The sequence below is a fragment of the Caretta caretta genome, chromosome 23 (genome assembly GCF_965140235.1).
Source record: "Caretta caretta isolate rCarCar2 chromosome 23, rCarCar1.hap1, whole genome shotgun sequence".
NCBI lineage: Eukaryota > Metazoa > Chordata > Testudines > Cheloniidae > Caretta > Caretta caretta.
This window is the reverse complement of record NC_134228.1, coordinates 13,488,030-13,554,949: the sequence shown is the minus strand read 5'-3', so window position 1 is coordinate 13,554,949 and position 66,920 is coordinate 13,488,030. Positions and strand designations below refer to the sequence as shown.

General features: G+C 61.9%; 5 protein-coding genes across 8 annotated transcripts in view; 3 read left to right on the top strand and 2 right to left on the bottom strand.

Moving 5' to 3' along the window:
• BCAT2 (branched chain amino acid transaminase 2) overlaps nt 1-12,399 on the top strand; it is a 17,256-nt gene extending 4,857 nt beyond the window's left edge. Inside the window, exons 4-11 of the mRNA XM_048832489.2 lie at nt 2,577-2,687; nt 3,114-3,233; nt 3,562-3,725; nt 8,541-8,683; nt 9,211-9,296; nt 10,671-10,811; nt 11,409-11,483; nt 11,810-12,399. Of these exons, the coding sequence (XP_048688446.2) occupies nt 2,577-2,687; nt 3,114-3,233; nt 3,562-3,725; nt 8,541-8,683; nt 9,211-9,296; nt 10,671-10,811; nt 11,409-11,483; nt 11,810-11,848 (879 nt within the window). The 3' untranslated portion in view covers nt 11,849-12,399. The remainder of the gene's footprint in view (nt 1-2,576; nt 2,688-3,113; nt 3,234-3,561; nt 3,726-8,540; nt 8,684-9,210; nt 9,297-10,670; nt 10,812-11,408; nt 11,484-11,809) is intronic.
• A 9,172-nt stretch (nt 12,400-21,571) lies between these two features.
• Nucleotides 21,572-23,796, top strand: FGF21 (fibroblast growth factor 21). The gene is made up of 3 exons (XM_048832516.2): nt 21,572-22,241; nt 22,558-22,661; nt 23,052-23,796. The coding sequence occupies exons 1-3, from the start codon at nt 22,001-22,003 to the stop codon at nt 23,352-23,354; spliced, it is 648 nt and encodes a 215-aa protein (XP_048688473.2). The 5' UTR covers nt 21,572-22,000; the 3' UTR covers nt 23,355-23,796.
• Nucleotides 23,797-45,871: 22,075 nt separating this feature from the next.
• On the top strand, nt 45,872-47,162 carry LOC125627898 (galactoside alpha-(1,2)-fucosyltransferase 2-like). The gene has a single exon (XM_048832501.2). It carries the CDS (start codon nt 45,872-45,874, stop codon nt 46,895-46,897), a length of 1,026 nt encoding a protein of 341 aa, XP_048688458.2. The 3' UTR covers nt 46,898-47,162.
• A 2,068-nt stretch (nt 47,163-49,230) lies between these two features.
• TNNI3 (troponin I3, cardiac type) lies at nt 49,231-53,704 on the bottom strand. The gene is made up of 9 exons (XM_048832508.2): nt 53,573-53,704; nt 52,953-52,965; nt 52,192-52,374; nt 51,926-51,967; nt 50,894-51,025; nt 50,639-50,728; nt 50,088-50,264; nt 49,877-49,982; nt 49,231-49,425 (listed from the first exon to the last, which is right to left on the bottom strand). Exons 1-8 carry the CDS (start codon nt 53,581-53,583, stop codon nt 49,881-49,883), a joined length of 750 nt encoding a protein of 249 aa, XP_048688465.2. The 5' UTR covers nt 53,584-53,704; the 3' UTR covers nt 49,231-49,425; nt 49,877-49,880.
• Nucleotides 53,705-58,213: 4,509 nt separating this feature from the next.
• DNAAF3 (dynein axonemal assembly factor 3) lies at nt 58,214-66,369 on the bottom strand. Of its 4 annotated transcripts, none has more exons than XM_048832481.2 (12): nt 66,240-66,368; nt 64,956-65,039; nt 64,189-64,331; nt 62,809-62,902; nt 62,446-62,603; nt 61,217-61,393; nt 60,761-60,883; nt 60,303-60,425; nt 59,908-60,070; nt 59,373-59,484; nt 58,620-58,694; nt 58,214-58,526 (listed from the first exon to the last, which is right to left on the bottom strand). In XM_048832481.2, the coding sequence occupies exons 2-12, from the start codon at nt 65,035-65,037 to the stop codon at nt 58,358-58,360; spliced, it is 1,419 nt and encodes a 472-aa protein (XP_048688438.1). In that variant the 5' UTR covers nt 65,038-65,039; nt 66,240-66,368; the 3' UTR covers nt 58,214-58,357. The 4 variants fall into 4 exon arrangements, 3 of the variants coding, with proteins under 3 accessions (XP_048688438.1, XP_048688437.1, XP_048688440.1); XM_048832480.2 differs by having other exon boundaries at nt 59,373-59,487; nt 66,240-66,367; XR_007354109.2 differs by having other exon boundaries at nt 58,393-58,526; nt 59,373-59,507; nt 66,240-66,369.
• Nucleotides 66,370-66,920: the final 551 nt, after the last annotated feature.

Sequence of the window (66,920 nt, the reverse complement as noted above, 5' to 3'; positions counted from 1 at the left end):
CCCCCAGAGCCAGCCGCATCCCGCCCGGGCGAGGGGGCCCCAGATACCTCCCCCACCCCCAGAGCCAGCCGCGTCCCAGCCGGGTGAGGGGTTCCCAGACCCTCCCCCACCCCAGAGCTAGCCGCATCCCAGCCGGGTAAGGGGTTCCCAGATACCTCCCCCACCCCAGAGCCAGCCGCGTCCCAGCCGGGTGAGGGGTGCCCAGATACCTCCCCGACCCCCACAGCCAGCCGCGTCCCAGCCCAGTGAGGGTTGCCCAGACCCTCCCCCACCCCAGAGTCAGCCGCATCCCAGCCTGGTGAGGGGTGCCCAGACCCCCCCACCCCCAGAGTCAGCCGCGTCCCAGCCGGGTGAGGGGTGCCCAGACCCCCCCACCCCCAGAGTCAGCCGCGTCCCAGCCGGGTGAGGGGTGCCCAGACCCCCCCACCCCGGAGCCAGCCGCGTCCCAGCCGGGTGAGGGGTGCCCAGACCCCCCCACCCCGGAGCCAGCCGCGTCCCAGCCGGGTGAGGGGTGCCCAGACCCCCCCACCCCGGAGCCAGCCGCGTCCCAGCCGGGTGAGGGGTGCCCAGACCCCCCCACCCCGGAGCCAGCCGCGTCCCAGCCGGGTGAGGGGTGCCCAGACCCCCCCACCCCGGAGCCAGCCGCGTCCCAGCCGGGTGAGGGGTGCCCAGACCCCCCCACCCCGGAGCCAGCCGCGTCCCAGCCGGGTGAGGGGTGCCCAGACCCTCCCCCACCCCCAGAGCCAGCCGCATCCCGCCCGGGCGAGGGGGCCCCAGATACCTCCCCCACCCCCAGAGCCAGCCGCGTCCCAGCCGGGTGAGGGGTTCCCAGACCCCCCCACCCCCAGAGCCAGCCGCGTCCCAGCCGGGTGAGGGGTGCCCAGACCCTCCCCCACCCCAGAGCTAGCCGCATCCCAGCCGGGTAAGGGGTTCCCAGATACCTCCCCCACCCCAGAGCCAGCCGCGTCCCAGCCGGGTGAGGGGTGCCCAGATACCTCCCCGACCCCCACAGCCAGCCGCGTCCCAGCCCGGTGAGGGTTGCCCAGACCCTCCCCCACCCCAGAGTCAGCCGCATCCCAGCCTGGTGAGGGGTGCCCAGACCCCCCCACCCCCAGAGTCAGCCGCGTCCCAGCCGGGTGAGGGGTGCCCAGACCCCCCCACCCCCAGAGTCAGCCGCGTCCCAGCCGGGTGAGGGGTGCCCAGACCCCCCCACCCCGGAGCCAGCCGCGTCCCAGCCGGGTGAGGGGTGCCCAGACCCCCCCACCCCGGAGCCAGCCGCGTCCCAGCCGGGTGAGGGGTGCCCAGACCCCCCCACCCCGGAGCCAGCCGCGTCCCAGCCGGGTGAGGGGTGCCCAGACCCCCCCACCCCGGAGCCAGCCGCGTCCCAGCCGGGTGAGGGGTGCCCAGACCCCCCCACCCCGGAGCCAGCCGCGTCCCAGCCGGGTGAGGGGTGCCCAGATCCCCCCACCCCGGAGCCAGCCGCGTCCCAGCCGGGTGAGGGGTGCCCAGACCCTCCCCCACCCCGGAGCCAGCCGCGTCCCAGCCGGGTGAGGGGTGCCCAGACCCTCCCCCACCCCGGAGCCAGCCGCGTCCCAGCCGGGTGAGGGGTGCCCAGACCCTCCCCCACCCCGGAGCCAGCCGCGTCCCAGCCGGGTGAGGGGTGCCCAGACCCTCCCCCACCCCAGAGCTAGCCGCGTCCCAGCCCGGGCGAGGGGGCCCCAGATACCTCCCCTACCCCCAGACCCAGCCACGTCCCAGCCGGGTGAGGGGTTCCCAGACCCCCCCACCCCCAGACCCAGCCACGTCCCAGCCGGGTGAGGGGTTCCCAGACCCTCCACCCCGGAGCCAGCCGCGTCCCAGCTGGGTGAGGGGTGCCCAGACCCTCCCCCACCCCAGAGCCAGCCGCATCCGAGCCGGGTAAGGGGTTCCCAGATACCTCCCCCACCCCAGAGCCAGCTGCGTCCCAGCCGGGTGAGGGGTGCCCAGATACCTCCCCCACCCCCAGAGCCAGCCGCGTCCCAGCCCAGTGAGGGTTGCCCAGACCCTCCCCCACCCCAGAGCCAGCCGCATCCCAGCCCGGTGAGGGGTGCCCAGATACCTCCCCCACCCCCAGAGCCAGCCGCGTCCCAGCCCGGTGAGGGGTGCCCAGATACCTCCCCCACCCCCAGAGCCAGCCGCGTCCCAGCCGGGTGAGGGGTTCCCAGACCCCCCCACCCCCAGAGCCAGCCGCGTCCCAGCCGGGTGAGGGGTTCCCAGACCCCCCCACCCCCAGAGCCAGCCGCGTCCCAGCCGGGTGAGGGGTTCCCAGACCCCCCCACCCCCAGAGCCAGCCGCGTCCCAGCCGGGTGAGGGGTTCCCAGACCCCCCCACCCCCAGAGCCAGCCGCGTCCCAGCCGGGTGAGGGGTTCCCAGACCCCCCAACCCCCGGAGCCAGCCGCGTCCCAGCCGGGTGAGGGGTTCCCAGATACCTCCCCCACCCCAGAGCCAGCTGCGTCCCAGCTGGGCGAGGGGGCCCCAGACCCTGCCCCGGAGGGGCCGCGTCCCAGCCCCCGGCTGACGGTGCTGGCTCTCCCCAGCTCTTCGAGGGGATGAAGGCTTTCCGGGGCCAGGATCAGCGAGTCCGTCTCTTCCGCCCGCTGATGAACATGGAGCGTATGTGCCGCTCGGCCGCCCGGGCCAGCCTGCCGGTGAGTGACCCCCCCCTCCCCAGGCCTCCTGCATGGGGCCCTGGGGCCCTCGCTGACCAGGCCCCTGGCCACCGGTTATCCCCCCCATGCTGCTTGGGTGAACTTCAAGGGGGCTGAGAGCCAGGACTCCTGGGTTCTCTTTTTGGAAGGGAGTGGGGTCTAGTGGTTACAGCTGGGGGGGGCGGGGTTGGGAGCCAGGACGCCTGGGTTCTCTGTCAGGCTCTGGGAAGGGAGTGGGGTCTTGTGGTTAGAGCGGGGGGGGGGGGTTGGGAGCCAGGACTCCTGGGCTCTCTCTGTGGCTTCGGGAGGGGAGTGGGGTCTAGTGGTTACAGCTGAGGGGGGGAGGGGTTGGGAGCCAGGACTCCTGGGGTCTGTCTTGGCCCTGGGGGCTGCCCCCTCTCTCCAGCACTGCCCTCTCTCCCCCAGCCCTTTGACCAGCTGCAGCTCCTGGACTGCATCCGCCGGCTCGTGGCCCTCGACCAGGACTGGGTGCCGCACTCGGACAGCGCCAGTCTCTACATCCGCCCAACCTTCATTGGCACCGAGGTGCGGAGCCCCGAGGGGCGCCCCGACTTCCGCCATCCCCACGGGACACATCCCGCCTGCCTCCGACCTTGCGGCATCCGGGCCCCCAGATCTGTCTCCTGCCTGCGCCCCCCCAGCCCCCCAGATGTGTCTCCCGCCTCTGTCCCCAGATCTGTCTCCCACCTGCATCCCCCTAATCTGCTCCTTCCCCTGCACCCCGACTCTGGGCTCCCCTGGCTTCTTGCTCCTCAACCTTTTGAAGGCCCCCCCCCCCGCTGCTGCAGGGGCTCTGGTGTGGGGTGCGGCCATGGGGTGCGGGGTTCTGACACTTTACTCCGCCCCCCCGCAGCCGTCCCTGGGGGTGTCCCGTCCCGGCCATGCCCTCCTCTTCGTCATCCTGTCTCCAGTGGGGGCCTACTTCGCCACCGGCCCCATGGGCGCCGTGGGCCTGCTGGCCGAGCCACGCTACGTCCGCGCCTGGCTGGGGGGCGTCGGCGACTACAAGATGGGGGGGTGAGTATGAGCTTCCAGGCCCCAGCCTGCCGCTGGGGGGTGGTGCCCTCCGGACCCCAGCCATGCCCCCCTCCACCCCACCAGCCACTAGGCGGTGCTGTCCCCTGTCCCCAACCTTGTCCCCCTTGTCACGGAGTCCCGGGGCGATGCTCTGGATCTGCTCCCCATGAAGCCAGGCAGGACTCTGGGGAAGTCTCCTCTCTGGGAGCAGCCTGTCTGCAGGACACACAGCTCACCCGGCTCCACCTTCCTGGGGCTGACCCCGGAGCATTCAGCATCCTCTGCCCCTCCGTGCGCTTCCCCCAGCGAGTCCGCCCAGGCGGGGTTCTGGGGAAGCCAGAGGGTCCTGCCCCCCAACTCCGCAGTCAGACGTGACTCTCAGCCAGCCAGTAAAACAGAAGGTTTATTAGACGACAGGAACATGGTCTAACACAGAGCTTGTAGGTGCAGAGAACAGGACCCCTCAGGTGGGTCCATTTTGGGGGGCAGTGAACCAGACAACCCCGTCTGCTCTTCACTCCATGTCCCAGCCAGCCCCAAACTGCAACTCTCTCCAGCCCCTCCTCCTCTGGGCTTTGTCCCTTTCCCGGGCCAGGAGGTCACCGGATTCCTTTGTTCTCCAACCCTTTAGCTCTCACCTTGCAGGGGGGAAGGGCCCAGGCCATCAGTGGCCAGGAAACAGGGTGTCGGCCATTCTCTGTGTCCAGCCTCCTGCACACACCTGCCCTCTAGGGCTCTGCAATGATCATACACCCTTACCCCACCCCCTGGAGACTTAAGAACTGCATAGGGGAAACTGAGACACCCCCACACTATTCAGAGGAAACATTAAGAACAGTCCCACTTCGTCACATCTCTCCCTCCTTCGAGATCGAACTGAGCGGGGTCACTTTAGCCGGTGACCTGGGGAAGTTCGAAGCCACCAGCGTTCCCATGGATGCCCCAGCATCTCTCCCATTCCTTGGTAGGAGTTACACTAGGCCCTTCCAGTTTCACGCCCTCCCTTAGGTCGGGGGTGGTCGATAGCACTCGCAGGCCGCATGTCGGAAGGTTTATGCGGCCCGTGCCCTTTGGCCATCCCAAAACCCCCGGGGGTCAAACTGGGATTGGGTTTTCTCCCCAACAAGCTGGCCAAACACAGCCACCTGGTTATAGGACTGTTTAACTTTCTTAACTGCTTTCACTCCATCTGAGACCTTCTCAAAGCTCTCCACACTGGGTCTTTCAACAGGAAAGTCAGTGGATCCATTCACAGCAGAAAATTTCTGGCTGTTAGGAACTGAAACTTTCTTGATTAAATCATTTTCACACCCTTCAGTTGCAGTAAACTGCTTGCAAAGACTCCCTGAGCATTCCCTTCCCTAGGGCTTTTCTATGCAACAATTCACCCCTCACAGAAATTCTGCTCTTACCCTCTTCACCTAGGGCTTGTTCTAGAGGGACACTTTCCTGAGCAACAACAGACTCTTTCTGGGTCTCCCTTACATCCAGAATTACCTCTGGCCCATCCGGCGGATTCCTAAACAATCCCCTTTCAGGCAAACTGACAGACTTCCTAGATAAAAGGTTAGAAGCATTCTCCTTCCCTTTGCCACACACAAGTTCAGGAATCTTTTCCTTCTTGCTACAGGTTTCCACACCCTCAGTAGGTAACACAATCACATCACCTTCATGCTCTCCTTGTGCCCTGGCTAGGATCTCACCCTGATTAGACAGAGTTGCTCCACCCTTTCCAACAACACACGAGCAACAGGCAAAATACAAGCACCAGAATTGTCTGGCCTCTGGGATTTTACATAGACACTAACTGGATGCGACCTAGTTACAGGGCCATTCTCCGAAGCAGACACAAACTTCGGACCCTTCCCTTCCTGGGCTTTAGCTGAGTCCAGAACCAGCTCTGAGACAACTGCACGACCCTCAACCATCACAGGCTGCAAGGCCCCTTCTGTCTGCTCCACAGACAAAGAAGAGCCGGACACACTTTCTCCTTTCCCAGACACCCAGCCAGGGATCTCTTTCCCCTTGTCCCAGCACACAGGGCTGGTCGCAGACAACTGCTTGGAGATCAGGGTGGCTCTCTCCATAGGCAAGTCAATACCCCTGACAGACACAGGCACGTTTCCTTCACTGTCCCAATAGTCCACCCAGCTAACAGGTAAGATCCAGGGACACTCATCTTCCACTCTCCTCGCCTTCCCACCCTGCTGACTAGACACAGCCATCAGCTCACAAGGCTGCCTAGGCTCATCCAGACTTTCCTTACCAAGCACCTTGCCGCTCCCCACAGATCCCCTGCCCTGCCTGTGTCTCCCCCCACTCAGCTGGGGTCTCACCTCCCACTGTGCTCAGCGCTGCCCTGGCTGTCCCAGTGGGGGTAGGCTGCGAGCTCCCTGCTTTCCTCACTGCATCAGAGCCAGCCTGAGCCCCCTCTCCGGTGTGCAAGGGGGGTGGGGAGCCCCAGGGGGCTGGTTACAAGCAGGCAGGTAGCCTGAGCCTAGCCGCTCCTCCCAGCTGCCAGCCAGGTCATCTGCATTTTCACTGACCATTTCCCTCTCCGCCGATTGGTTCCCTGGATTCAAATTCAAACCCTCGGCAGTTACCGGAGCAGGGCCTGGATCCTGTCCCAAAGAGACACAGTCACCCCACAACAGGGTCTCACAGCTGGTGTCCTGGAGCACCCCAACAACCAGCCAGCCCCACCCCTCCTGGGTCTGCATAGGGATCTGGGCCATAGGCAGGGCGAGGGGCTTCGTCCCTGGGACCCTCACCCAGCTCACCCAGCCCCTCAGCCTCTGAGGCTGCACCACCCGGGGCCTGACACCAGTTCTCTCTGTCCCAGGATCTCGCCACCCCAGAAATGTCTCCCCATTGACCATCCCCTTCCGCTCCCACTGGGGGTCCGAGGGGCCTGACCCCAGGAGACTCCACACAGACATATAGGTTGGGGTCAGGAGTGGGAGCCTGTCCACCTCCCCACCCATCTGGCTGACGGAGTCAATGGCTTTGGGACCCAGCAAGGGAGCTAGACACCAGGGCTTTTCCGCAGGGTCCCCCTGGTTCAAATCGCCAGCCTGCTCAAAGGCAGTGGGGTGGCATCCACATCCCCCCCTCCTTAACCAGGGGCAGCAATTTAGTCTCGAGGTTCCCTGTGGAACTGGCCCCCCGGGGTCTATCCCCACTCACCCCGGGGAGGTCCCCTAGGCCTCTCCGCCCCACCACCGCCAGCTCATGCTGCTGCTGCTTCTGCAGCTCTTTCTCGGGCTCTCGCTGTCTCTCACAGTCCTCTGGCTCTCTCGGACTCAGCTCCAATCCCGTCCGTCTCCGATCCCCCGATGGGGAACCCGATCGTGAAGACCCTCGTCTGGTCGGGGACAGGAGTCTTGGGGGTGCCTGGCTCCCACTCCAGCTGCTCCCAGATCCTGCTATAGCCCCATTTGGGGTCAGGAATCTGTCCCTTAGAGCGGTCATCCTCCTCCAGCTGCACGATTAACTCTGCTTTGGTGAACTTTCCAACGCTCAACCCTCTCTGCACAGGGTTACAACGTCCTTCTTAAGGAGACGGTGACAGGCCGTCACTCCGCTCTTCCCAAGTTGTTGGGGACTCACAGGCCTGTGTGCTCTCAGCTCCCCACGGTCTCCAGGGAGAACCCCTAGTGTGCCAGCCCTTCTCGAGGTCACCACCTCTTTGCCAGGGTCGAGCTGCAGACTCCTCCGCCCCTGGGACCGCTCGCTGCAATCCCCCGGGGGACCCTGTTACTGCAAAAGTCCTTCTCTCTTGTCACACACTCCCAGGGTTTAACCGCCCCCTGAAACCGTCTCGCTCTGAATCTTCAGCACGCCTGGTCCCTGTCAATCCCCCTTCGTTTTACTGCTCCCCAGTCACTAACTGCAGGAAGCGCCATCCATGGGGTGCAGTAGATCCCACCGCTCCCACCAGTTGTCACAGAGTCCCTGGGCGATGCTCTGGAACTGCTCCCCATGAAGCCAGTCAGGACTCTGGGGAAGTCTCCTCTCTGTGAGCAGCCTGTCTGCAGGACACACAGCTCACCCGGCTTCACCTTCCTGGGTCTGACCTCGGAGCATTCAGCATCCTCTGCCCCTCTGGGCGCTTCCCCCAGCGAGTCCGCTCAGGTGGGGCTCCTGGGGAAGCCAGAGGGTCCTGCCCCCCAACTTCGCAGTCAGATGTGACTCTCAGCCAGCCAGTAAAGCAGAAGGTTTATTAGATGACAGGAACATGGTCTAACACAGAGCTTGTAGGTGCAGAGAACAGGACCCCTCAGCTGGGTCCATTTTGGGGGGCAGGGAGCCAGACAACCCCGTCTGCCCTTCACTCCATGTGCCAGCCAGCCCCAAACTGAAACTCCCTCCAGCCCCTCCTCCTCTGGGCTTTGTCCCTTTCCCCGGGCCAGGAGGCCACCTGATTCCTTTGTTCTCCAACCCTTTAGCTCTCACCTTGCAAGGGGGAAGGGCCCAGGCCATCAGGTGCCAGGAAACAGGGTGTCGGCCATTCTCTGTGTCCAGCCCCCTGCCCACACCTGCCCTCTAGGGCTCTGCAATGATCATACACCCTTACCCCACCCCCTAGAGACTTAAGAACTGCCTAGGGGAAACTGAGGCACCCCCACACTATTCAGAGGAAACATTAAGGACAGCCCCGCTTCGTCACACCCCTGTCGCCCGCCAGCCACTAGGGGGCACTGCCCCCTGCCCCCAGCCGTGTCCCCCCTCCCCCCCACCAGCCACTAGGGGGCACTGCCCTCCCCTCCCCCGCCGTGCCCCACTCTCTGAGGGTGCTGCCCCCTGCGTCCGCAGGAACTACGCCCCCACCATCCTGGTGCAGGACGAGGCAGTGCGCGCCGGGTGCCAGCAGGCCCTGTGGCTCTATGGGGACGATCACCAGATCACCGAGGTCGGCACCATGAACATCTTCCTCTTCTGGACAGACCCACAGGGCGGTGAGAGCCGGAGCCTCCTGCCACGGGCGAGGGGGGTCCCCCTGTACCCCTCCCCCATCCCCAACTCCTGTGCCTCGTCCCGGGGGGTCCCCCTATACCCATCCCCTGCATCCTGCCCCTCCCATGTCCCCTCCCAGGGGTGTCCCCATATACCCATGCCCTGCCCTACGGGGATCCTTGAGTGCCCCCCTCCCCACCCTGTGCCAGGGCGGTTCCCCCTATACCCTTTCCCCGCCCCCCCATCCCAGGGGGATCCCCAAGTGCCCCGCCCCTGCGCCCTGTCTCGGAGGGGCTGTCTCTCGGTGGTGCCCCAGGAGGGCTCCCAAGATCCCTGCCCCCCTGTCCCATCCCAGGAGGATCCCCCTATACCAATCCCCTGCCCCACAGGGGTCCCTGAGTGCTCAGAGGGGCCGCATCCCAGCACCGGGCTGGGAGGTCCCTGTATACCCAGCCCCCGCCCCACCCCAGGGCCAGGCTGGGGGGGCGGGGGGTGGGGGGGCGTGTGTGACGGGATTTTTCTTTTCCAGACCTGGAGCTGGTGACCCCCCCGTTGAACGGCATCATTCTGCCCGGGGTGACCCGGCAGAGCCTGCTGGACTTAGGGCGCAAGTGGGTGAGTGGGGGGGGGGCGGATCTGGGCTGGGGAGGAGCCTCTCTTTTCTCCCCCCCTCTCGCTCCCAGACTGGCGACGGGGCCTGGGAGGCGATCGAAGGGGGGCCCGCGTGAGCTCTGCCCCAGCGATTCCCGGGGGGGGCTGGTCTCTAGCCACTGTGTTGGGTTGGGGGGGGCAGCGGTGGAGGAGGTGGAAGCTGGGAAGCTCTGAGGGGCTGGTTTGCGGCCAAGGTGGGCCTGGGAGGGGCTCAGTGGCCCCTAAAGGGGAGTCGCCAGCTCAGGGGCTGGAGCAGAGTAGGGGGGGGCGGCTGGGGAACCCTCACTTGGGCAAACCCCTGCCAGGGCTGGGGTAGGGGTTGGGGGCCCCAGCTGACCTCTCAGGCGCCTTCAGCTTGGGTGGGGTTTAATTCTGCCCCCCGCCCCCCTGGGGTGAGCTGGTCAGTTTGCTCCTTGGGGTGACCCCCCCCCCCAGCACAGGACCCCAGCTCCCCAGGCTGGGGGGAGCCCCACGTCACGGGGTCCCCGGGCGATGCTCTGGATCTGCTCCCCATGAAGCCAGGCAGGACTCTGGGGAGTCTCCTCTCTGGGAGCAGATTGCCTGCGGGGCAAACAGCTCCCCCGGCTTCCACCTTCCTGGGGCTGACCCCGGAGCATTCAGCCTCCTCTGCCCCTCCGTGCGCTTCCCACAGCGAGTCCACCCAGGCGGGGCTCCTGGGGGGGCCAGGGGGTCCTGCCCCCCAACTCCGCAGTCAGACGGGACTCTCAGCCAGCTAGTAAAACAGAGGTTTATTAGATGACAGGAATATGGTCTAACACAGAGCTTGTAGGTGCAGAGAATCGGACCCCTCAGCTGGGTCAGTTTTGGGGGGCAGTGAGCCAGACAACCCCGTCTGCCCTTCACTCCATGTCCCAGCCAGCCCCCAACTGAAACTCCCTCCGGCCCCCTTCCCTCCTCCGGGCTTTGTCCCTTTCCCGGGCCAGGAGGGCACCGGATTCCTTTGTTCTCCAACCCTTCAGCTCTCACCTTGCAGGGGGGAAGGGCCCAGGCCATCAGTTGCCAGGAAACAGGGTGTCGGCCATTCTCTGTGTCCAGCCCCCTGCACACACCTGCCCTCTAGGGCTCTGCAATGATCATACACCCTTACTCCATCACCTAGATACTTAAGAACTGCATAGGGGAAACTGAGGCACCCCCACACTATTCAGAGAAAACATTAAGAACAGTCCCACTTCGTCACAGCCCCATCTCCCCAGCCTGGCACCAGGGGGCGCCGCCCTCTGTCCCCTGCCCACCCCTCCCCGGCCGTGCCCCATTTCCCCCACCTGGCACCAGGGGGCGCTGTCTCCGTCCCCCTGACTCTCTCCTCCTGCACAGGGTGAATTCAAGGTTTCGGAGCGCAGCATCACCATGGCCGACCTCATCCGGGGGCTGCAGGAGAAGCGGGTCCGGGAGGTGTTCGGCTCGGGCACGGCCTGCGTCGTCTCGCCCGTGAGCCACATCCTGTACCAGGGCAAGGTGAGATGCCAGGGTGATGGGCCCGCCGGCCGAGCTGGGTATGTCAGGGGCAGAGGGCAGGGGGAACCGGGCTTGATGGGGGGAGCCGGATCCGATGGGGGCTGGAGGGGGGGACCGGGCTTGATGGGGGGAGCCGGATCCGATGGGGGCTGGAGGGGGGGACCGGGCTTGATGGGGGGAGCCGGATCCGATGGGGGCTGGAGTGGGGGACCGGGCTTGATGGGGGGAGCCGGATCCGATGGGGGCTGGAGTGGGGGACCGGGCTTGATGGGGGGAGCCGGATCCGATGGGGGCTGGAGTGGGGGACCGGGCTTGATGGGGGGAGCCGGATCCGATGGGGGCTGGAGGGGGGGACCGGGCTTGATGGGGGGAGCCGGATCCGATGGGGGCTGGAGGGGGGGACCGGGCTTGATGGGGGGAGCCGGATCCGATGGGGGCTGGAGGGGGGGACCGGGCTTAATGGGGGGAGCCGGATCCGATGGGGGCTGGAGGGGGGGACCGGGCTTGATGGGGGGAGCCGGATCCGATGGGGGCTGGAGGGGGGGACCGGGCTTGATGGGGGGGAGCCGGATCCGATCGGGTCTCGTCTCCTTCCAGACCTATCCCATCCCCACCATGGAAAACGGCCCCGAGCTGGCCAAGCGGTTCTGGAAGGAGCTGACGGACATCCAGGTACTGGCCCGCTGGGGGGCTGGGGTTAGTGCAGGGCGGTGGGGGCCGGTGGGGAGGGGGTCAGAGCCCCAGGGATGGCGTTTCAGGTGTATGGAAAAGATCTGGCCCCAGGACAGGGACTGGCTGGTGGGGTGGGGAATGGGGCGCGGGCCTGTCCCCCTGGGGGGCGCCGGCTCCCACCCGGCCCAGGGCAGGGACTGGCTGGCTCAGCCCGGTTCCAAGGGGCCGGTTCCCACCCCCACCCCACGCGGGCTGTGGAAGGGGTGTCTGTGCCGAGCTCCCACCCATTCTGACCCCCCCCCCCGTCTCTGTCTGTCTCCTTGCAGTACGGCCGTGTGCCCAGCGACTGGGTGCTGCCCGTCTGAGCCGGACCGGACCTCGCCCCCCTATTGATAACGGGGGGGGGCTTTGGTTTTTAACACTCCCCCAGAGCGACCCCCCAGCTGCCCCCGTGCTCCCCTCCCCCATGACTGAGACAGATCCCTGGAGCAGAACCAAACTTGCCCCATCCCTGGGATCCCCCCCTGCCCAGTGCCCCCGTCCCCTCCCCCCCTGGGGCCGGTCAGATCGGGACTGGGCCAACCCCCCCGCACCAGCATAGCTGGGCCAGTGCAAGGCCTGCTGGGTAATCCCAGGAGCAGTGCATTGTGGGAGACCGGATTGACCAGTTGAAATGCCTTCTGGGTAAACTATCCTGTCCTGCAATTTCTACCCCCCCCCCCCCCCCCGGCCGGCCATGCACTGAGACCGCCCGAGGTAGCCGGCCTCCGCTGGGCCTGTTCTGGGCTCCCCCAGGCTCTCAGGCCAGTCTGTGTCCCCGGGGCCAGGCCCACGGGCCCCCCCCTTGCTGCCTGCAGGGGGTCGAAATGCCCGGCGCTGACCCGAAAAGCTTTTCTATTAAACTAAATGAAACCAACCCACTGGGTCCAGAGTCTGCGTCGGGGGATGGGGGACAGCGGGTGCTACAGGATCCCCCCCGCCCCCCCACCGAGATCAGGGCCCCCTGGCGCCGGGTGCTGCACAGATCCCCCTGTCACGGAGTCCCTGGGCGATGCTCTGGAACTGCTCCCCATGAAGCCAGGCAGGACTCTGGGGTAGTCGCCTTTCTGTGAGCAGCCTGTCTTCAGGACACACAGCTCACACAGCTTCCACCTTCCTGGGTCTGACCTCAGAGCATTCAGCCTCCTCTGCCCCTCCGTGCGCTTCCCACAGCGAGTCCGCCCAGGCGGGGTCCTGGGGGGGCCAGAGGGTCCTGCCCCCCGACTCCGCAGTCAGACGTGACTCTCAGCCGGCCAGTAAAACAGAAGGTTTATTAGACGACAGGAACATGGTCTAAAACAGAGCTTGCAGGTGCAGAGAACGGGACCCCTCAGCTGGGTCCATTTTGGGGGGCAGTGAGCCAGACAACCCCGTCTGCCTTTCACTCCATGTCCCAGCCAGCCCCAAACTGAAACTCCCTCCAGCCCCTCCTCCTCTGGGCTTTGTTCCTTTCCCGGGCCAGGAGGTCACCGGATTCCTTTGTTCTCCAACCCTTCAGCTCTCACCTTGCAGGGGGGGAGGGCCCAGGCCATCAGTTGCCAGGAAACAGGGTGTCGGCCATTCTCTGTGTCCAGACTCCTGCCCACACCTGCCCTCTAGGGCTCTGCAATGATCATACACCGTTACTCCACCCCCTAGATACTTAAGAACTGCCTGGGGGAAACTGAGGCACCCCCACACTATTCAGAGGAAACATTAAGAACAGTCCCACTTCGTCACACCCCCCCCCCCCGACCGAGATCAGGGCCCCCTGGCGCCGGGCACTGCACAGATCCCCCCCCCCCCCCCGACCGAGATCAGGGCCCCCTGGCGCCGGGCGCTGCACAGATCCCCCCCCCCCGACTGAGATCAGGGCCCCGTGGCACCGGGCGCTGCACAGATTCCCCCCCCCGACTGAGATCAGGGCCCCCTGGCCCCGGGCGCTGCACAGATCCCCCCCCCCCCGACTGAGATCAGGGCCCCCTGGCCCCGGGCGCTGCACAGATCCCCCCTCCGACTGAGATCAGGGCCCCGTGGCACCGGGCGCTGCACAGATCCCCCCCCCGACCGAGATCAGGGCCCCCTGGTGCCGGGCGCTGCACAGATCCCCTCCCCCCCCCCCGACCGAGATCAGGGCCCCCTGGCGCCGGGCGCTGCACAGATCCCCTCCCCCCCCCCCCCGACCGAGATCAGGGCCCCCTGGCCCCGGGCGCTGCACAGATCCCCCCCCCCCCGACTGAGATCAGGGCCCCCTGGCCCTGGGCGCTGCACAGATCCCCCCCCCCGACTGAGATCAGGGCCCCGTGGCGCCGGGCGCTGCACAAATCCCCCCCCCCCGACTGAGATCAGGGCCCCGTGGCGCCGGGCGCTGCATGGGAACCGTGATCATAGGGCAGGAGGGGTGAGAGAGGAACTGGGCTGAAGGAAGGGATTGAGGGGGGAGTTGGGGGTTGGAGGGGGAGAGGAGCTGGCCTATTGCTCAGTGGGGGGGCGGGCATTGCCCCATTCCCCTCCTCCCCCAGCATTGCTCAGCCCCTGTGGCCCAGGGCCCAGCTCTCCTGTGGGGCCCGGGGGTCTGGCTGATGCCCCATGAGCTGAGCGGTGCTGGCCCAGCGGATCTCACCCCTGCGACATCTGGGCTACGTCAGGGCCGGGCTGGGCCAAGCCGAGCTGGGAGGTCTTATAGCCGCAGGCTAGGGGGAGCCATGTAAACACCGAGCCAGAAGAAAAGGGACTGGCCCAGCCAGAGCCCCAGGACCCCAAACAGCCCCCGGCGGGGAGGGGGGGAGGGATGGACACAGAGCCTTTCCCCTCTAGGGGGGTCCCACCCACCCCCAGGGCAGGCACTGGCTGGCTCAGGGGGGCTGGGAATGGGGCCCGGGGCCTTTCCCCTCTAGGGGGGTCCCATCCGGCCCAAGGGCAGGGACTGGCTGGCTCAGGGGGGTGGGGAATGGGGCCTTTCCTCTCTCCCCATGGTGGCTGAGCTGGTGGGGTCCTCTCTTCTGATGGAGCCCCCTACTTCCCGATCTGCCACCGCCCCCCTCACTGGGGCCGCCTTCCCTTCACCGCTCCTGGCCTCCCTCCTCCAGCTTTTCTTTTGTCTTGTCCTTTTCTTTTGTTTCTTGGGGCCAGGATCCTCCCCTGCCCCTCGCTTTTGCTCATTCAGCTTTCAAGTGCCGTTTTCTTTCGTGGTTTTCTCTTTCTGTCTTTCTGTGTCTCTCTCACGGAGTCCCCGGGCGATGCTCTGGATCTGCTCCCCATGAAGCCAGGCAGGACTCTGGGGGAGTCTCCTCTCTGGGAGCAGCCTGTCTGCAGGACCCACAGCTCCCCCGGCTCCACCTTCCTGGGGCTGACCCCGGAGCCTCCAGCCTCCCCTGTCCCTCCGGGCGCGTCCCCCAGCGAGTCCACTCAGGCGGGGTCCTGGGGAAGCCAGAGGGTCCTGCCCCCCGACTCCGCAGTCAGACGTGACTCTCAGCCAGCCAGTAACACAGAAGGTTTATTAGACGACAGGAACATGGTCTAACACAGAGCTTGTAGGTGCAGAGAACAGGACCCCTCAGCCGGGTCCATTTTGGGGGGCAGGGAGCCAGACAACCCCGTCTGCCCTTCACTCCATGTCCCAGCCAGCCCCAAACTGACTCTCTCCAGCCCCCCCAGCTGTTCCTCTGGGCTTTATCCCTTTCCCGGGCCAGGAAGGCACCTGAGTCCTTTGTTCTCCAACCCTTTAGCTCTCACCTTGCAGGGGGGAAGGGCCCAGGCCATCAGTGGCCAGGAAACAGGGTGTCGGCCATTCTCTGTGTCCAGCCCCCTGCACACACCTGCCCTCTAGGGCTCTGCAAGGATCATACACCCTTACCCCACCCCCTAGATACTTAAGAACTGCCTAGGGGAAACTGAGGCACCCGCACAGTATTCAGAGGAAACATTAAGAACAGTCCCGCTTCATCACAGTCTCCATTCATTCTTCCTAGTTTTCATTTTTCCAAGTTTTTCATTTGTTCTCGGGTTTGTTCTAGGTTTTCATTCCGTCTCTGTTTCTTTCTCATGTTCCACAAATTCTTCTTAGCTTTTCATTTGTTCATTCCAGTTTTTCATTCATTTTTTCCTGGTTTTTCATTCATTTTTCCTCATTTTCTATTTGTTCTCTGGTTCTTTCTAGCTTTTCGTTCATTCGTTCCAGTTTTTTCATTCATTCTTCCCAGTGTTCATTCATTTTTCCTTGTTTTTTATTCATTCTCCGGTGCTTTCTAGTGTTTCACAAATTCTTTCTAGCTTTTCATTTGTTCCATCCAGTTTTTCATTTATTCTTCCTGGCTTTTCATTCGTTTTTCCTCATTTTTTATTCGGTCTCTGGTTCTTTCTAGTGTTTCACAAATTCTTTCTAGCTTTTCATTTGTTCCATCCAGTTTTTCATTTATTCTTCCTGGCTTTTCATTCGTTTTTCCTCATTTTTTATTCGGTCTCTGGTTCTTTCTAGTGTTTCACAAATTCTTCTTAGCTTTTCATTCGTTCTTTTCAGTTTTTCATTCATTCTTCTCCCCTTTTCATTTGTTCTTTCGTTCTTTCGAGTTTTTCACTTTTCCCTTCTCACTTTTTACTGATGGGTACTTTCCATTTCTTCCTTTGTTCCCTCTGTGCCCCCAGCCCCTTTTACATCACCCCCTCTGCCGGTCTGTGGCCAGGGTCAGCTGCCTGCCCCTCCACCCCCCCGCATCAGCCCCATCGGGGGCAGGAATGGTGTAAATATTTAGATTGGAGCCACCTGCAGGCCAGGCTGAGCCATCCATCACCCCCTCGCCCCCGCCAGCTGTACCCAGCCCTGGCCTGACGCAGGCTCGGATGCGGGGGATCGGAAGTGCATCCTGGAACGTGCTTTGTATAGGGTGGGGGGGGTGGATATTTGGGATGGATGGAGGGTGTCGTCATGGGGGGTGACCGGTTTCCGCATGAGCTGGGCCCGGCGGCAGCCGGCAGATAACACAGGAGTCCTGGCTCCCAGCCCCCTTCTCTACCCACTAGACCCCACTCCCTTCCCCTCCCCAAGCCAGGAGACAACCCAGGTGTCCTTGCTCCTGGCCTTTGTTTCTTGGGCCGGGTGAAGGGGTCCCCCTATAAAGAGCCCCTGCCCGCAGCTGCAGGGCACATGACAGCACATTCCTTTCGGATGAGATCGAAATTGCAAGTCATCAAAGCTGGGGGGAGGGAGGCTGGGGACATGGGCTGGGGAGCCCGGGGGGCCCTGGGGATGCGGGCTGGGGCAGGCCTAGCTTGGGGGTCCCCTGGGGATGTGGGTTGGGGGGGCCCTGGCTTGGGGGGCCCTGGGGATACTGGCTGGGGGGGGTCTCTTGGGACAAGCTGGGGGGAGGGGCTGGATGCTCAGCCGCAGGCAAGTGCGAAGTTGCATCAGGGGCCAGCTTGGCTCAGGCAGCGGGGGGCAGCTGGGGTCATGTTTTCCCTGGCACCGCGCCCATGTGTATCAGGCAAAGTCCCAGCGAAGCTGAACCCCCCCCCGCTCGGTCCCCCCGATGACACACAAATACCAACCTGGTCTGGGTGAGCCACGGCCCGGCCTGAGTGCTGAGCCCGTGGGTACAGATGAGTCTGCAGAAAACGGTGCGGGCACCGCCTGTCTTCAGGCCCCAGCCTGGGCCTGTAGTCCAAGGACCCGCTGTGGGGGCCGTAGTGCTGCACGTGGGCATGGCATGGCTGGGGCACCGGGACCCAGGGTAAGGCCCACAGTGCCAGGGATGGGCATGGCAGGGCAGGGGCGTCGGGACCTGGCGTGGGGCTCGTAATGCCAGGGGTGGGCATGGCAGGGCTGGGGCATTGGGACCCAGTGTGGGGCTTGTTATGCCAGGGGTGGGCATGACAGGGCTGGGGCATTGGGACCTGGTTTGGGGCCTGTAATGCCAGGGGTGGGCATGGCAGGGCTGGGGCGTCAGGACCCACTGTGGGGGCCGTAGTGCTGGACGTGGGCATGGCATGGCTGGGGCACCGGGACCCAGCGTAAGGCCCACAGTGCCAGGGATGGGCATGGCAGGGCAGGGGCATTGGGACCCAGTGTAAGGCCCACAGTGCCAGGGATGGGCATGGCAGGGCTGGGGCATCGGGACCTGGCGTGGGGCTCGTAATGCCAGGGGTGGGCATGGCAGGGCTGGGGCATTGGGACCCAGTGTGGGGCTTGTTATGCCAGGGGTGGGCATGGCAGGGCTGGGGGATTGGGACCCGGTGTGGGGCCCGTAATGCCAGGGGTGGGCATGGCACGGCTGGGGCGTCGGGACCCGGTGTGGGGCCCGTAATGCCAGGGGTGGGCATGGCAGGGCTGGGGCGTCAGGACCCGGTGTGGGGCCCGTAATGCCAGGGGTGGGCATGGCAGGGCTGGGGCGTCGGGACCCAGTGTGGGGCTTGTTATGCCAGGGGTGGGCATGGCAGGGCTGGGGCATTGGGACCCAGTGTGGGGCCCGTAATGCCAGGGGTGGGCATGGCAGGGCTGGGGCATTGGGACCCAGTGTGGGGCCCGTAATGCTAGGGGTGGGCATGGCAGGGCTGGGGCATTGGGACCCAGTGTGGGGCCCGTAATGCCAGGGGTGGGCATGGCAGGGCTGGGGCGTCAGGACCCGCTGTGGGGGCCGTAGTGCTGGACGTGGGCATGGCATGGCTGGGGCACCGGGACCCAGCGTAAGGCCCACAGTGTCAGGGATGGGCATGGCAGGGCTGGGGCGTCGGGACCCGGCGTGGGGCCCGTAATGCCAGGGGTGGGCATGGCAGGGCTGGGGCATTGGGACCCAGTGTGGGGCTTGTTATGCCAGGGGTGGGCATGACAGGGCTGGGGCATTGGGACCTGGTTTGGGGCCTGTAATGCCAGGGATGGGCATGGCAGGGCTGGGGCGTCGGGACCCGGTGTGGGGCCCTTAGTGCCAGGGGTGGGCCCTTGGCACAGTGCCCAAAGGGGAAGGTGGTGTAGGTCCATGGAGGCCAGGCCAGCTGCGCGACTTGCACCAGGAAGGGATGGGAGCTGCCCATGCCAGACCTGGGAACTGGGCACAATCGGGCGCATCCCTGCAGCCCAGCCTTTGGCCTACTGGGCGCCCCCCTGCCTGGCCATGAGGCAAAGCCAAATATTTATATTTTCATCGGCTCTGTTTACTGTTTGAGAGCCAGGAGATGAACCTTCAGAGAACCCAGGAGTCCTGGCTCCCAGCCCCCCCAGCTCTAACCCACTAGAGCCCACTCCCCTCCCAGAGCCAGGGATCAGGACCCAGGAGTCCTGGCTCCCAGCCCCCCTACGCCCCCGCAACCACCAGACACCATGTTCCACAATAAACGAATCCTGTTAGCTGTATACACGCAACCGGATGTTGTGAGGTTTTGCAGATGTTCTGAGTAGCTGCTTCAACACGCACAGCGCAGGGCCCGGCCCCTCCAGCAGGGGGCGCCAGGGACGCACACACAGCGCAGGACCCGGCCCCTCCTGCAGGGGGCTCCAGGGACGCACACACAGCGCAGGGCCCGGCCCCTCCAGCAGGGGGCGCCAGGGACGCACACACAGCGCAGGGCCCGGCCCCTCCTGCAGGGGGCTCCAGGGACGCACACACAGCGCAGGGCCCGGCCCCTCCAGCAGGGGGCGCCAGGGACACACACACAGCGCAGGGCCCGGCCCCTCCAGCAGGGGGCGCCAGGGACACACACACAGCGCAGGGCCCGGCCCCTCCAGCAGGGGGCTCCAGGGACACACACACACAGCGCAGGGCCCGGCCCCTCCTGCAGGGGGCGCCAGGGACACACACACAGCGCAGGGCCCGGCCCCTCCTGCAGGGGGCGCCAGGGACACACACACAGCGCAGGGCCCGGCCCCTCCAGCAGGGGGCGCCAGGGACGCACACACAGCGCAGGACCCGGCCCCTCCTGCAGGGGGCTCCAGGGACGCACACACAGCGCAGGGCCCGGCCCCTCCAGCAGGGGGCGCCAGGGACGCACACACACAGCGCAGGGCCCGGCCCCTCCAGCAGGGGGCGCCAGGGACACACACACAGCGCAGGGCCCAGCCCCTCCTGCAGGGGGCGCCAGGGACACACACACAGCGCAGGGCCCGGCCCCTCCTGCAGGGGGCTCCAGGGACACACACACACAGCGCAGGGCCCAGCCCCTCCTGCAGGGGGCTCCAGGGACACACACACAGCGCAGGGCCCGGCCCCTCCTGCAGGGGGCGCCAGGGACACACACAGCGCAGGGCCCGGCCCCTCCAGCAGGGGGCACCAGGGACACACACAGCGCAGGACCCCGGCCCTCCAGCAGGGGGCTCCAGGGACACACACACAGCGCAGGGCCCGGCCCCTCCTGCAGGGGGTGCCAGGGACACACACACACAGCGCAGGACCCAGCCCCTCCAGCAGGGGGCGCCAGGGACACACACACACACACACACACAGCGCAGGACCCAGCCCCTCCAGCAGGGGGCTCCAGGGACACACACAGCGCAGGGCCCGGCCCCTCCTGCAGGGGGCGCCAGGGACACACACACACTGCAGGGCCTGGCCCCTCCAGCAGGGGGCGCCAGGGACACACACACAGCACAGGGCCCGGCCCCTCCAGCAGGGGGCTCCAGGGACACACACACACAGCGCAGGACCCAGCCCCTCCTGCAGGGGGCTCCAGGGACACACACACACACACAGCGCAGGGCCCGGCCCCTCCTGCAGGGGGCGCCAGGGACACACACAGCGCAGGGCCCGGCCCCTCCAGCAGGGGGCTCCAGGGACACACACAGCGCAGGGCCCGGCCCCTCCTGCAGGGGGCGCCAGGGACACACACACACAGCGCAGGACCCAGCCCCTCCAGCAGGGGGTGCCAGGGACACACACAGCGCAGGACCCAGCCCCTCCTGCAGGGGGCGCCAGGGACACACACAGCGCAGGGCCCGGCCCCTCCAGCAGGGGGTGCCAGGGACACACACAGGCTGCTCTAGCCCGGCCTGTTTTGCGTGAGCACTTTCGGGCCCAAAGTCCCAAGTCCCCGGGGATGAAATCATTGTGCCTACGTGCCCTGGTGGTGGGCATGGCCGCAGGCCTGAATGAGCGACTGGGGCAAAGGGGATGGTAGTGAGCAAACCCAGGAATCCTGACTCTCCCCTCCCCCCCACTCTAACCACTCAATCCCCCACCCCCTTCCCGAGCCAGGGAGAGAACCCAGGAGTCCTGGCTCCCCAACACACGCTCCCATTCTCTGAACACTGGACCGCCATGTTCCCCTTCCCTCAAAGAGCTCTGGTCCCACAGGGATGGGTGGTGGTGTGAACCCCGAAAAACAGTGGGGGGGCAGTGTGGATGGATAGCTGGCAGCAGGGGTGTCTGGAGCTAGGGGAGGAATGGTGGTAGATGGTATCTGGGTGTCCCCAGGAGGGATTGGGGGGCTTAGGGTGTTGGGGGACCCTGGAGGAAGGGAGGGAAGGGGGGAATGCAGACCCTGGAGAGATGGGGAGATGGGGACCCTTGGGGGGATCCCAGAGGGATGGAGAGGCTGGTGACCGTGGGGGGAGGGCAGAACAGGAGTGCAGGGGACCCTGAAGGGGGGATTGAGGGGATCCTGGAGGGATGTTGGGGATGGGCGGGTGGGGGGGCTGGAGACCCTGAAGGGAGGGCTGGGGACCCCAGAGGGATGGAGGCATGGGGACGTCTGGGGGAGGGAAGGACGGAATGGCTGGGGACCCTGGAGGGGGGATATTGGGGATTCCCCGGGCGGGCTAGGGACCTGGAGGGAAGGCAGAACGGGAGTGCAGGGGACCCTGAAGGATTGGGGGGATCCTGGGGGGGTGGGGAGCCCAGAGGGATGGGAACTGGAGACCCTGAAGGGAGAGCTGGGGGCATGGGGACCCCGGGGGGGCGGGAAGGACAGAGGGCTGGGGATCCTGGAGGGGGATGTTGAGGGATCCTGGTGGGGGCGGGGGGCCTGGGGACCCTGGAGGGATGGTAGTTGGGAGTGAGGGTGCCGGGGGCACTGGGGTCCCTGGGGGATGGGGACCCCGGATAGGAGGATGGGGGCCTGGGGAACCCAGGGGGATGGGGGATGGGGGACCCCGGCCGCTCCTCCCCCCCTTCCTTTCCCTGAGTTGCATCAGGTTCCTTTTATGTGGCCGCGGCTGGCCGGACGCTCCGCGAGTCAGTGACCAGAGCGGTCCCATGACTCAGGCCCGCGGGGCGGGGGGACCCTGCCCGGGGGGATAAATAGGTGCCCAGGGGACCCGCCGGGCTCAGAAAAACAGGAGCAGCCAGAGACGGGACCCCCTCGCACGTCCCCCTCACTGACCTGCCAAGGAAACACAACTCACCCCCACTGGACTGCCTGCTGCGGCTTGGAGCATTGCTACTGTCGGACTCCTGGGTTCTCTCGCCGGCTCTCGGAGAGGAGTGAGGTCTAGTGGTTAGAGCGGACGGGGGCGCCAGGACGCCTGGGTTCTCTCCCTGGTTTGGGCTCAGATCCGGCACTGCCTGTCAGCCCTCGGCATGTGGGGTAGCTCGACCCCCGTCCCAGCGGAGTCCTGGCTGCTGCTGGCTGCCCTGATGTGGGGGACCCGGCCCCCCACTCCCTCCCAGGCCGCCCCCCTGCAGAACTCCAGCCCCCTGTACCAGTTCGACGGGCAGGTTCGGCTCCGACACCTGTACACAGCTAACACCCACACGCAGCTGTACCTGGAGATCACCCCGCAGGGCGAGGTGCGCGGGGCCCCCGACCAGACCCCCTACAGTGAGTACTGGTGGGTGATGGCAATGGGCGGGGGGAGGGCAGTTGCGAACCAGGACTCCTGGGTTCTCTCCCTGGCTCTGGGAAGGTCTAGTGGTTAGAACGGGGGAGGGCTGGGAGCCAGGACTCCTGGGTTCTGTCACAGGCTCTGGGAGGGGAGTGGGGTTGAGTGGTTAGAGTGTGGCGGGGGCTGGGAGCCAAGACTCCTGCCTGGCTCTGGGAGGGGAGTGGGGTCTAGTTGGTTAGAGCAGAGGAGCGGGGCTAGGAGCCCGGACCCCTGGGTTCCCTTGCTGACTTTGCTCTGCCTCGGGTGCTGCAGGTCTGATGGAGATTAAGGCGGTGAAGCCTGGTGTGATCCGGATGCAAGGGATGAAAACGCTCCTGTTTCTGTGCATGGATCCCAGCGGGCATCTGCATGGGGCGGTGAGTGGAACCCCGGCAGCAGGGGGCAGGGATAGGGTCTGGGGGGGTTAGCTAGATGGGAGAGGGGGACACACAGCCAACCAAAGGGCCCCTCCAGCCCTGCATCTCTCCCCCTCCCTGCCATCCTGCCTCTGCGAGGGGCGGGGGGGTCTAGTGGTTAGAGCAAGGGGGGCTGGGAGTCAGGACTCCTGGGTTCTCTCCCCAGCTCTTGGAGGGGAGTGGGGTCTAGTGGTTAGATCGGGGGGGGGGGGCTGTGTCACGGCACAGGCTGGGAGCCAGGACACTTGGGTTCTCTCCCCGGCTCTGGGAGGGGAGTGAGGTCTAATGCTTAGAGCAGGGAGGGGCCTCAGACACAGCTGCTCACCTGCACCCCTATAATCTCCCCCGCAGAGCTCATACTCGGAGGCTTGTAATTTCCAGGAGAAGGTTCAGCGCGATGGGTACAACCTCTACTTCTCTGAGACCCGCAACATCCCTGTCAGCCTGAGGCCTGCGGAGGGGCCCCCTGGGGGCCGGGGGCACCCGGCCCCCCGTCTCTTCCACTTCCTGCCCATGGTCAGCCGGGTGCCGGTGGAGCCCGTCCTGCTGGAATACGACTTCTACGGCGACCCGCCACTGGATGTGGAGTCCTCCGACCCCCTCAGCATGATGGGCCGCCTCTCCCGGGTCCTGAGCCCCAGCTACATCTTCTGAGAGCCGGGACTCCTGGGTCCCCTGCCCGGCTCAGGGAGGGGAGCGGGGTCTAGTGGTTAGAGCAGGGGGCGCTGGGAGGCAGGACTCCTGGGTTCTCTCCCTGGCTCCGGGACTGATTTCCCCTGGACTGGGACCTATGGACGCCAGCGCTGAGTAGACTGATGCAGACAGTGGTCCGTGAGACGCAGCGCCATCGGTCCTACGGGCCGATTCCCACCAGCCATATTTGGTTCCAATTTTTTTACGTATTTAATAACTTATTTATTAGCCAGATGGGTTTATTTATTGAGCGGGTTCGTGGAATCCGTGGCTGGCTGGGGCAGGCGGGCAAGGGGATTCCTGCTATTTATTGGGGCATCGTTCCAAGACTGGCTATTTATTGTGGGGTCCGTGGCGGCTTCGTGGCCAATGGCTTGAGAATAAAGAACTGGTGTGAGCCAAACCCGCCCTGGGTGACCTGGTCTCTGTGGGGGGAGGGGTACGATTTCTGGGTTGATACAAAGTCCGGGGCTGGAAAAGGGAGTTTGGGGAAGGACGAACCGGTGGAAATGAGGCCGGGGGCATGACCGAAAGCGAGTCCGGGGACCCAACTGGTGCAGTGTGGCACAGCGCCCCCTAGTGCCACCCAGCGGCCCCTGCTGAGCCCCCCCACCCTGCTCCCTGCAGCCCAGCGCCGCCTTGGGGCATTGCGGCCAGCCCTGACCACGAGGGGAGAGCGCCTCCTGCTGATCCTGTCTTCTCCCTACACGCAGCAGCCAGCTGGGAGAGTGCGGGACACTTACACACATGCTGCTGCCTCCGTATTGCCCCAGCCGCCCCACTCGGCCGTGCGGGGTGCGGGGGGGGAGCGACAGGCTGACGGCCCGGGAGGGCCCAGAGAGCTGAGAGCCGCCTGTGAGCAGATTCCCTGCTTCGTAACAGCGAGAGCCTGGGGAGCGAGAGGTGGAGGCTATGCGGCTAGCTAGTGGGGGCTATGGGGTTAGATGGGGGGCTAGGGGGCTAGCTAGTGGGGGCTATGATGTTAGATGGGGGGCTAGGGGGATAGCTAGTGGGGGCTATGGGGATAGTTAGAGGGGGCTATGGGGGTAGATGGGAGCTATGGGGCTAGCTAGAGGGGGCTATGGAGATAGATGTGGGGCCATGGGGATAGTTAGAGGGGGGTATGGGGCTATCTGGGGGGCTATGGGGTAGCTAGTGGGGGCTATGGGGTTAGATGGGGGCTATGGGATAATTAGAGGGGGCTATGGGGCTAAATGGGAGCTATGGGGCTAGCTAGAGTGGGCTATGGGGTGAGCTAGAGGGGGCTATGGGGATAATAAGAGGTTACGGGGATAGAGGGGGGCTATGGGGATAGCTGGGGGGCTATGGGGATAGATGGGGGTATGGGTATAGCTAGCTGGGGGCTATGGGGATAGATGGGGCTATGGGGGTAGCTAACTGGGGGCTAGGGGGTATTTGGGGTGGCTATGGGGGTAGCTAGATGACAGATGACTGCAGGGGATAGCTGGGTAGAGCTTGGTCACTTTGGCCACTAGGGGTCAGTGTCCCCCACTGCATGGCACCCCCTGCCCGGCTGCCCGGGGCCCATCTGGGTTCTGAGCCAAGGGGGTGGCTATGTAGGGGGCTGAGAAGCAGCTGCTAGGCAAGACCTCGATGCCCCCCCCCCTTTGTGCGGGGCTCCCCACAGCGAGGTTACCAGCTGGTCTTGAACTCAGCTCCCATGGAGTCACCCCCATCCTGGGTGGAAAATGGGGTCAGGGCCGGGTTAGCAGGGGGCTGCGGGTCAGGAGTGAGGGGCACTGGCAGGGCTGCGGGGGTGGGAGTGGGAGGGGTATCAGTGCTAGGATGGGGGTGGAGTTTGCTTGTTCAAAGCTCCTCCTTCGCAATTCCTCACAAGCATCGGGGCCAGCCCTGCCGGCCATAGGGAAGAGCCCCCTGTGAGCCGCCCACCCCCTGCTGCAGCCCAGCACCCCCTAGCGCTGCTCTGGGTCTGGGCATGTCCCTGTCCATCTCTCATGGAGATCCCCCAGCCCTCAGACAGTCCCAGTGTCACCCCTCTCCCTGATAATGCAGCGCTGGGCGTCTGGGGCCCGACTGTCTCACTGCTGACCCATAATCAGATGCCAGAGTGGGGAGAGTGGAGCCAGACTAGGGGGCAGGCAAGCAGAGTGTGGGACATGGAGCCTTTTCCTTTCTGGCTGCACCTATTCAAGCCCGCCCAATTCTCAACTCTAACACACTAGATCCCCGAGCCAGGGATAGAACCCAGGAGTCCTGGCTCCCCCTCCTCCCGCTCTAACCATTCAACACTGGGGAAGGGGACGGTCCCATCACTTGGGAAGTTCCTATGAGAAGACCACTTGTAGGTCATTGGCTTCTTGTGACGAAGTGGGACTGTTCTTAATGTTTTCTCTGAATAGTGTGGGGGTGCCTCAGTTTCCCCTAGACAGTTCTTAAGTATCTAGGTGGTGCGATAAGGGTGTATGATCATTGCAGAGCCCTAGAGGGCAGGTGTGTGCAGGGGGCTGGACACAGAGAATGGCCAGCACCCTGTTTCCTGGCAACTGATGGCCTGGGCCCTTCCCCCCTGCAAGGTGAGAGCTAAAGGGTTGGAGAACAAAGGAATCCGGTGCCCTCCTGGCCCGCGAAAAGGGACAAAGCCCAGAGGAGGGGGTTGGGGGGCTGGAGGAAGTGTCAGTTTGGGGCTGGCTGGAGACATGGAGTGAAGGGCAGACGTGGTTGTCTGGCTCACTGCCCCCCAAAATGGACCCAGCTGAGGGGTCCTGTTCTCTGCACCTGCAAGCTGTGGTTTAGACCATGTTCCTGTCGTCTAATAAACCTCTGTTTTACTGGCTGGCTGAGAGTCCTGTCTGACTGCGGAGTTGGGGGGCAGGACCCTCTGGCTTCCCCAGGACCCCGCCTGGGCAGACTCACTGGGGGAAGCGCACAGAGGGGCAGAGGAGGCTGAATGCTCCGAGGTCAGACCCAGGAAGGTGGAAGCCGGGTGAGCTGTGTGTCCTGCAGACAGGCTGCTCCCAGAGAAGAGACTTCCCCAGAGTCCTGACTGGCTTCATGGGGAGCAGTTCCAGAGCATCGCCCAGGGACTCCGTGACACTTCTCCATATGCCACGCATCCTGGCCAGGGGATCTTAGGCATCCAATCCCAGACTGACTGGACCCATTACAGTGGGTGGATCCTGCTGACAACCCAGCCAGGTACCGGTTGGCCTCCTCCTTGATGTGGTTGTGGAAGGAGAATTCCTGGAGGATCTCCTATTGGAGACGGAGGTAGAAGGTCCAGGACCAGGGGTAGCCCATGAGCCAGACATATCTGCTTGTGGAGGCACCTGTCCTTCTCTGACATCCAGTTGTGTAGCCTGTTGTCTTCCCCTGGGACCCTCTGGACCACGTCGCCGGAGAGCACGGCCAGGATGATGCGGAAGAGCGACACCAGCTCCTGGTGCCTCTCCGGGAGAATGTAGGCCTGGGGCTCATTCACCTTGGCCAGGGCATAGAGGGTGGCATGTTCCTCCCTTTGGTTCCCCCGGTGCCCAAAGGAGTTGACAGTCCACATGCCTTGTTCCATTTTGGTAGCTGTGATGGATGGATGGGAGCATTGGGTGGAAGGATGGATGAATGAGAACAAAGGGTGCAGGGATGGATGGAATGGAAGGTGGGCTGGGTGGAGGGATGGATGGATGGATGGATGAGGACATTGGGTGAAGGGATGGATGAATGAATGAGGACGTTGGGTGGAGGGATGGATGGATGAGGACATTGGATGGATGGATGGATGGATGGATGGATGGATGGATGGATGGATGGATGGATGAGGATGTTAGATGGATGGATGGGTGGATGAATGGAGGGGTAGAGGGCTGGGGGTGGGGATGGATGGATGAAGAGACAGACAGATGGATGGATAGATGGATAGAGGGCTGGGGGTGGTGAGAGATGGGGGGATGGGAGTGGGGACAGGTGGATGGCGGCTGGAGGAGTCGGTATCTTTGGTCAGAGAGGGGCCAGGACAGTTTCTAGGTGGGGAATCTCCCTCCCTTTCACCTTGGTGAGGTGAGATTTGGGACCAGGCTGCTTCCTCCTGCTCCCATCTGGGTTCCCTGGGGTGGCTCCAGCTGCAAATATTTGCTGCAAATATATAACAGTGGTGGCAACAGTGATCTATACGGTTACAGATTATGTTAATAATGTCACACACCCCTTCCCCTGAGGCCCCGTCCCAGGCCCCACCCCTTCCTCCTGAGGCCCCACCCCCTGTTTGCTCCGCCTTCCTTCTCCCTCCATCGATCACTGCTTTGCCTCTCCCTGGGTGGGTCGAGGGGGACTCACCTGCAGAGCTGGGCCTGGGAACTGCCGCCCTTCCGATGTGGCTGTGCTGGCAAGTGGGGCTTGCTAATACCCTGGGGGGAGCTCTGGGGGGCTTGGGTACGTCACCCTGCCTAGCGTGTCTAACATGTCACCAAAAGCTTCCTGACGCTCCCCCCCACCTCGTGCCCAGAATTTATGCGTTAGACATTTTGTATAGCGAGCAGAGTTTTTAAATAACTTCTCACTTTACTTGACCTATTTGCTGGTGGGAGCCAGAGGACTGGGCTCCAGTAAATGGGGCTGGGTGATTTCTTTTTTCCAGCTGCTGCATAACTAGGGTTGGGGATCAGGAGCCCAGCTGGTGACTGGTTGGTGAATCTAACCACAGTTTGCTGTAGTGAAGTGAGCTGTAGCTCACGAAAGCTTATGCTCAAATAAATTGGTTAGTCTCTAAGGTGCTTTTTTTCTAACCACAGTGTTAACCTCCAGGTTTGGGAGAATCCGCGCGCCTGTTTGCAGTCTGCCCTGCACTTGGCATTTTCGGTGTGGGCCACCCGAGGCACCTCGGCTCACAACAGATCAGTAATAAACAGGGGCCTCGAGACAGCAATGGAGGGATGGAAGTGGCCGGAGACAAAGCAAATTTGCATTTCAGCAGAGATGAGGGAGAAGAAAGAGCCTGGGGCCAGACGTCTCCACCTTGACCGCTCGAATCAATGTTGCTTTGAGGGGGAACCCTCACAAAAATCCACTCCAGAGGACAACTGGGCTATAAAAGGGAGGGGCACACGTTCCCCCCCCCCAAAGCAGCTCTCCTTCTCGTGCTGTTTTCATCTAAGATGACAAATAAACCTGCCCGTTGACCCAGCCTGTGGATCTGAGGACCTGGGGTGAGGATCTGACCTGGACCCCAACCTGGCTTGCTAAGGGTCAGCTCCGAGGAAGCGTTTTTATCATTTGTTCTGACTTGAACACCTGACACTTGTGCTCACTCAAACCCGGCCTCCACCACGTGAAAGAAATGTGTGTTTCTCCAGCTCAGGCAAGCCTGAGCTGCATTTAAACTGAGCGGGTTGGGGGAACTCCAGTTAAAGTAGCAAACGGTCGCATACGGATCCCTGATGGGAAAACAGGCCTTTCATATCGGGACTGGCCAGGAGAGGGCTGGAAGGTGCAGGTCACATGATCTGGGGAAAATCCGGGACAGGGCGGGTGTCGGGGTCACCCCACAGGTGCCAACCCAGGCTGGTGGAAGCCACAGCGTGGCTGGGGACATGCGCTGGTAGGCTGGTTGTGAGTGACCCAGGTCGGGAGAGCCCGGGGCTATGGGACAGGCGGTGCCGCGGCCCTTTGCTGGTTCGGGTTGCAACCCGGGAGCGTGACTCTACGTCTTGTCCACACAATTCCCGGCTGGGGTTGACGAGGCGGCCACGGGTTGCTGCCCGGTGCAACACCATCAACAGCAGCCCGGCAAGGGCTCGTGACCCGATCCACCCTTGCCGGGCCTCAAGACGCTGGCCCCTGTGTTAATTAACCCCAAAGTAACACTCGGAGCCCCTGCAGCCGCAGCTGTCCCAGAGGCAGATTTCTCCCTGGCTGCTCTGGTGAGCAGAGCTTGCTAATACTCTGGGGGGGCTTGGGTTCGTGTCCCTGTCTAGCGTGTCTAACATATAAATTCTGGGCCCGGGGGAATGGGGCAACCTTAAGCTTTCGGTGCTCGACACCAAACCTCCAGGGCACACCCAGTCCAGGAGCTGTAACCATATCCTCATGGCCAAATACTGCGAGCGCCCCGTAACCGCTGGCTTTGCAGCTGCAGGGGACTTTTCAGCGTTCTCCGGCACGACATTCCCAAGAGTTTCCAGCTGCTCTGCACGGCCCATCGGCTTCCCAGGGGAAATATTCTTATGAGTGGCAATACGATGTCACTGGAATATGCTTTATGCACAAGGTCTCTTGTAAGGTATCATTACAAAGCTCAGGATCTACTGAGTGTGGTCATCCCATTTGTTTGAATGTATCATTCTTGTATCTGAAACTAGAAATATGAAGTTAACTCTGAGGTCGGTGTCACAGAGTCCCCGGGCGATGCTCTGGAACTGCTCCCCGTGAAGCCAGGCAGGACTCTGGGGAAGTCTCCTTTCTGGGAGCAGCCTGTCTGCAGGACACACAGCTCCCCCGGCTCCACCTTCCTGGGTCTGACCTTGGAGCATTCAGCCTCTCCTGCCCCTCCGTGTGCTTCCCCCAGCGAGTCCGCTCAGGTGGGGTCCTGGGGAAGCCAGAGGGTCCTGCCCCCCAAGTCCGCAGTCAGACAGGACTCTCAGCCAGCCAGTAAAACAGAGGTTTATTAGATGACAGGAACATGGTCTAAACCACAGCTTGCAGGTGCAGAGAACAGGACTCCTCAGCTGGGTCCATTTTGGGGGGCAGTGAGCCAGACAACCACGTCTGCCCTTCACTCCATGTCCCAGCCAGCCCCCAACTGAAACTCCCTCCAGCCCCTCCTCCTCTGGGCTTTCCCCTTTCCCGGGCCAGGAGGTCACCGGATTCCTTTGTTCTCCAACCCTTTAGCTCTCACCTTGCAGGGGGGGAAGGGCCCAGGCCATCCGTGGCCAGGAAACAGGGTGTCGGCCATTCTCTGTGTCCAGACCCCTGCATACACCTGCCCTCTAGGGCTCTGCAAAGATCATACACCCTTATCCCACCCCCTAGATACTTAAGAACTGCCTAGGGGAAACTGAGGCACCCCCACACTATTCAGAGGAAACATTAAGAACAGTCCCACTTTGTCACAGTCGGCTTGTAACTATGCAAAGTCTGGGCCATTAATGGTGGCTTGGAATCCTGATGGCTCCTGTTGACGAGGACAATTGGTGGTGGATGGCTCTGTTTACTTGCAAGCCTCCACTGCATAGACACGGGTCAGTCCTGGAGGAATGGAGGGGGGCTCACAGGACATGTGGCCATGGCACCTGACCCTGGAATCCATGTTTAACCTGGTGCTTTTCCACTTAGAAGGAGGGGTGGGGACCCAGAGAGAGACAAAGGATTCCCGCCTTGTGCCAAAGCTACGTAAGTCCCAGTCTTATTAATCTCTCCTCATACGGAAGCCGTCCCACACCCCTGATTCACCTTTTCTGAACCTTTTCCAATGCCACAAGATCATTTTCGAGATGGGGCGACCACATCTGCAGTCATTTAAGGTGTCGAGAAACTTTGTCTCTGCATCCCATCCTGAGGTGATGCTTGTGTGATGAAGTGGGACTGTTCTTAATGTTTCCTCTGAATAGTGTGGGGGGGTGCCTCAGTTTCCCCTAGGCAGTTCTTAAGTATCTAGGGGGTGGAGTAAGGGTGTATGATCATTGCAGAGCCTAGAGGGCAGGTGTGTGCAGGGGTCTGGACACAGAGAATGGCCGACACCCTGTTTCCTGGCAACTGATGGCCTGGGCCCTTCCCCCCCTGCAAGGTGAGAAGCTGAAGGGTTGGAGAACAAAGGAATCCGGTGACCTCCTGGCCCGGGAAAGGAACAAAGCCCAGAGGAGGAGGGGCTGGAGGGAGTTTTCAGTTTGGGGCTGGCTGGGACATGGAGTGAAGGGCAGACGTGGTTGTCTGGCTCACTGCCCCCCAAAATGGACCCAGCTGAGGGGTCCCGTTCTCTGCACCTGCAAGCTCTGTTTTAGACCATGTTCCTGTCGTCTAATAAACCTTCTGTTTTACTGGCTGGCTGAGAGTCACGTCTGACTGCGAAGTTGGGGTGCAGGACCCTCTGGCTTCCCCAGGAGCCCGCCTGGGCGGACTCGCTGTGGGGAAGCGCACGGAGGGGCAGAGGATGCTGAATGCTCCGAGGTCAGACCCAGGAAGGTGGAAGCCGGGTGAGCTGTGTGTCCTGCAGACAGGCTGCTCACAGAAAGGCGACTGCCCCAGAGTCCTGCCTGGCTTCATGGGGAGCAGATCCATAGCATCGCCCAGGGACTCCGTGACAACTGGTGGCAGAGGTGGGATGTACTGCACCCCGTGGATGGCGCTTCCTGCAGTAAGTGACTGGGGAGCAGTAACACGAATGGGGATTGCCGAGGACCAGGCCTGCTGAAGGCTCAGAGAGGAGCGGTTTCGGGGGGCGGTTAACCCCTGGGAGTGTGTGACTAGCAAGAAGGACTGTGCAGTAATGGGGTCCCCCTGGGGACTGCAGTGAGCAGTCTCAGGGGCGGAGGAACCTGCAGCTTGGCCCGGGGAGAGAGAAGGACTTTTGCAGTAACAGGGTCCCCCTGGGGATTGCAGTGAGCAGTCCAAGGGGCGGAGGAGTCTGCAGCTCGACCCTGGCAAAGAGGTGGTGACCTCGAGAAGGGCTGGCACACTAGGGGTTCTCCCTGGAAACCGTGGGGAGCTGAGAGCACACGGGCCTGTGAGTCCACCACAACTTGGGAGGAGCGGAGTGATGGCCTGTCACTGTCTCCTTAAGAAGGACATTGTAACCCTGTGCAGAAAGAGAGGGTCGAGCGTTGGAAAGTTCACCAAAGCAGAGTTCATCGTGCAGCTGGAGGAGGATGACCGCTCTAAGGGACAGATTCCTGACCCCAACTGGGGCTATAGCAGGATCTGGGAGCAGCTGGAGTGGGAGCCAGGCATCGCCAAGACTCCTGTCCCCGACCAGACGAGGGTCTTCACGATCGGGTTCCCCATCAGGGGATCGGAGACGGACGGGATTGGAGCTGAGTCTGAGAGAGCAAGAGGACTGTGGGAGACAGCGAGAGCCCGAGAAAGAGCTGCAGAAGCAGGAGCAGCATGAACTGGCGGTGGTGGGGTGGAGAGGCCTAGGGGACCTCCCCGGGGTGAGTGGGGATAGACCCCGGGGGGCCAGTTCCGCAGGGAACCTCGAGACGAAATTGCTGCCCCTGGTTAAGGAGGGGGGGGTGTGGATGCCACCCCACTGCCTTTGAGCAGGCTGGAGATTTGAACCAGGGGGACCCTGCGGAAAAGCCCCGGTGTCTAGCTCCCTTGCTGGGTCCCAAGGCCATAGACTCCGTCAGCCAGATGGTTGGGGATGTGGACAGGCTCCCACTCCTGACCCCAAACTATATGTCTGTGTGGAGTTTCCTGGGGCCAGGCCCCTCGGACCTCCAGTGGGAGCAGAAGGTGATGGTCAATGGGGAGACATTCTTGGGATGGCCAAAGGGCATGGGCTGCATAAACCTTCCCACATACGGCCTGCGAGTGCTATCGACCACCCCTGACCTAAGGGAGGGCATGAAACTGGAAGGGCCTGGTGTAACTCCTACCAAGGAATGGGAGAGATGCTGGGGCATCCATGGGAACGTTGGTGGCTTCGAACTTCCCCAGGTCATCGGCTAAAGTGACCCCGCTCAGTTTGATCTCGAAGGGGGGAGAGATGTGACGAAGTGGGACTGTTCTTAATGTTTCCTCTGAATAGTGTGGGGGTGCCTCAGTTTCCCCTAGGCAGTTCTTAAGTATCTAGGGGGTGGAGTAAGGGTGTATGATCATTGCAGAGCCTAGAGGGCAGGTGTGTGCAGGGGTCTGGACACAGAGAATGGCCGACACCCTGTTTCCTGGCAACTGATGGCCTGGGCCCTTCCCCCCTGCAAGGTGAGAGCTAAAGGGTTGGAGAACAAAGGAATCAGGTGACCTCCTGGCCCGGGAAAGGAACAAAGCCCAGAGGAGGAGGGGCTGGAGGCAGTTTCAGTTTGGGGCTGGCTGGGACATGGAGTGAAGTGCAGACGTGGTTGTCTGGCTCACTGCCTCCCCAAAATGGACCCAGCTGAGGGGTCCCGTTCTCTGCACCTGCAAGCTCTGTTTTAGACCATGTTCCTGTCGTCTAATAAACCTTCTGTTTTACTGGCTGGCTGAGAGTCCTGTCTGACTGCGGAGTTGGGGTGCAGGACCCTCTGGTTCCCCAGGAGCCCCGCCTGAGCGGACTCGCTGGGGGGAAGCGCTCGGAGGGGCAGAGGATGCTGAATGCTCCGAGGTCAGACCCAGGAAGGTGGAGCCGGGGGAGCTGTGTGTCCTGAAGACAGGCTGCTCACAGAAAGGCGACTGCCCCAGAGTCCTGACTGGCTTCATGGGGAGCAGTTCCAGAGCATCGCCCAGGGACTCCGTGACAGCTTGTATGCTTGTGTCGGGCTACTTGTCGTGTGGGAAGGATGGATAGGTCCCAAAGTAACGAATCAAGTAAAGAGCTGCAGAAACAAAATGGAAATTCTCTCCAGAGAAAGAAGCCCCAAACCTTCCCACTGGTCGGCTGGTAATCAAGGATTGCAGGGGGTTAGAGAAGGCCTCAGAGGAAGGGAAGTAGCCAGGATAAACCTCTTCAAACTGGGTTTTTGCTAAGGCCAGCAAGTTCGCTAACAGGTATAAAGAGAGAGCCAGGAACCTGAAGGCACTTTGTTAGATCCTGCCTGATCACGCTGGAACACTCCCTATGAACATCTCCTCCCTCAGGCTGGCCAGGTTGTAAGTGCCCTGATCACGGGCATGTAACTAGCTTATCCACACAGGTAATTTACGGCACAGAAATGTTCTCGCTCAGGGGGGTGAAAACACACACACACACACTCCGAGCGCAGTGAGTTGCAAACAAATAACCCAGTCCCATTGAATCCCCTGCTTTTAACAAATAACCCAGCCACCAAGCGGCCGGCCCTGGGCTGGATCTTGTATGCCGGCACGTCCCACTCCGTTGGGGACGGCAAGCCGTGGCCTTCCGGGAGTAGCCAGTGTCCAGGGCTGGGTAACTTCAAAGGGGCTGGGGGGCTGGGCAGCACCGAGGGGTAACCTGCAGCGGCAGGGCCCGGCGAGGCCTGGCCGAGCCCGGGGCTAGGAACAGGGTTTGGATGACAGCTGCTAAGCCCACAGTCCTGGGAGAACCAGTATGGCTCCGGCTCCCTCTGACCCTGCTGCGGCACCCAGTTATTTCCTCTTCCTCTTACCAGCATTCAGACCTTAGATCCAGCCAGCTGTCTTGGGTGGGACACTCTGCCTGTTGTCAACCCCCCCCCCCCCCCGCCTCCCCCAGGGGCACAGAGACTAAGGCTTGCTTTGTCAGGGAGGAAGGCTGGGGGTTGGGTCTGAGGAGGAAATAGGGGAGCCAGGACTCCTGGGTTCTCTCCCTGGCTCTGGGAGGGGAGTGGTATCTAGTGGTTAGAGCAGGGTGGGGCTGGGAGCTAGGACTCCTGGGTTCTGTCCCCGACTCAGAGACCCTGTGTCAATATCTACCCCACCCCTCGAAAATGGACAGAGAGAGAGACTGGATAAGGAGGGTGTGACGAAGTGGGACTGTTCTTAATGTTTCCTCTGAATAGTGTGGGGGTGCCTCAGTTTCCCCTAGGCAGTTCTTAAGTATCTAGGGGGTGGAGTAAGGGTGTATGATCATTGCAGAGCCCTAGAGGGCAGGTGTGTGCAGGGGTCTGGACACAGAGAATGGCCGACACCCTGTTTCCTGGCAGCTGATGGCCTGGGCCCTGCCCCCCCCTGCAAGGTGAGAGCTGAAGGGTTGGAGAACAAAGGAATCAGGTGACCACCTGGCCCAGGAAAGGGACAAAGCCCAGAGGAGGGGCTGGAGGGGGTTTTTCAGTTTGGGGCTGGCTGGGACATGGAGTGAAGTGCAGACGTGGTTGTCTGGCTCACTGCCCCCCAAAATGGACCCAGCTGAGGGGTCCCGTTCTCTGCACCTGCAAGCTCTGTTTTAGACCATGTTCCTGTCGTCTAATAAACCTTCTGTTTTACTGGCTGGCTGAGAGTCACGTCTGACTGCGAAGTTGGGGTGCAGGACCCTCTGGCTTCCCCAGGAGCCCCGCCTGAGCGGACTCGCTGGGGGAAGCGCACGGAGGGGCAGGGGAGGCTGAATGCTCCGAGGTCAGACCCAGGAAGGTGAAGCCGGGTGAGCTGTGTGTCCTGCAGACAGGCTGCTCCCAGAAAGGCGACTGCCCCAGAGTCCTGACTGGCTTCATGGGGAGCAGTTCCAGAGCATCGCCCAGGGACTCCGTGACAGAGGGATACTCTGATCTGTTCCCTTAGGGACCCCACTCTGCTGGCGCCCCTCACTCCCGACCCGCAGCCCCCTGCTAGCCCAGCCCTGGCTTCACCCCAACCCTCCCTCCACTTTTCTGTGCTGACAATCTGAATTCAGGGGCGCAGGTGGGAGCCCAGGGCTGGATTAGCAGGGGGCTGTGGGGCAGGACTGAAGAGCAAAGGTCAATGTACCTGACTTGTTTCCTTCTGGGTTCGTGCCAGGCCCTTAGAGAATTTTGATGTGCGTGATGCCATTGCAGCTGTAGGGAGCGGTGAGACGGGGTCCGGGTGTGCTGGAAAAGTGACAGTCCTGGCTTGTCAAGTCCTTCACTGCATGGCACATCCACCACCTCTGAGCCCTGGGGGGGAGCTCCCACCCCCGCCTGCTCTAATCACTAGACCCTGCTCCCCTCCCAGAGCTGGGGAGAGAACCCAGGTGTCCTGGCTCCCAGCTCCCCCTCCACTCCCCTCCCAGAGCCAAGGAGAGAACCCAGGCGTCCTGGCTCCCAGCTCCCCCTCCACTCCCCTCCCAGAGCTGAGGAGAGAACCCAGGCGTCCTGGCCCGCCTATTTCATGAAGAGATCTACTCCCACACCTAGTTCCTCACCCTCCCTGCCTGGCATGGCATGCCCCAGAGTGCCCCAGGCCCTGTGCTGGGGAGAGGCAGGCAGGGCTAGGCAGGCCCAGGGGCAGCTGGCTGGACTAATGTTTAAGCGCTGATAAGAGCACAACTGAAAATAATCGGCTGACGCAGAGTCAGAGGGAGCTGGAGCCGGAGCCGGAGCTGGAGCCTTGCTGGGGAGAGCAGGCGGGAGCGGCCGACCCTGGTGCCCACCTCACCAAGGTAAGAAGGGGAGAGATCCCCTGCCTAGAAACTGTCCTGGCCTGTCTCTGACCAAAGATATGGAGCCTCCTGGCTGGCTGGCTCCACCCCCAGCCCTGTATCAACCCACCTACCCACCCACCCTTTCCCCTCCCCAACCCAGTATCTACTCGTCCATCCATCCATACCTCCATCCATCCATCCATCCATCCCCAAACCCAACTCTCTGTCTACCACTCCATCCATCCACCCTCAACCCTCTATCTATCCCTCCATCCATTCTTCCCCAGACCCAGCCTTCCATCTAACTCTCGAACCTGCTGTCCTTCCCCATCCACCCATCCGTCCATCCCCAGACCCAACCCTGTCTACCCCTCCATCCATCCTTAACCTTCTATCTATCTACTCATCCATCCATCCACCCACCCACCCATCCATCCATCAATCTACCCATGGTTAATCGATCATATATATACAAATGATTGCAAAGTCCTTGTATCAGGTTTGTAACAGTGATGTTGCAGGCTGCTGGCTTGTAAAATCTCTCTGGTAATCTCCAAAAGATTGGCAGGTCCTCAGTCCATAATTCAAGACACTCCTTTCAGTTGTAAATCCATGCTCCAGAGAATCAAAGCAGGAAAGAGGCAACATGGAGACATCTCGGGCATCTTTTTATCTCCTCTGCCAGGTGCACAGAAATGCCTCCTCTCTCAGAGCAGACTGTCACCAGGGAAAGAAGCTTACACAGCTTCGACCTTCCTGGGTCTGATCTCAGAGCATTCAGCATTCCCTTCTCGCACCGTGCACTTCCCACAGCAAGTCCTCCCGGGCGGGGCTCCTGGGGAAGCCAGAGGGTCCTGCCCCCCAACTCCGCAGTTAGACGTGACTCTCAGCCAGCCGGTAAACAGAATTGGTATTCCTGTTTTTGTGTCTTTTTGTAATGTAAGGTTTTGCCTAGAGGGATTCTCTATGTTTTGAATCTGATTACCCTGTAAGGTATTTACCATCCTGATTTTACAGAGGTGATTCTTTTACTTTTTTTCTTCTATTAAAATTCTTCTTTTAAGAACCTGATTGCTTTTTCATTGTTCTTAAGATCCAAGGGTTTGGGTCTATGGTCACCTATGCAAATTGGTGAGGATTTTTATCAAGCCTTCCCCAGGAAAGGGGATGTAAAGGTAAGGGAGGATTTTGGGGGGAAAGACATTTCCAAACGGGCTCTTTCCTAATAATAATAATACTGGTTAGACGTTTGGTGGTGGCAGCGAAAGTCCAAGGGCAAAGAGTAAAATAGTTTGTACCTTGGGGAAGTTTTAACCTAAGCTGGTAAAAGTAAGCTTAGGAGGTTTTCATGCAGGTTCCCACATCTGTACCCTAGCGTTCAGAGTGGGGAAGGAACCTTGACATGGTGGCAGAATGGTGGGATTAACTTGAAATCATTTTGAGATCAATGTGAGATTTTTTGAACCAGAAACACAGATTTTAAAAGGGAATTTTTTTCCCCTTTGGGCTGCTGGAAAGCAGGTTTCCAACTGGAAGCAGTTGGGTTTTTTTTCTCTGCTTGGAGCCAGAGCAGAGACAAAAGGGAATTGTCTTTTGTGAGCTGGAGTTTTCTCTACCTAAAGGCAGGGTAGTTAACCTCCTGCAGGGAAATTCAGAAGTCTTCACAGACCTGAAGTTTTTTGTTTTTTTTTCTTCTCCTAAGAGCAACTAGAGGGGTTTTCTGCCTATTTGCCTGGAGACAAAGGTGTTAGGGTTTTTTTTTAGGATTTCTCTGTAGGCTGACAATCACTATCAGAGAACACAGGTATCCGGACAGCACAGCAAAATTTTACAAGCCAAGTTTTTGTTGTTGTTGTTTTCTTTCTAACTCTCAGGTGTAAAGTTAGTTAAAAACAGAGAGGTTAGGATGACAGACTCCACGGTTCAACAAAAGCTGGAATTAGCCAGATTTGAGGCTGAGGAAAAACAAAAGGAATATGAAAGACAGATAGAACTCATACGGAAAGAAATGGAGGCAAGGGAAAAAGAAAGGGAGGCTGCCTACAGGAGGGAAATGGAGGCAAGGGAAAAAGAAATGGAGGCAAGGGCCAAAGAAATGAAGGAGAAAGAAAAAGAGAGGAAGCATGCACTGGAGATGGAGAAGGCAAAGGCTCAGCAGAATATACCAACCAACCCTAGCAATCCTTCTCCAGGTACCACTTCCCATCCCAGAAAGTTCCCGATCTCCAAGGCAGGCGATGATACTGAGGCCTTCTTAGAAAACTTCGAAGGGGCCTGCCTTGGGTACAGCATCTCTACAGACCAATACATGGTAGAGCTGAGGCCCCAGCTCAGCGGACTCTTAGCTGAGGTGGTGGTTGAAATGCCTAAGGACCACATGAACGAGTATGAACTCTTTAAAACCAAGGCGAGAGTCAGAATGGGGCTAACACCCAAGCATTCCTGTCGGCGATTCAGAGCCCTAAGGTGGAAACCAGACATGTCATTTACCCGACATGCCTAACACATTGGAAAACATTGGGATGCCCTGGATATCAGGAGCAAGTGTTGAATCTCCAGTAAATTTGCCCTTCCTAATGCAAATGGAGCAGTTCTTAGAGGGTGTTCCTGAGGAAATAGAAAGATACATCCTAGATGGGAAGCCCAAAATTGTAATTGAGGCAGGGGAGGTTGGAGCCAAATGGGTGGAGGTGGCAGAAAAGAAAAAAAAACTGGTCACAGTTAGAGTGGATACCAGAAGGGACAACCCCAGACCACACCCTATTACTGGGGGCCACCCAAGGCCCCACCTACCCCCCAAGGAACCCTCCAGACACCTTATCGTCCCGCCACACCATTCTCCAGCAACCCCCCTCGCCCCAGTGACCCGTCAGCTGGACGATGTTTTAAATGTAACAAGCTGGGGCATATAAAGGCCAACTGCCCCAAGAACCCCAACAGATTACAGTTCATTGCACTGGAATCACCCCAGAGGTCCTCAGGCCCAGATATTCCCAGATACCCTTGGAGCGGAGGGAAACTGTGAGTGTGGGCGGGAAGAAGGTCACCGCGTGGAGGGACACCGGAGCACAAGTGTCAGCTATCCATGCTTCCTTAATGGACCCCAATTTAATCAACCCAGAGATCCAAGTGACGATTCAACCCTTCAAGTCCAACTCTTTCAATTTGCCGACAACCAAGTTGCCTGTCCAGTGCCAGGGCTGGTCAGGAATGTGGACTTTTGCAGTCTATGATGATTATCCCATCCCCATGCTGTTGGGGGAAGACTTGGCCAATCATGTGAAGTCAGCCAAGAGGGTGGGAATGGTCACCCACAGCCAGACTAAACCAGCTGTCACGCCTAGAGTTGTTCCGGAAACTTCTATCAGGACCCAGTCAGAGGTGATGGACCCGGACCCCAGGCCAATGTCTGCAACAGCAGTAGTGGATCCAGTCCCAGAGACCCAGACAGAGCCAGTCCCAGAACCGGAACCAGCCGAACAACCAGCACCAGACCCATTGCCAGCACTGAATCCAGTACTTGCAACCCCAACACCAGAGGGCCCCACTGAACCTGAACCGGCAGCAGCCCATAACCCTACACAAGAGGCTCAGCCGGAGCCTGAATCCTAACCTAGTGCCCCAGCGGAGAGTGGTTCACAGTCAACGGAAACAGCTCCATCCCCTACATCGCTTCCAGAGGGACCAAGCCTAGGTCCACAATCAAATGAGGAACTGATGTCTCCAGCATCAAGGGAACAGTTCCAGACCGAACAGAAAGCTGATGAAAGCCTCCAGAGAGCTTGGACGGCGGCACGGAGCAACCCACAGCCTCTCAGCTCTTCTAATTGATCCAGGTTTGTTGTAGAAAGAGGACTTTTATACAAGGAAACTCTTTCTGGTGGACACCAGGAAGACTGGCATCCTCAGAGACAGTTGGTAGTTCCAACTAAGTACCGGGCCAAGCTCTTGAGCTTAGCCCACGATCATCCTAGTGGCCATGCTGGGGTGAACAGGACCAAAGACCGTTTGGGGGGGTCATTCCACTGCGAGGGAATGGACAAAGATGTTTCTACCTATGTCCAGTCTTGTGAAGTATGCCAAAGAGTGGGAAAACCCCAAGACCAGGTCAAAGCCCCTCTCCAGCCACTCCCCATCATTGAAGTTCCATTTCAGCGAGTAGCTGTGGATATTCTGGGTCCTTTTCCAAAAAAGACACCCAGAGGAAAGCAGTATGTACTGACCTTCATGGATTTTGCCACCCGATGGCCGGAAACAGTAGCTCTAAGCAACACCAGGGCTAAAAGTGTGTGCCAGGCACAAGCAGACATTTTTGCCAGGGTAGGTTGGCCCTCGACATCCTCACAGATTCAGGGACTAATTTCCTGGCAGGAACTATGGAAAACCTTTGGGAAGCTCATGGGGTAAATCACTTGGTTGCCACTCCTTACCACCATCAAACAAATGGCCTGGTGGAGAAGTTTAATGGAACTTTGGGGGCCATGATACGTAAATTTGTAAATGAGCACTCCAATAATTGGGACCTAGTGTTGCAGCAGTTGCTCTTTGCCTACAGAGCTGTACCACGCCCCAGTTTAGGGTTTTCCCCATTTGAACTTGTATATGGCCGCGAGGTTAAGGGGCCATTGCAGTTGGTGAAGCAGCAATGGGAGGGATTTACACCTTCTCCAGGAACTAACATTCTGGACTTTGTAACCAACCTACAAAACACCCTCCGAGCCTCTTTAGCCCTTGCTAAAGACAACTTACAGGATGCTCAAAAAGAGCAAAAAGCCTGGTATGATAAACATGCCAGAGAGCTTTCCTTCAAAGTAGGGGACCAGGTCATGGTCTTAAAGGCGCTCCAGGCCCATAAAATGGAAGCATCGTGGGAAGGGCCATTCACGGTCCAGGAGCACCTGGGAGCTGTTAATTATCTCATAGCATTCCCCACCTCCAGCCGAAAGCCTAAGGTGTATCATATTAATTCTCTAAAGCCCTTTTATTCCAGAGAATTAAAGGTCTGTCAGTTTACAGCCCAGGGAGGAGACGACGCTGAGTGGCCTGAAGGTGTCTACTATGAAGGGAAATGTGCTGGTGGTGTGGAAGAGGTGAACCTCTCCATGACCCTTGGGCGTATGCAGCGACAGCAGATCCAGGAGCTGTGCACTAGCTACGCGCCGACGTTCTCAGCCACCCCAGGACTGACTGAACGGGCATACCACTCCATTGACACAGGTAATGCTCACCCAATTAGGGTCCAACCTTACCGGGTGTCTCCTCAAGCTAAAACTGCTATAGAACGGGAGATCCAGGATATGTTACAGATGGGTGTAATCCGCCCCTCCCGCAGTGCATGGATATCTCCAGTGGTTCTAGTTCCCAAACCAGATGGGGAAATATGTTTTTGCGTGGACTACCGTAAGCTAAATGCTGTAACTCGCCCAGACAACTATCCAATGCCACGCACAGATGAACTATTAGAGAAACTGGGATGGGCCCAGTTCATCTCTGCCTTGGACTTAACCAAGGGGTACTGGCAGGTACCGCTGGATGAATCCGCCAAGGATGAATCCGCCATTCAATGTAGGGCTGTATGAATTTAATGTACTCCCTTTAGGGTTGTGAAATGCACCCGCCACCTTCCAAAGACTTGTAGATGGTCTCCTAGCTGGACTGGGAGAATATGCAGCTGCCTACCTTGATGATGTGGCCATATTTTCGGATTCCTGGGCAGAACACCTGGAACATCTACAAAAAGTCTTCGAGCGCATAAGGGAGGCAGGACTAACTGTTAAGGCTAAGAAGTGTCAAATAGGCCTAAACAGAGTGACTTACCTTGGACACCAGGTGGGTCAAGGAACTATCAACCCCCTACAGGCCAAAGTGGATGCTATCCAAAAGTGGGACTGTCCCAAAGTCAAAGAAACAGGTTCAATCCTTCTTAGGCTTGGCCAGTTATTACAGACGACTTGTACCGCAATACAGCCAAATTGCTGCCCCACTGACCTAACCAAAAAGAAACAGCCAAATGCCGTTCAGTGGACTGAAAAGTGTCAGAAGGCCTTTAACCAGCTTAAAGTGACACCCATGTCTGACCCTATGCTAAGGGCCCCAGACTTTGACAAACTGTTCCTAGTAACCACCGATGGATCTCCCCATCCATCCATCCCCCATCTACCCTTCTTGCCAGCCATCCAACCATCCCCCCCATCTACCCTTCTCACCATCCATCCATCCACCCATCCCGCATCCACCCTTCTCCCCAGGTGTCCATTCATCTTCCCATCTACCCTTCTCCCCACATATCCATCCATCAATCAACCCATCCATCCACCCATCCCCATACACACCTCTTTATCTATAGGTCTACCCATCACACCTGATCCCTCTGTGACATTCCCCTCTGGTGTTGTCTGGACGAGTGATCTGCTAGGTCACTCCAATCCTTGACTTTGGGAGCCACCCCTGCCCTGCTCTGCTGTGAGACCCCCACTCCCTGGCTGTTCACACAAAGGCTCTGGCATAAAGAAAAGGAGTACTTGTGGCACCTTAGAGACTAACCAATTTATTTGAGCATGAGCTTTCGTGAGCTACAGCTCACTAAGCTGCTCCCAGCTACTTGCAAGTGAATGACACTAGCCAATATCTACGGTCCCAAACACAACCCTGGGAACCTCCATCTTGCAGTGTCCAGTTACACCCGCTGGACACTGCAAAATTATATGAGTTCGTCAATTTAACAAAGAAATTGCTATGTACCAGGCTTGTTCTCCCAAGGGGAGCCTCTGTCACTGTTCAAACCAAACTTCAGGTAGAATAAACAAACAAATTTATTAACTATAAATATAGATTTTAAGTGATTATAAGTCAAAGCACAACCAGTCAGATTTGGTCAAATGAAATAAAAGCAAAATGCATCCTACGCTGATCTGAACACTTTCAGGGCCCTTACAAACTTACCTGTTTCTCACCACAGGCTGGCTGCTCTCCCCTGTGATCAGCGCTTCAATCGCTTGGAGGTGGTGTCTGCAGATGGAAGTGGAAGAGACAGAGCAAGGCAAAATGTCTCTCCCTTTTATCATGTCCCTTCTTGCCTCTTGGCTTTGCCCCCCCACCCCTTCAGAGTCAGGTGAGCATTACCTCATCGCATCCCAAAATGCCCAAAGGAAGGGGGGTGATTCCCTTGAGGGTCTAACAGATTCTTTTGTTGCTGTCTCGGCCAGTGTCCTTCATTCCTGTGAGGCTGGGCTGGGTTTGTCCCACACATGGCCTGATGAGGTGTGAACTGCCCCTCTGCTCTTGGAGAGTTTTTGCCTGGGCTTATTTTAAGCCAGGAGGACACATTTTCAGCCTCATAACTATATACATGAAATTATAACCTGTAACATCCCTATAACAAATACTATAACATCACTATAACAACCATGCTCAGGGCATCATGAGCCTTCCAAAGATACCCAACATGACAAACTTTGCACTGGATCCCACACAATGGGGTGCTGGGTGTTCCCCCGAGGTACAGAATGCCACACACCCCATCTATCTTTCTCCCCAGTCGTCCATCCATCCATCCATCCCCCTGTCTTCCCTTCTCTCCAGCAGTCCATCAACCCATCCCTTATCTAGCTGTCTCTCCATCCATCCCCCTATCAGCCATTCTCCCCATCTGTCCATCCCGTTATCCACCCTTCTCCCCATCCATCCATCCACCCATCCCCCCACCTACGCTTCTCCCCAGCTGTCCATCCATCCGTCAATCTATCTACCTTCTCCCCATCCATTGATCTTCCCATCCCCCATCTACCTTTCTCCCCAGCTGTCCATCCATCCATCCCCCTATTAACCCTTCTCACCATCCTTCCATCCCCCATCTACCCTTCTCCCCATCTGTCCATCCATCCATCCATCCATCCCCCATATACTCTTCTCCTTCTCCATCTAGCCATCCATCCTCCCATCCCCCCTTCTCCCCATCCATCCGTCACCCTATATACCCTTCCCCTCATCCGTCCATCCACCCATCCCCCTATCTACCCTTCTCCCCAACTGTCCATCCTTCCATCCCCCACTTACCCTTCTCCCCATCCCTCTGTCCATCCACCCCCATCTACCTTCTCCCTATCTGTCCATCCATCCATCCCCCCCTCTTTCTCTCCATCCATCCATCCCCACCTACCCATCTCCCAGCTGTCCATCCACCCATCCCCCATCTACCCTTCTCTTCTTCCATCCATCCAACCATCCATCTATCCATCCCCCCAGCCATCCATCCACCCATCCCACCATCTACCCTTCTCCTCATCCGTCCATCCATACATCCACCATCTACCCTTCTCCCAATCCATCCATCCACACATCCCCCGTCTATCCTTCTCCCCACCCATCCCCATCTACCCTTCTCCCCTTTACTCCACCCTTCCGCATGCCGATTGCCTTGAACCAAAGTCTAAATACTTTCCAAGCATGACTGCAGAGGATTATCCTGGGAAGAGACAGCCGTAGTGGTCTGATTGTCCATGCCCATCCCATTGCTGTCATTTTGGACATCAATGGGTGGCCCCACAGGTTGAGGAGCTGGGCACAGGAGATGGAAAAGGGGGATGAATGTCGGGGGGAGGCATCTGAGCTGGGCTTTCCCCTGGGAACATCTGCACTGGAGAGCTCTGGTTTCCTTCCCCTGGTGGAGGAGCAGCCATGGGCAGAGCAGTGGGAGCGTGAAGCTGACTCCACTGCTCGACCCCACAAGTACGTCACTGGCAAGGCAGAGGCCCAGATGTACCCCTGATGGTTCTGCTCCGCAAGTGCCTGGGGGCACCCTGAGATGATGGGCCCCTTGTTTGGCTACAGGATCGTGGAACATGCTATATTTTCTGGACACCGATGTCTTCATCATGGCTCGCGGGGCTGAGCTGGTTCCTGCATAGCCGTCTTGTTTGGGTTTTATCGTTGGCCTCCAGGCCTGATCTAACCCCCCAGCCATACCCCTCAAGGCCACCCGGTTGCATCACCCTCTTCTCACCCATCCATCCAGCCACCCCCCCAACCTGCCCACCTACCCCCTGACTTCCCCTCCACCCAAACCATCTTCTCCTTCATCCAGCCACCCCATCAGCCTTTCCATCCATTGACCATTCACCCCCCTGCCTTCCCATCCACCCAGCCTTCTCCTCATGTTCCCAATCACCCACTTATCTAGCATGCTTTCCCATTGCTCCCACCATCCTCCGATGCCCTTATCCTGGCAGTAGCTGGTCACTACGCTTGTGGTGTAGCTAAGAATTAGACCCATTGCAGAGGGTCCGAAATTCTTGCTCTGTCTCCCCCCAGGCCTGGATTGTGCCCTGCACTGCTTCTCGGAGCCATGAAATCCCTGATCTCTTGGATCTCTGTCCAGCAAGTCCTCTTGATCTTCCTGTACCTGCTGGGTGTCCTGGGCATAGTCTCCTTCCTACAGCTACAGAGCCAGTTCCCCCAACAGGGGCAGAAGATCGCCTCTCCCAGTGACCCATGGCAGCCCGCACCCACGGAGCAGGGTGTGTGGACCGTGAACTCCCTTGGGCGGCTGGGGAACCAGATGGGGGAATACGCCACCCTCTACGCCCTGGCCAAGATGAACGGGCGCCAGGCCTACATCCTCCCGGACATGCACCAACAGCTGGCACTGCTCTTCCGCATCAGCCTGCCCGTGATCTCCAGATTCAGGGCTTGGAGGATCCCATGGAAGGACTATGAGCTCCACGACTGGATGTCGGAGGAGTACAGGCACATCGAAGGGAAATACGTCCGGCTGACGGGCTACCCCTGCTCCTGGACCTTCTACCACCACCTCCGGCAGGAGATCCTCCAGGAATTCTCCTTCCACGACCACGTCAAGGAGGAGGCCAACCGGTACTTGGCCGGGCTGCGTGGGCAGCGCCGGAATGTGACCTACGTGGGTGTCCACGTCCGGAGGGGGGACTACGTCCGGGTGATGGACGAGCGCTGGAAGGGGGTGGTGGCGGACAAGGCCTACCTGGAGAAGGCCATGGGCTACTTCCGGGCCAAGTACCAGGAGCCGGTCTTTGTGGTCACCAGCAATGGGATGGAGTGGTGCCGGAAGAACATCGACGCCTCGCGGGGAGACGTGTATTTCTTGGGGGACGGGAAGGAGTCCTCGCCGGGGAGGGACTTTGCTCTCTTGGCTCATTGCAACCACACGATCATGACCATCGGGACCTTCGGGATCTGGGCCGGCTACCTGGCTGGGGGGGAGACCATCTACTTGGCCAACTACACCCTCCCCGACTCCCCCTTCCTCGAGATCTTCAAGCCTGCAGCTGCCTTCCTGCCCGAGTGGATTGGGATCGATGCTGATCTCTCCCCGCTGCGGAGTGGGACGCCTGGCTAAAGGAGCTCATCCAGTGGCCACGGGCTGCAAACAGGATCTACCCTGTCATGGACACACCCACCGGGCGGGCTGTGCTGGGGACATCGGAGGAGATTGGAGCTGGGCTGGTGGGGTTCAGAGCCCATACGGAGGAGCCAATGACCTACATCAGACAACTTCTCACAGGAGTGTCCAGAGTGACGGGGCCATCTCCATCTGCACAGTTGAATGGTTAGAGTGGGGAGACTAGGAGCCAGGACTCCTGGGTTCTCCAACTGGCTCTGGGAGCGGGGTGTGGTGGGTGAGAGCAGAAGGGGCTGGGAGCCAGGATGCCTGGGTTCTGTCCCCAGCAGGGAGGGAAGGCCAACCTCATTAGCTAGGAGAGGTAACTCTTGAGAAGTGTCTGCCGTTGTTCATGTTTTAGGACTTTCATTTTCTATTGTCACCCTTTCCTGCCATTGCTGCTGCTTGCGGACCCTCCCCCCTGCCTGAAACACACCTCCGTGTGGGCGACGGCAAGCGTGGTGTGGGTCCCCGCCACGGTGGGAACCTGGGGCACACGGCTCCTTTCTGGGGCAGAGGAGCTGGGATTTCTGGGAGTAGCCAGTGGCAGGGGCTGGCGAGCAGGCAGAGAAGTGGCGAAGGAATTCGGGTATCGGGGTGCAGCTATTGGTGACCTGCAAGGCAAAAGTAGCATTCCTGGGTTCTCTCCCCAGCTCTGAGAGGGGAGGGGGGTCTAGTGGTTAGAGCATGGGGGGGGCAGGCTGGGAGCCAGGACTCCTGGGTTCTCTCCCCAGCTCTGGGAGGGGAGGGAGGTCTAGTGTTTAGAGCGGGAGGGGGCTGGGAGCCAGGACTCCTGGGTTCTCTCCCCGGCTCTGGGAGACGAGGGGGGTCTAGTGGTTAGAGCGGGGGGGCCGCAAGCCAGCACTCCTGGCTTTTATCCAGTGCTGGGTTGCAGGGGCCTCTCCCCTGGCAGGCAGGGCTGGCCCCAGGGCGGCGCTAAGGTTGGGGGCAGGAACCTGCAGCTGGTGGGGCGGGGCGCTAACACCTGGGGATTATTTCTCTGCAATGACTCCAGGGCCCTTTGGACTCTGGTTAATCCACCCCATCCCAGCCTGTGAATGAGCCACTTCCTGACATGGGCAAGGCGGGAAGGGGAGGGGGGCAGCACCAAGCTCTTCCTGCTGCCATGGGGGGGAAGGGCTGGAGAGGAGGCAGCTGGGTCCCATGCTGCTCGGCCGGTGCCCCTCACTCCCGACCCGCAGCCCCCTGCTAGCCCAGCCCTGCCGGTGCCCCTCACTCCCTGCTGACTTGGGTGGCTGGATAAATGCCCTACATCGGTTCACTTGATCCCCTAAGAACGTCCGTCCAGAGTGATGGGTGTGACAAAGTGGGACTGTTCTTAATGTTTCCTCTGAATAGTGTGGGGGTGCCTCAGTTTCCCCTAGGCAGTTCTTAAGTCTCTAGGGGGTGGGGTAAGGGTGTATGATCATTGCAGAGCCCTAGAGGGCAGGTGTGTGCAGGGGGCTGGACACAGAGAAGGGCCGACAACGGATGGCCTGGGCCCTTCCCCCCGCCAGGTGAGAGCTAAAGGGTTGGGGAACAAAGGAATCCGGTGCCCTCCTGGCTCGGGAAAGGGACAAAGCCCAGAGGAGGGGGTTGGGGGGCTGGAGGGAGTTTCAGTTTGGGGCTGGCTGGAGACATGGAGTGAAGGGCAGACAGGGTTGTCTGGCTCCCTGCCCCCCGAAATGGACCCAGCTGAGGAGTCCTGTTCTCTGCACCCACAAGCTCTGTGTTAGACCATGTCCCTGTCGTCTAATAAACCTTCTGTTTTACTGGCTGGCTGAGAGTCACGTCTGACTGCGGAGTTGGGGGGCAGGACCCTCTGGCTTCCCCAGGACCCCGCCTGGGCGGACTCGCTGTGGGAAGCGCCCGGAGGGTCAGGGGAGGCTGGAGGCTCCGAGGTCAGACCCAGGAAGGTGGAGCCGGGTGAGCTGTGTGTCCTGCAGACAGGCTGCTCCCAGAAAGGAGACTCCCCCAGAGTCCTGCCTGGCTTCACGGGGAGCAGATCCAGAGCATCGCCCGGGGACTCCGTGACAATGGGACCCTCTGGGACTTGGTATCGCTCCCCCCTTCCCCAAAGTTGAGTGGTTAGAGGGTGTGGCGCTGGGAGGCAGGACGCCTGGGTTCTCTCCCTGGCTCTGGGAGGTGAGTGGTTCTGTGGGTTAGAGCAGGGAAAGACGCCCCCTAGTGGGGAAAGGCCCTGGCTCCCAGCCCCCGAACCCCAGGGCCCCTGGGGAGCTCCCCCACTCCGGCCAGGGGCCAGCAGACAGACAGACAGACAGACAGCCCCCGACACTCAGAGATGCTTTATTGGCGGGGGCAGCTTTCAAAGCCGAGGGGTGACACTGTGGGGTGCCATGGCCTGGGAAGGTAGGGAGGGGAATGGGGAGGCGGGGAGGGGTAGAATCGAGAGTGGGGCTCGGGGGGGGGCAGTTTTGGGGTCCATCATCTTGTTTCCCTCCCCCCGCATCGGCAATTCTCTGCTTCTGCCGGAGAGAAACAGAAAGACAAAGAGGAAAGTGAAACCACCGAAGAAACAATGTCCCAGCCCCAGCCCCATCCTCCATCTGAGCTCGGGGACCCCAGCCCCACCTCTCCCAGCAGGGGCGCTGTGGAGCAGGGAGCAGTAAGTGCCGGCTGTGGGGGAGCCCCTGGTGACCCCAGCCCCATCTCTCCCAGCAGGGGCGCTGTGGGGCGCGGGGCGGGAGCACCGGCTCTGGGGGCGGGGTCCTGGCGACCCCAGCCCCTCTCCCAGCAGGGGGCGCCGTGGGGCGCGGGGCGGGAGCGCCGGCTCTGGGGGCGGGGTCCTGGCGACCCCAGCCCCTCTCCCAGCAGGGGGCGCCGTGGGGCGCGGGGCGGGAGCGCCGGCTCTGGGGGCGGGGTCCTGGCGACCCCAGCCCCTCTCCCAGCAGGGGGCGCCGTGGGGTGCGGGGTCACCTGCTCAGCCCTGCCCAGGCCCCGAGGTCTCGAATTTCTTCTTCCTCCCCTCCATGCCGCTCAGGGCGTCGATGTTTTTGCGCCAGTCGCCCACTTCCCGGTTCTCCTGCGGGGGGGTGGGGAGGGAAAGAGGGTCAGTCCTGATACCCCGGAGTGCGGGGGCGGGGGAGGCTTCCCCTGCTCCCCCCACCCCAGCCCCCCCCCCGCTCACCTTCTCCGCGTCGTCCTTCTTGACCTGCTTGAGGTTGGCCCGCAGGTCCATGGACACCTTGTGCTTGGAGCCCAGCAGCGCCTGCATCATGGCGTCGGCCGAGAGCCGGACCCGCCGCAGCGCCGGCCGCTTGAACTTCCCCCGCAGGTCGAAGATCTTCTGGTTCAGATCCTCGATCTGGGGGTCGGAGCGGCAGGGGAGGGGGTCAGGTAACAATGGGGCGGGGGGGGGGGCGCGTGGTGCAGGGAGTGGGCCGGGGGGCTCAGCAGGGACTGCTCAAACCTGGCAGGCAGATGCTGCCAGGTGGCACTAGGGGGCGCCGTGCTGTGGGGAGTGTGAGGTGGGGGCCGGCGTTTAAGGGGGCGGGGCTAAACCCCAGCCCCGCGGCGCCATCTAGTGACCTATTTTGTTATTGCAGCTGGAGGTTCGTTCCGTCTCTGCAGCCCTTTCGTGGGGTGGGCTGGGGGGGGGGGCCTCTGGCTGGTTTTTGGAGTCTCTGGGCTGGCATGGGGGTGCAAGGGGAGCCAGGGGGCCCCCCGTCTTGGCCGTACCTCGTTGATGCTCTTGCTGACCCGAACCTGCATGTCATAGCGTTCCTCGTCCACACGGTCCACGCGGGCATGCAGCTCCCGGCAGAGATCCTGCGGGGGGAAGGGGAGGCGGGGGGAGAGAAAGGAGGAGAAAAGGGGTCCCCTCTCAGCCCCCCCTGGACCCATCCCCCCACCTCTCCCCGGGCTCATCCACGCCCCCATGAGACCCAGCCCTCCTCCCCCTGCCTGGGGGTCCGGGGTAGGGGGGTGGTTTACCTGCAGCTCAGCCAGGGGCAGGCTGGCCAGGGCGAGCGGGGTGCAGTGCTCAGCCAGGTACCGCTGCTTCTCCCTGCCCCGCTCCTCCTCCTCCTGCTCGAGCTCGTGCTTCGCGATCTGCAGCATCAGCGTCTGGGGGGCACGAAGGGAGCTGGGTGACACCCCTCAGTTGGACCCACAGCTTCCCGCCCCGGACCAGACCCACAGGCCCATCGACCCCGGCCTCCCGCCCCTCCCCAGACCAGAGTCACGGGCCCATCTACCCTGGTGTCCTGCCCCCTCCCCAGACTACACCCACAGACCCATCTACCCCGACCTCCCGCCCCCTCCCTGGACCCTACCTACAGGCCCATCTACCCTGGCCTCCTGCACCCTCCCCAGACCAGACCCACGGGCCCATCTACCCTGGTGTCCTGCACCCTCCTCAGACCAAACCCACGGGCCCATCTACCCTGGTGTCCTGCCCCCTCCCCAGACCAGACCCACGGGCCCATCTACCCTGGCCTCCTGCACCCTCCCCAGACCAAACCCACGGGCCCATCTACCCTGGCCTCCTGCACCCTCCCCAGACCAAACCCACGGGCCCATCTACCCTGGTGTCCTGCCCCCTCCCCAGACTAGACCCACAGACCCATCTACCCCGACCTCCGGCCCCCTCCCTGGACCCTACCTACAGGCCCATCTACCCTGGCCTCCTGCACCCTCCCCAGACCAGACCCACGGGCCCATCTACCCTGGCCTCCTGCCCCCTCCCCAGACTAGACCCACAGACCCATCTACCCCGACCTCCCGCCCCCTCCCTGGACCCTACCTACAGGCCCATCTACCCTGGCCTCCTGCACCCTCCCCAGACCAAACCCACAGACCCATCTACCCCGACCTCCCGCCCCCTCCCTGGACCCTACCTACAGGCCCATCTACCCTGGCCTCCTGCACCCTCCCCAGACCAGACCCACGGGCCCATCTACCCTGGCCTCCTGCCCCCTCTCTAGACCAGATCCACAAGCCCAGATGGGAAGCCTGAGATGTTACCTTGAGCTGTAATTTCCGAGATGCCGTTATCTTGGATTTTCTCTGCATTAGGACAAGCAGGAGAGTTTTCATTAGGTGTATTATGAGACCAGCTCAGGACCCGCCCCCCCGACCGAGATCAGGGCCCCGTCTGGCCAGGTGCTGCACAGACCCCCCCCCACGACCGAGAGGGCATCTGGGGCAGAGCCAGGAAGCAGCCCCAGCTCTTCGGGGTCCCAGCCCAGAGCCTGTCACGGGGAGCGCGTCGCCCCAGGCCCAGCGCCCACCTTGACGTGTGGCTCGGTTGCGTAGGCCCGGTAGTTGGCGGAAGATTTGCGCCGGAGGAGTGGGACGGAGGACGGCGGTGGGGGCGGGGGAGCCGGCTTGGGGGGCTCCGGTTCTTCGGGCCCCTCCTCGGCTGCCTCTTCCTCCTCCTCTATGACATCCTCCTCTTCCTCCTCCTCCTCGTACTGGGGGGAGGAATTCAGGGTGTCACCCCAGTTTGCACCAAGGTGCCGGGGCAAGCGGGGGAGGGGGACAGGTGTCCAGTCCCCAGAGCAACAATAACTCAAGGCCCCTCCTCCACCTACAGGCAATGACCCCGAAATATTTGGAAAATGGGCGGAGTCATTTATCCGGGAGGGGGATACAGTGGGGGTGACACCAGCCGGAGCAACATCCAGGAGATTAAATATAGCGGGGGGCTGGCTGGCTAGGGGTTGTGAATGTGGCACGGGGCCTTTCCCCTCTAGGAGGCGTTGGCTCCCATCCGGCCCCAGGCGGGGACTGGCTGGCTCTGGGGGGCGGGGAATGGGGCATGGGGCCTTTCCCCTGTAGGGGGCGCCGGCTCCCATCCAGCCCCAAGGGGGTGGGGAATGGGGCCCAGGGCCTGTCCCCTCTATGGGGCACCAGCTCTGACCCAGGCCTGGGCAGGGGCAGCCTGTGAAAGCGGCTTTGATCTCACAGAACCACCCCCCACCCTAAGGTGCCGCCCCAGAGATTCCCCAGGTGTAGCAGGGGAAAGGGCCCCCCCCCGGCTCCTCCTTACGGTGATGTCCTCCCTGCAGAGAAAGAAAGAGGGACAGCGATTAGGCTCAAGCAGCCCTTGTCTCCCCCCCGTTGCTGCCCCGGCGTCTCCTGCTGGCAGGGCCCAAAGCCCTTCACACAGCGATCGACCCTTCTCTGCCCCCATGAGCCAGGGGGATTTGCCCCCTTTCGCATACTGGGAAATGGAGGCACAGAGCGGGGACAGGGATGTACCCCCTCAAAAAATCACAGGGTCCTGGCTCCCAGCCCCCCCCCCCGCTCTAACCACTAGACCCCACTCCCCTTCCAGAGCTAGGGAGAGAACCCAGGAGTCCTGGCTCCCAGCCCCCCTGTTCTAATCCGCTAGACCCCAATCCCGTCCCAGAGCTGGGGAGGACCCAGGAGTCCTGGCTGCCTTCTCCCTGCTCTAACCCGCTAGACCCCACTCCCCTCCCAGAGCCAGGGAGAGAACCCAGGAGCCCAGGCTCCCAGCCCCCCGCCCCCGGGCTCTACCCACTAGACCCCACTCCCTTCCCAGAGCCAGGGAGAGAACCCAGGAGTCCTGGCTCCCAGCCCCCGGGCTCTACCCACTAGACCCCACTCCCCTCCCAGAGCTGGGTAAGTCAAAAGCCAGTAACTCACTCGTCTGCCATCAGGAGCAGGTGGGTTTCACTACAAACAGCTGGGAGGGGAAGATGGAAAAATCTTATTTGCTCTGCACAGGGTCTGGGTCTGGGCTCAGGGGGCCGGGGAATGGGGCCCGGGGCCTGTCCCCTCTAGGGGGCGCCGGCAGGGATTGGCTGGCTCAGGCGGGTGGGGGGCTGGGAAAGACCCTGCGCTCGGGCCCGTTATCTCCCCCAGCCCCGGCTCCTTTCCCCTATTTGGGGCGGGAGCCGCTCGGGCCGATTAGCCCCTAAGTGGCTGCTGCTAAATATAAATCCCCTTATCGGGAGGGAGGGGGTCCCGAGCCAGTTCGGGGGCTGGGGGGATGGGACGGAGGGGAGCCCCCCCTTCAAGCCTGGGGGCACGGGGGAGCTCTGGAAGATTCAGCCAGGCCCTGGAGATGCTGCGATGGGGGAAGATGGGGGGGCAGCATTGGGCTGGGGGGCTGGGGTCCCCCACGCTCATCTGGGTTGAAAATATCCCCCTGCAGCCAGTCTCCCCCTCCCCGGAGTTGGGGGGATGGCGGGTCCCCTCCCCTCCATCCCCCCAGGGATCAGTGGGGGGCAGGTGGGTCCCCTCCCCTCCATCCCCCCAGGGATCAGTGGGGGGCAGGGGGGCAGGGGGTCCCCTCCTGTCCATCCCCCCAGAGGTTAGTGGGGGGCAGGCGGGTCCCGTCCCCTCCATCCCCCCAGAGGCTAGTGGGGGGCAGGTGGGTCCCCTCCCCTCCATCCCCCCAGGGATCAGTGGGGGGCAGGCGGGTCCCCTCCCCTCCATCCCCCCAGGGATCAGTGGGGGGCAGGCGGGTCCCCTCCCCTCCCCTCCATCCCCCCCAGGACAGGGGCTCCCCCGGCCGGGTTACCCGAGTGTCCGGACTCCGGAGGCGGCGCGGGGCCGGGGCCGGCCGGGGCCGGGGGGTTAAGAAGGATCCGGAGCCGCCGCCCGCCCTTGTAGGGAACGAGGGGCGGGGCCGGCTCTGGGAGAGGGGTGTTGGGGGGCAGGGCCCGGCTCTGTGTGTGTGTGTGTGTGTGTGTGTGTGTGTGTGTGTGTGTCCCTGCTCTGCGTGTCCCCCCCGGGTGTGGGTCCCTGCGCCCCCTGCTCTGCGTGTCCCCCCCCCGGGTGTGCGTCCCTGCGCCCCCTGCTCTGTGTGTCCCCCCCGGGCTCTGCGTGTCCCCCCCCGGGTGTGCGTCCCTGCGCCCCCTGCCCCGCGTATCCCCCCCGGGTGTGCGTCCCTGCGCCCCCTGCTCTGTGTCCCCCCCCCCCGGGGGTGCGTCCCTGCTGCCCCAGGGGGGGGGTGTCCCTGTGTGTGTGTCTGTGGCTCCTGCTGTGTGTGTCCAGCAGCCTGGGGGGGGGTGTCCCCGCAGCCCCTGTCGGAGGGGCTGGGCCCTGCTCCCTGTGTTTTAATCCCTAACGTCCCCACCAGCAGGCCCCAGTTCCCCTGACCCTGTGAGGGTCTCACGCCCTGCAGCTGCGGGTCTACGGGGCGAGCCGGGGGGCGGAGCGGGGGGGGCAGACTGGCTGGAGGAGGTGCCTGTATCCACCCAGGAGAGGTGAGAAGAGCAGGGCCTGCGCCAGGCAAGGGCGTCCCCCCCCGTCCTCCCCCGGTTCCCGTTAGGGGCCCGGCGAAGACAGGGCGGCCGGGTGCCGCGGGGACACAACGTTCTTGGGGTCAGCGCTGACAGCCGGGGCAGAGCGCCCCTGTGACGCTCTGTACCTCGGGGGGACACCCAGCACCCCCCTGTTCACCTTCATAACATGAGGGTGTGGGATCCAATGCAAGGTTTGCCACGCCGGGTGTCTCCGGACGGCTCATGACGCACGGAGCATGGCTGGGGCGGTGGTGTGACGAAGTGGGCCTGTTCTTAATGTTTCCTCTGAATAGTGTGGGGGTGCCTCAGTTTCCCCTAGGCAGTTCTTAAGTATCTAGGGGGGTGGGGTAAGGGTGTATGATCCTTGCAGAGCCCTAGAGGGCAGGTGTGTGCAGGGGTCTGGACACAGAGAATGGCCGACACCCTGTTTCCTGGCAACTGATGGCCTGGGCCCTTCCCCCCTGCAAGGTGAGAGCTGAAGGGTTGGAGAACAAAGGAATCAGGTGACCACCTGGCCTGGGAAAGGGACAAAGCCCAGAGGAGGAGGGGCTGGAGGGGTTTTCAGTTTGGGGCTGGCTGGGACATGGAGTGAAGTGCAGACGTGGTTGTCTGGCTCACTGCCCCCCAAAATGGACCCAGCTGAGGGGTCCCGTTCTCTGCACCTGCAAGCTCTGTTTTAGACCATGTTCCTGTCGTCTAATAAACCTTCTGTGTTACTGGCTGGCTGAGAGTCACGTCTGACTGCGAAGTTGGGGGGCAGGACCCTCTGGCTTCCCTAGGAGCCCTGCCTGAGCGGACTCGCTGTGGGGAAGCGCACGGAGGGGCAGAGGATGCTGAATGCTCCGAGGTCAGACCCAGGAAGGGGGAAGCCGGGTGAGCTGTGTGTCCTGCAGACAGGCTGCTCACAGAAAGGCGACTGCCCCAGAGTCCTGACTGGCTTCATGGGGAGCAGTTCCAGAGCATCGCCCAGGGACTCCGTGACAGGTGGCGTTAGAGTAATTGTTACAGGGAGGTTACAGTGAGGTTATGGGTTAGAATTTCATGGATATAGTTCTGAGGCTGAAAAGGCATCATCATGGCTTAAATCAACCCCAGGCAAAAACTCTCTGTGACAAAGTGGGAATGCTCTTAATGTTTTCTCTGAATACTGGGTGGGTGCCTCAGTTTCCCCTAGGCAGTTCTTAAGGATCTAGCTGGTGGGATAAGACAGTGTGATTGTGGCAGAGACCTAGGGGGCTAGTGTGATGGGGTCTGCACAGAGAATGGCCGACACCCCGTCTCCTGGCCGCTGATGGCCTGGGCCCCCCCTCTGCAAGGTGCCAACTGAAGAGGCTGGAGAACAAAGAGATCAGGTGACCTCCTGGCCTGGGAAAGAGAAAAAGGCCAGAGGAGGGGCAGGAGAGTCTCAGTTTGGAGCTGGCTGGGGAAATGGAGGGAGGCCCAGATGGGGCTCTGGCCTCCCTGCCCCCCAAGACAGACCTGACTGAGGGGTCCTGGTCTCTGTACCTACAAGCTCTGTGCTAGACCATGTTCCTGTCGGCTAATAAACCTTCTGTTTCCCCGGCTGGTTGAGAGTCACGTCTGACTGCGGAGTTGGGGGCAGGACCCACTGGCCGCCCCAGGACCCCGCCTGGGCAGACTCGCTTTGGGAAGTGCACGGAGGGGCAGAGGATGCTGAATGCTGCGAGGTCAGACCCAGGAAGGTCGAAGCTTCTTGCCCTGGAGACAGTCTGCTCCCAGAGAGGTGGCTCCCCCAGAGTCCTGACTGGCTTCGTAGGGAGCAGATCCAGAGCATCGGCCAGGGACGCCGTGACACCCTCCAAGAACAGAGGGGCAGTTCACACCTCATCAGGGTATGGATGGGACAAACCCAGCCCAGCCTTAGAGGAATGAAGGACACTGGCTTAGGCCCTGTTAGACCCTCGAGGGAGTCACCCCCCTTCCTTTGGGCATTTTGGGATGCGATGAGGTAACGCTCACCTGACTCTGAAGTGGGTGGGGGGCAAAGCCAAGAGGAAAGAAAGCACATGACAAAAGGGAGACATTTTGCCTTGCTCTGTCTCTTCCACTTCCATCTGCAGACACCACCACCGAGCGACTGAAGCGCTGATCACAGGGGAGAGCCGGGCTGAAGGGCAACCAGCCAGCCTGTGGCGAGACGCATCTGAGTTTTAAGGACATTGGAAGCGTTCAGATCAGCGTTAGATGCATTTTGCTTTTATTTCATTTGACCAAATCTGACTGGTTGTGCTTTGACTTCTAATCACTTAGAATCCAGCTTTACAGTTAATAAATCGGTTTGTTTATCCCACCGGAAGCAGCGCGTTGGTTTGCAGGGTGTCAGAGGCTCCCCTTGGGAGAACAAGCCTGGGACATAGCAATTGCTTTGTTAAACTGACCAACGTATATGAGCTTGCAGCGTCCCGCGGGCAAGATTCCCAGGGTTGGGTCTGGGACCGGAGATATTGGCTGGTGTCATTCGGTTGCACAGTCCAAGGAGCAGCTCACACGCCAGAGGCTGTGTGAACAGCCCGGGAGTGGGGGTCTCACAGCGGGGCAGGATGGGGCTGGCCCCCAGAGTCGAGGACTGGAGTGACCGAGGAGATCATCGGTCCGGACAACACCAGAGGGGAACGTCACAGCCCCCTACTGACCCCAGCCCAGTCCCTGCAGCCTAGTGCTCCCCACTGACCCCTCACCCCTCACTGACACTCCCCCCCGGCACAGTCCCTGCAGCCCAGTGCCCTCCTCTGACCCTCATCGACCCCTCTGGCCCGGTCCCCGCAGCCCAGTGCCCCCCACTGACCCCCACTCCATACTGAACCCCTGGCCTGCTCCCTGCAGCCCAGTGTCCCCCACTAACCCCCATCCCTTACTGACCCCTCCGGCCTGCTCCCTCATCCCAGAGCCCCCCCCCCCACCCCCATCCCTTACCGATCACCACCCCGCTCCCCGCAGCCCTGCAGGGAGAGTACCCCCTGCCGAACCCCCACCCCACTCCCTGCAGCTGAACAAACCACCCAAGCAGCCATGATTCCGGGGGGCAGATTTTATTTCCAGTCAAACCTCATTAACACCCCTACCTACAGAGCTAGGCCATGGGCAGACAGGCAGGGGCACGTGTGTGGGGCACCCATCTTCTGGGGGGACATCGGGAGCCAGGAGGGGGCGAAGCAGGCTAACTGGGAGGGGGGTCCCCGGGCCGCTCCTCCTGGCGCTGGAAGCGGGCCCAGGCCTGGTTCTGTCCCTCGGGCGTCCCGCAACGCGTGAAGCAGGCCCCTGCGGCCATGGCCGTCACCCGGTCGAGGAAGGCATCCACCTGCTCCTTGCGCACGTCAGGCAGGAAGCTGTCGGGGAAAACGGGGGGGTGGGGTTAGAAGAGGGGACGGAGTGGGAGAGCGGATCTGCCCCGCAACAGGGCCCCCCAGGCTGGCACTTACCTGGTCAGCTCAGTGATCAGCGTAGCCCTGGGGGCAGATACCAGCTGCAGCTCTGGGGTCAGGGCATGCACCATGCTGGAAGGCAAAGGGGGGCGTCACAAGGCCGGGTTGGGGAAGGCGGTTGGGACAGGGGATCTTCTCTCCCTCCCATGAGCCAGGGATGGGACCCAGGAATCCGGGCTCCCAGCCGCTCCCCCGGCTCTAACCCCAGAATCTCCTCCCATCTCAGAGCCAGGCAGAACCGCGGCATCCGCCCCCCCCCCTTTAACCACCAGACCCCACTCCCTGCCCAGAGCCAGGCAGAACCCCAGCATCCAGGCTGCCAGCCCCTCCCACCCCCCAATCTAACCACCAGCCCCCGCTCTCCTCCCCGAGCCAGGCAGAACCCCGGCGTCCGGCTGGCAGGCCCCACACCCCCATTTCCCCACTCTAACCACCAGCCCCCGCTCTCCTCCCCGAGCCAGGCAGAACCCCAGCGTCCGGCTGGCAGGCCCCACGCCCCCATTTCCCCACTCTAACCACCAGCCCACGCTCTCCTCCCCGAGCCAGGCAGAACCCTGGCGTCCAGCTGGCAGGCCCCACGCCCCCATTTCCCCACTCTAACCACCAGCCCCCGCTCTCCTCCCCGAGCCAGGCAGAACCCCGGCGTCCGGCTGGCAGACCCCACGCCCCCATTTCCCCACTCTAACCACCAGCCCCCGCTCTCCTCCCCGAGCCAGGCAGAACCCCGGCGTCCGGCTGGCAGGCCCCTACCTGCAGGAGAAGTAGAGAAGGTGGAAGAGCTGGTGGTACTGGCTCCTGCAGGGCAGCCGAGCTGTGCAGCCAAGCGGCAGGAAGTGAATCCGGACGGGCCCGGGGCAGACGGCTTCTGGGTGGGATGGGGGGAAACTGACACTGATCAACATGGGGCCAGAACTGGGGGAAGGGAATCCCCCACATCTGTGGCGTTCCAGGGGCTGGACTGGGAAGGACCCCTAACACTAGGGTGGGGGGGCTGTGAGGCTAGGGGTCCTCTCCCTACGGGGGAAGGGCCAGGAGTCCCTGCGCTGGTGGGAGGCTGTGAGGCTGGGCGTTTCCTCCCCATGGGGGGAAGGGACATGATCCCCAGTACTGGGGGTCCTGTGAGACTGGGGGTCCCCTCCCCACAGGGGAAGGGCCAGAGCCCCCTTGCTCAGGGAGGAAGCAGCTGTAGCGTGATGTGTGATGGACCCAGGGGCTACAGGACAGACAGATGGAGCCAGGGGTGGAATCCCCCCAACTCTCCCCCCCCCCCGGCCCAAGGACTCACTGTGATCCTGGAAGTCTGGATCTGGATTCGGGGCAGGGTTCTCCTGGGCTGGGGCAGCCCCACTGACCACCTCTGAGGTGGGCGGCGGGGGGGTGTAGCGGGCCCGGGCTGCCAGTTCATGGAACAGGGCCGTGACATTGTACAAGGAGATCTCCTGGGCACTCTAGCAACGCAGAGGAGAGAGAGGTGAGAGGGGGGATCCCCAAAATCCTGCCCCATCCCCCCAAGATAAGGGCTTCCCAATTCTCCCCGATTCTCCCCCCTCTCCACCCCAGGATCAGGGCTCCCCAGTTCTCTCCCCCACTCCCCAACCTCCCTGCAAGGGCTCCCTCCCGCTCTGCGGGAGCCCCTCTCCTCGATGGCCCTGCCCCCCATTCCCCCAGGCGACCCCCTACCTTGGCGGGGATCCCATTGACAGTTCTCAGCAGACTCGGTTCCTCGGACTCGATCCCGAAGGGGAGGTACGGCCCTGTGCCAATGTCGCCCCAGTACCCCCGGGCTGGCACCAACTCCCCCTTCTGGACAGGAGGAGACAGGGTGTTACCCACCGGGGAGACAGATCCCCCCCAGATCCCCTCTGGGACTACAGCAGCCCCCCATCTGAGATCCCCCCCACTATCCTCCCGGCCTCCGGCAGCCCCCCTCCAACTTCCCCACCTGCAACCTCTGCCCCTGTCCAGCCCCCTGACCCAGGCTCTTGCAGCCCCCCTTCTACCTCCCCCCACGGAAATAATCTTCACCCCTCTCCCTGGGGTCACGGAAGCTTCTCTTCTCCAGTCTCCCCTGCCCCTGTTCGCCCTTGGGCTCCAGCCCCCCTACCGTGGGGACCCCCGACGGCCGCCCTGGTGCTTACATGTCTCAGGAGCCTCCCGGAGGCCAACGTTTTGTTGGGGATGTCGTAGACGCCCTCCCGCAGCTCGAAGGCCACCCCTGTGTCCCGCCATCGGGAGAACTCCCGCCCGCCGATTGCTCTGGCCTGCAAGGAGTGGCGGGGGGAAGGGTGGTGAGAATCCCACGCCGGGGGCTGCTAGATGGCCCCTCCCATAGCCACCCTGGAACCCAGCTGGGTCAGTACCCCCTAGCACCGCCCTGGGGCATGGGGCCAGCCCTGTGTGGCAGAAGACAGTGCCCCCTGCTGAGCCCTCGCCCCACTCCCTGCAGCACAGTGCCCCCTAGCACTGCCCTGGGGCATGGGGCCAGCCCTAAATGCCAGAGGAGAGCACCCCCTGCTGAGCACCCCGTGGGCCGCACCCAGCAGGGAGCTCGCCCCCCGGCTGTGCCCGCAGCTCCACAGACTCCAAGGGCTCACCCCGCGTTCATGCAGCTTCATGGTGAGGTCCCAGTCGCACACGCCTCGGCGAGCATCGTAACGGGTCCCTAGGTACTGCCGGACCCGCAGGTCCCAGAGCCGGGCGATCGGGAAGGCCTGTGGGTCCGGGTTCCGCCAGAATCGGAAGATGCCCTCCAGCTGATCCCGCTCCTTGAACTGTTGGACAAAGAGCAACGGGAGGGTTTGGGGAAGAGAGGGTACTATGGCAGCAGTGCATCATGGGAGATGTAGTTGGGGGTCCCTCATGCTCCAGTCCCAGACTCACAGACTGGATTACGTCTCCCAGGATGCACTGTGGTCTCTTCTCTAGGTAGGAGCAGCATGCGTCTGGGAGTGGCCAGGCTCCCTGGCCAGACCATCGATTCAGAGACTCCAAGGCCAGAGGGGCCAGTGGAACCTAGTCTGAACCCCTGGATAGCCCAGGCCAGAGAACAGCCCCATGATAATTCCCAGGGCAGAGCTTTCCCAGCGACAGCCAGTCTGGTGGCGTCTCTCACTCTCACTGTTTCTAACCCTTCAGTCATCCTTGTGGCTCTTGTCCGGCCCCTCTGCGGTTTCTCCACATCCTCCTGGAAATGCAGGTCCCAGAACTGGGCGCAGGATTCCCACAGCGTCGTCCCCAGGGCCAGATCCAGAGGCCAAACAACCTCTCTGCTCCCACGCGGGGTTTCCCGGTTGATGTGTCCCAGGAGCCCGCTAGCCCTTCAGCCCCAGCGCCGCCCGGGGAGCTCAGGTGTGGCTGATTCTCCACCACAACCCCAAATCTTGCCCAGAGTCCCGGCTGCCCGGGAGGGCGAGCCCCAGCCAGTGCATCCTCTGGTCGCATACGGACATGCTGTCACGGAGCCGTATGAAATCGCAGGCTGGTCGCTTGCCCACAGCGACCTGACCCGGCCTCTGCGTTATTCCCCACGCCCCCAGTTGGTCTCCTCTGCAAACCTTATCTGGGACGATTTTATGTTTATGGGACTACAGCTCCCATGATGCAGTGCGGCCACGTCACTGCCATGATGCGCGCCTGCCCTACCCAGCGAAAGCGTGGTGCATCTTGGGAGATGTAGTCTGGCGCGGGAGCCTGGCGTGAACTACAGCTCCATAGGGCACCGCAGCCCAGCGCCACGCCCGCTCTAACCACTAGAGCGGGGCCAGAGCACTCCAGGGGTCAGTCCCGCCACACGGGAAGGCCGGTGGCCGTGGTGGGGACCCACCTTCAGGGCCGACATGTCCACGGCCCCCAGGTGGCGCTGCTGGAAGTCCGGGTCGGTGGCGTAACGGACGAACAGGTCCGATTTCTCCTGCAGGTAGGCGGCTGTCGGGCTGCGGATCAGGCTGTTCCCCAGCAGCTCCAGGAACATCTCGCTCTTCTCTGCGGAGCGGAGAGGCGAGTGCTGCCATCAGAGACTGCCTCCCCGCCAACCTCCGTCCTCGGTATTGGGAGCCCGGACACCGGGGTTCTATCCCAGCTCTGGTTAGAGCAGGGGAGGCCGGCAGCCAGGCCCCCTGGGTTCTATCCCAGCTCTGTGTGGGGAGCGGGGTCTACTGGTCAGAGCCAGGGATTGAGTGGCCTTTACCTTGCAGCCCCAATTTCTCCGGAGACTCCAGGGCGAGGCTCAGAAAGAGCAGCTGCCGGCCCAGCGCCTCGAGGTTATTCTCCACGATGTAGAACTGAGAAGCAGGAAAGAAAACAAGTTGGGAAGCCCTGGGAAAAGCCAGCGTCCATGCAGGGGCGGGTGTTATAGGTTCCCCCATCCCAGAGGGGCCGTGTCTCCACACCGGGCGAGGGATCCTCATATACCCAGCCCCCGCACCCCACCCCAGAGGGGCCGCGACCCAGCGCCACGTGAGGGATCTTTCCTGTAAGGATATAAGTGTATGTTTCTACTACAGCCCTGACTTTGCCTGTGAAACCCACTAGGCCAGACTGTCACGTCTGCTGCAGTAAAGAGCTCGGCTTGTGAAACTGGGAACTCCCGGCAACTCCAGCCCCACCTCTCCCAACAGGGGGCACTGTGAGGAACAGGGCAGAAACGCCGGCTGTGGGGGGGGGGGCTCCCGGAGACTCCAGCCCCACCTCTCCCAACAGGGGGTTTTGTGGGGAGCGGGGCAGGAGCACTGGCTGTGTGGGGAGCTCTTGCCTACTCCAGCCCCATCTCTCCCAGCAGGGGTACCATGGGTCAGTTGTAGCTTCACAGCCCCCAAGATTTCTCCTCACGCTTCCCTTCTGAACCCTTCTCCCCACCCTGGAATACCCCTGTGGGTACTGAAGCCCCACGCCCCCCACGTCCCCCTGCCAGCCTGGGGACCAGGCGATTCGAAGAGGGCACAGCAAGAGGCGGGGAGATCCTCTGGCGTGGAGGAGATCCCGGGGGGGCGTTTAGATAAGAGGCACTGGGGGGCTGCAGGAGGGGGCCTGGCAGCCGGAACGGACCTCTCCCCGCGCTCACACACACTCCTGCCACACGTGCCGCCAGCCTCCGGATGCCCCGCGGAACAAACCGTCCCCGTCTCGCCCGTCAGCCTGATGAGTCCTGACGCCAGCTCAGAAACGGCTCACGGGCAGCTGCCACCACGGCCCTCGCTGGCAGAGCTGTCGCTGCAGCCTCTGCCGACCCCGGGAACGCGGCTGAGTGCAGGGGGAAAGGCGGGGTGGGGCACCTGCACTGGGGATCCCGAAGCTCTTCCCAAATGCGGGGCAGGCTTGACAATGGCCCCCAGCCCCTCCCCCCCCGCTCTAACTACTAGACACCGCTCCCCTCCCGGAGCCAGGGAGAGAACCCAGGAGTCCTGGCTCCCAGCCCCCTCCCGGCTTTAACCATTAGATCCCACTCCCCTCCCCGAGCCAGGATAGAACCCAGCTCTCCAGAGACTGCTCACTCCTGCGCTCTAACCACTACTCCACACGTCCAGCCCAGGTGAGAGAGAGAGGGGAGCCGGGGAGGGGAGACGCCTACATTGATCCTCCTCCGCGGCCAGCGGTGGGCTTGACTCATGGTCCTGAGGACGTGGCGGCCATCGACGGAGCCCACCAGAAGGATATTGAGCTCGGGCAGGTCGTCCTGTGACAGGCAGAGATGGGCCATGGAGCTCTCCAGACCTGCAGGGAAAACAGAATGGGTGCATCTCGGACCTGTATAAACAGCCTCCACGCCCCAGCCCAGGGGGGCCGCATCTCAGCGCCAGGTGAGGGGTCCTGTATGACCAGCCTCCGCACTCCACCCCAGAGGGGCCGCATCTTAGCTGTGGGCAAAGGGTCCCTGTATACCCAGCTCCCGCCCCCTACCCCACAGGGGCCAAATCTCAGCGCCGGACAAGGGGTCCCCGAATAACCAGCCCCACCCCACCCCATAAGACTTAAACAGTGAAGCTCAAAGGCAACCCATTTAAAACCGGGAAGGGGAAGAGGACACGGGTAACTCACTGCCACATGTCCCAGAGGGATCAGATTTTGGAATAAGCATAAAGGGATGATTCCACCCCTGGGATGGGGGAATAGGCGTGAGCCTGGCTCTGCCCCCCAAAGGGGCCAGGAGGAATAGACTGGAGGGGCCAATGCCGAACCCCCCCCGGGACCCCTGAGATGGGGAGGGGCCAAGAGTTGGCTTGTCAGCTCTTTGGGGTTTTCCTTGCGCTGGGTCTGTACAGCACCTAGCACCATGGGGGGCTGGTCTGAAGGGGGGTCCCAGGCGCTACCGTAACACAGGGGACGAGGAAGACCCACATTCCCTCTGCAGGTCGAGCGCGGGGGAGAAGCCCCACCAGCAGGTGGTGCCGAAGCTGCTGCTGCCGGCTGCCGTCGTCATGGCTGGAAAAGAAAGACACGTGCACCCCGCGTGGGTGTGGGGCTGCCAGGGCCGGGGGGCCGCTCCCCCTCAACCTTCCCGCTGCCACCCCCACTGATGCCCCTCCCCGCACTTCCCTCGTCTCTTTCCCTCCCCAGTGACCACCTACCTCCCCCGCCGCTGCCCCATCTCTCCTCCTCCCCCACTGGCCATCTGCCCTCTGCCACTTTCTGCGCCGCCCCCAACTGCTCTCCACTCCCCTTACCCCCTGCACCTCCTGCCCCCTTCCCTAGGGATCACCTGCACCCCACTGACCCCCTCCCCATCTCTTCCCCACCCCTCACTTCCCCTGCCACCCCCCACTGCCCCTCACCCACTTCCCCTGCCACCCCCACACTGCCCCTCCCCACACAGTGCCCCCACCCCCACTTCCCCTGTCACCCCCACACTGCTCCTCCCCCGACTTCCCCTTTCACCCCCCACTGCCCCTCCCCACACACTGCCCCCACCCCTACTTCCCCTACCACCCCCACACTGCCCCTCCCCACACACTGCCCCTCCCCCCACTTCCCCTACCACCCCCACACTGCCCCTTCCCCCACTTACCCCACCCCACTTCCCCTGCCACCCCCCCACTGCCCCCACCCCCACTTCCCCTACCACCCCCACACTGCCCCTCCCCACACACTGCCCCTCCCCCCACTTCCCCTGCCACCCCCACACTGCCCCTTCCCCCACTTACCCCACGCCACTTCCCCTGCCACCCCCACACTGCCCCTCCCCACACACTGCCCCTTCCCCCACTTACCCCACCCCACTTCCCCTGCCACCCCCCCACTTCCCCTACCACCCCCACACTGCCCCTCCCCACACACTGCCCCTCCCCCCACTTCCCCTGCCACCCCCACACTGCCCCTTCCCCCACTTACCCCACCCCACTTCCCCTGCCACCCCCCCACTGCCCCCACCGCCACTTCCCCTACCACCCCCACACTGCCCCTCCCCACACACTGCCCCTCCCCCCACTTCCCCTGCCACCCCCCCACTTCCCCTACCACCCCCACACTGCCCCTCCCCACACACTGCCCCCACCCCCCACTTCCCCTGCCACCCCCACACTGCCCCTCCCCACACACTGCCCCCACCCCCCACTTCCCCTGCCACCCCCACACTGCCCCTCCCCACACACTGCCCCTCCGCCCGATCACCTGCCCCCCACTGACCTCCGCCTTGCTGCCTCGCGCCCCCCCCCGTGACGGGCAGGGCTCCGGGCCAATGGGCTGCGGGACCGGGCCCCGGGTCCCGCCCACAGCAGCGCAGCTCGGCCGGGGCCGGCAGCTTGGTTGCGCCGCGGGACGCGGTCGCCCTCGCAACGGGGCCTCCGCTCCCTGGAGCCCCCCCCAGCCCTGGGATAGACCCCGCCCCCTTCCCCGGAGACCCCGCCCCCGGGGAGCCCCGCCCCAGACTCCGCCCCACCTCGCCCGGGGGCTGAGCCCTGTTCGCCCCGCCCCCTCCCGCCTCTGTCCGCCCCCCCCTCCCGTCCATCCTCCTCCCCTTCCCCATCCCCCCTTCTCCCCCTCCCCCCTCTGCGCCTCCCTCTCCCCCGCCCGTCCCCTCCCCCTCCCCATCCCTCCCTCTATCTATCTATCCCCATCCACCCCCTCTGTCCATCTATCTATCCCCATCCACCCCCTCTGTCCATCTATCTATCCCCACCCACCCCCTCTGTCTATCTATCCCCATCCACCCCCTCTGTCCATCTATCTATCCCCACCCACCCCCTCTGTCTATCTATCCCCATCCACCCCCTCTGTCCATCTATCTATCCCCAGCCACCCCCTCTGTCCATCTATCTATCCCCAGCCACCCCCTCTGTCTATCTATCCCCATCCACCCCCTCTGTC

Bases quoted from the DNA above. Each gene is read 5' to 3' on its own strand.
- FGF21 (XM_048832516.2), top strand. From the start codon at position 22,001: ATGTGGGGTAGCTCGACCCCCGTCCCAGCGGAGTCCTGGCTGCTGCTG. The intron at 22,242-22,557 runs GTGAGTACTGGT...CGGGTGCTGCAG, and splicing joins CCCCGACCAGACCCCCTACA to GTCTGATGGAGATTAAGGCG. The intron at 22,662-23,051 runs GTGAGTGGAACC...TCTCCCCCGCAG, and splicing joins GCGGGCATCTGCATGGGGCG to AGCTCATACTCGGAGGCTTG.
- LOC125627898 (XM_048832501.2), top strand. From the start codon at position 45,872: ATGAAATCCCTGATCTCTTGGATCTCTGTCCAGCAAGTCCTCTTGATC.
- TNNI3 (XM_048832508.2), bottom strand. The intron at 51,968-52,191 runs GTGGGCGCTGGG...GTCCTAATGCAG, and splicing joins CAACCGAGCCACACGTCAAG to AGAAAATCCAAGATAACGGC. The intron at 50,729-50,893 runs GTAAACCACCCC...TTCCCCCCGCAG, and splicing joins TGCCCCTGGCTGAGCTGCAG to GATCTCTGCCGGGAGCTGCA.
- DNAAF3 (XM_048832480.2), bottom strand. From the start codon at position 65,037: ATGACGACGGCAGCCGGCAGCAGCAGCTTCGGCACCACCTGCTGGTGG. The intron at 59,488-59,907 runs GTGAGTCCTTGG...CATCCCACCCAG, and splicing joins TCCAGACTTCCAGGATCACA to AAGCCGTCTGCCCCGGGCCC. The intron at 58,527-58,619 runs GTAAGTGCCAGC...TTTCCCCGACAG, and splicing joins CTGATCACTGAGCTGACCAG to CTTCCTGCCTGACGTGCGCA.